The following is a 67,004-nucleotide window of genomic DNA, read 5'->3' as shown; positions in this document are numbered from 1 at the left end:
ACCGTGTATTATGTCTGTATTTGAAGGACGGGCCTTTATTTTACATAACTATTTTTCCCGCCGTCCAGCTTTATTTCGTGCAAATCGATTTTTTCATGTTTTGCACGATCCGTTTTCCCGCTCAGTACTCAGTAGTTTGCTATATATTGACAAAATTTTAAGTGTTATATTGCAATGCACTGGACGTTATACAGGTCACTATGACGGTGACAGACAAATTATATTTGTCATAAAATTACAGCTTGTACAAGGTAAATTTAATTTTCTAGTGATTTTGTTTCATAATTTTTTTTGCTATTTCGTAAATACTATTTTCTATTAGAATTATAGTTTATTTGTTTCAGGTTTAGTTATTTGGCAGTAATTTTTTGTTTTCTAAATTTTCTAAATTTTTGCAGATTAAATTTAAAAGCTCTTTTTATTCTAGTGTTTCGCTATTGCAAATTTATACCGAGACATGTTAATTGATGTATGTTAATTGTAGTTTTAATTATATTGTAATTGTATAGGAGCCATGAAATATTTTATAGATATATATATATATCTATTCATAAATAATTTATTATGGTTCTACCGTATTTGTGTAACTTTATGTAAAATGCTGCAGTATCGTAATGATTTGTTTCAATCAATTTAATTTACGTTATCATCTTACTTCATTTCATTTATCATCAGTTTTTGTTATAAGTAAATACAACGTATCTCTAGAGAAGGATCTTCAGTGGCATGATTTTGGAAGACGTTTATTTATTGGTGGTTATTATGTGGCGTATATTTGAATATATTTGCAACGCAGTATTATGCGAATGTGATTGAATTTTTGTTCCACGGAATGTATGGTGTACTATAGTGGACATTTTGTTTATTCAAAGAAGCACGTTATTTTATTGGAAACCGACAAAGGTCGAGTCTTTTCCAAGGGATTTTATTATACCCTTATGTTTGATTATCATGGAACTTACCATGTTTTATACTTATGACACGGGCCCTCTACACGTATGTCCATGGCTAAAGGGTGACACATGCCCTTGTTCAGGATCCTATCAACTGTGCCAACACTGTAGGAAGTACAGTTACGCTTGATAAGATTTTATACAAGACGCCCGCCATTGTGACGAATTTTGTTCAACAACGCCACCACTTTATTGAAACATCATGACAGATACTTTACGGGAGAAATAGACTGAGATACGTTGATAGTGTTTGTTTGCGCAGTGACTTTTCATATATAATCATTTTTCATTTATAAATATTCATTTCTTGTAAATAAATTTGTATATATATTTTTGTTCTGAGTTGTTGGTTGTTTTAGATAGCAATTGTGGTCGGCCTGGTATCCCATCATAGTCCCTATTGTGACAACCATCCTGAGCAGAGCAAGGTTTTAATAAAGTTTTTTTTACTCTGTTATTCTATTCTTCTTTCTATGTCCCCACTGCCAATAAATACATTTAAAACAGTAAAAAAACTGTTTAAAGACTGTTGAACTGTTTCCTGTTCCATGTTGACTTTATAAATATCAAGTTAATTGTTTTGAAATAACACTTTGACATTGTTTGGTGACATTTTATTTTGAAAACCATGAACTTGTTGAATCATACTCTTGACTTGAAACTTTATTAATCAACCATAATATGTGTGTAAAGTACAGAAAGATAATTATTTGACGGTGGATAGCCAAACTATAAGGTAAGACAAGTTTTCAGTCATTTTTTTACAACAACGGCTTGCCATAGTTGATCAATGCTCAATACGTCGATAATAGAGTGTTCTCCCTTTAGGAAGTTGTGTATGCGGTCATGCGTATTGAAGCTAAACATCTTTGACCCAGTTAAGCATAAACTGAATTTCTTACGGTAAATTTGTAGAAAAGGTGTCTGCTTTTTCACGCAAAATATAAATTATTTAATCTAGCACTGAAAAATAACGCGTACATAGTGGAAACTTTAAGTACGCCGATAATACGGCGTTCCAGGCTAACACGACCCGCATTTTTCCCTATTGAACATAGAAGAACCGAAAGTGTGTATTATTATGCTATAAAGTCACTGTTTGACGGTCTATATTTAGACATGTGACGTAATCATTATACACGTGACGTAACCACTAAAAATGTGACGCATTGACAATAAGTACGGACTCAAATCAGGCGCAATTTAGCTTAATATCAGTTACGGTAGCATTTATTTGTTGTTGTCGTGTTAGAATCGAAATAATTTATCCAAATCGGTGATTTTATTGCTTGATAAAGTCACTAAAAAAGCCATTGTTCAAAGCAATTAAAACTTATTTGAGTTAAGTTAGCTAAATTTTTTAAATTTCTTTTATGTAAAAAGACATCATTTTTCCTGAATCAGTTGATTTTTTTTTATTTAAACATTATATTACTAGTATATAAGTATCTTAAACGACCTACTCGTAACATTGTTCATTTTGTAATTAAGTTTCAAAACCGGAATGATGTCCATTTTTTTCTAGTCTTACAATTTACTATATTAGTGCCTTAAAATACCAAACTAGATATTTTGCATTTTTTTAATTAAGAAAACCGGAAATTTAGTTGAATTCTTTAATCGCATAATATTTCTCGAAATACTTCGATTTGCCATCATCTACGAAAGTTGCATTATCTGCAAAACGGACTGTTTTATTTCTTTGTGCGCGACTGAATTTCCTTTTATTTCACCTTAAGTAAAACGCTTTAAACGGATACAATTTAGACACAATTAATGACAATAATAAAGGCCATTCATGTGGAAGGCCCTTTCTATAGTAAAATAAATTGACTGTTATTTTCAATTATGTTTGAAATATCAGTGTAGACATGTATGACCCATTGCTTAAAATCTTCACCAAAGTTGAGCTTTTCACAAGCGTATGAAACAAAATGATGACTGAAACTATCAAATCCATTTTCATAATCGGCAAAGAAAACAAACCTCAGCTTTTTTTTTCATTTTCTTCAGGTATTAAGTTATTGAAAAAAACTATCTTATCATCCTTTCACCAATGTATTTATGAACTATGTCTGGTCGAAACTAATAAAAAAATGCAACATTTTTAATGCGCTTTGAAAATGTTTTTGTTGCAAGTTTATAATTCACGACGTTAAGCAGAAATATTTGTCTCCTGTTTTATATATTTGTAAGATATTTTGTCTGGTGATGGAAATGATATTATTCCGTTCAATTTACATTGCATAAATTATTTTGTAACGATGTTATGTAAAAGTTTGCAAACTCATTTTCAAATAAATATATGCCATACGATTCTGCCAATCTAAAATATATCAGTTTTGTTGTATACAAATTTATTTTCACTTTAATATGAACAAATATTAAACAAACATGTTTTTGTTATAATATAATTATATTTTAAGTTTAATATCATCAAATAAATGTATTTGGATTGGTTTCTAGTTTGTGAAATTCATAAGTCAAACTACCGTCGAAAAAGGAAAAGGACGAAATGCATGTTTCGTGAATTCGGCCCTTTTAAAAAAATTCACAAGAGCGTCTCTTTTTCATATAACTTATACGCCACAATACATAGCAAGACCAGATGAAGATCTTCTTCAAGTAATAGTCGAACATTAATATATAATTTGAAAAAGAAATCACAAAACAACGCGAGATAACATTGCCAAACCATATGTTTGTCATGCACAAGTAAACAAGCAGAAGTGTCATCTTAACTGTGACAAAAGTTTAATGACATAGCTAGTTATAGCTGAAATAGCCAAATGGTTATTGCTTTGATGACAATTAAAGTAACTTGTTTACTGAAGAGATAAACCCGTTATAAAAATGTCATGAAAAGCAACATTTGACTAAAAGGTAAAATCGTTTTAAATCTTCATTAGAAAAGAATATGAATACGCTACTAAGAAATACCGTTTATCTAAAAATATGAAAAAAATCATATATTTTTTTTCAAAAAAACAAAACAAAGTAGTATCTTCCAAATACTTAAATTTTACAACTAAATATTCCATTTGACCTTTGTTATTCTCAATCTCCTTTCTTCCATTTTTTCTAGTACATATAAATAAATAGCATTTTCTAACGATTTATTCTTCCTTTCCGATTAATTTGCGCCTATAGAATTATTTCTAAAGCCTGTTTCGGTGCCACAAAACCTTAAATATATGGTGCGTCCTAAATTTATATAAAAAAACCCCTAAAAGCTTGTCGCATTGAAAGCATGGTTTTGATTCAACACGTGATAGATTTTATTCAAACATGTTTGAAACAAACGACAGGTATAATTTATATCTGACTATATATTTTATTGTAGATATTACCGTTTCTCATTTTCAGCTTAACTGGTGAAGAGAGATCTCGGGTTCCCCTCTGTTCATTATTTCAGGCACAAACGGGCAACTGAGTAGATCCGTCGACTTTCCATAAGTAAGTTACAGGGAAAAATTACGCTCATATCGAATGTAGTCACATGTATGTGTCTATACATCATATGTTTTATCATAACATTTAATGTTAATATGATATTAAGATGTTAAAAATGATATCGAAGTTATCAAAGTTTGAAGTGATATTTTGGCTCATTGAGATGTATAGTATGCATCATTTTTAAATTTAAAAGTAAGTTCCGACCGACATTTAATATAACCCTGCTCAAGTTTGAGTTTAGAATATTTATAATTGCTTAAATGTCTCTTTGTAAATATATGATAAACACGATTTGACTTCATTTAACCAATAGCTTAGTGAGCATTTTGTGAAAAGTGGCTGTTTTCATTGAAAAGTCTCCCGTTACAAGTTCAAAATGCTATAATACTAAAAAAAAACTGCTTCAGTACTAATCAAACTTAGCACAAATGTTGACTGGACCATTGCCCTTGCAAAAACATGCTCAGGCTTAAATTTTCTGTTACCATGGCAACGAGGGGATATCTCCAAATTGCCAAAAATCACTATTTTGCGTTGATTTTTTCCTTCAAAATTTATTTCAAGGTGCTGCAACTTCTCAATGGATTGAGATAGAGTAAAATGCTTTTCAGCGTTGGTTACACGTTACCTTATGATCAATCACGGGTTATTTTTAGCCTCTCACATGTCCAAAATTTTCTTGCCGATGAGGGGGACTACAGCCCCTCTTAAATTCCCCAAACAGAAGGGGGCACATCCCCCTTCTGGCAACCCCCTGATGTATCTTTTGGTTGGGGACTGCGCCGAAAAAGTGGTCACTTTTTTTAACAACATTTCTCAAACAAAAACAAGTTTTGGGGCCTAAATAAGGCATTTTTTTCATCATTTGAGACAACAAAAAAGAGGGGGTGAAAAAGGCGTTAAAAGGCGTGTATATCGCGTAATGGGTTAAAAAGATATGTTATGTTTAAAATTCGACACACTATGAATGGCCACAATACGAATATATAGTGTCAATATAAAGTATTTAAAAAGGACAAACTTTACATGTCTCCGAAATAGGGAACGCAGCTTTTCCCATTCATAGTTTATATATTCTATCATATTCAGTGAGACTTTCAAATTTCTGTGATTTAAATATTTTACTCAAGGATGAGCATACTATACATGCGTTTTTGATAACGTATTTTATTCCATTGATGACCGACAAATAGACACATCTGCAGATGTTTCTAAAATTAATATTTAAATATTAAAATTTCTTGTTACAAGTATATGTTGAATTCTGCATTAGCCGATGCTATGAGGCGGGTTTCAGCACAATCCAGGAACATCTGCAACATATTCAATATTTCCGTTTTTCAATATTTTTTAGAAATTCTTATTTTCTTAATAGATATTATCTTTATGACTATTTTAAAAACTATTATATAAAAAATATAGACGTAATTTTTATGTTATTAAAGTTTTTTTTTCAAGCTTCGGTTGATATAGACCTTTTTACAGTACGATTTTTTCATAGCAACGTATGTTGCATTTCGCGCATGCGCATTCTGCGTAGGGCAAAAGCGCTATAACGATAGCATACGTTTAGCGCACTTAAAGTCTTTAAAAGACGTGATTTCAAGTTATGTCACCAAGAGAAAAGAAATTTTGGATGAATTAAAGCGGTAGGTACTTTAAACGTGAATTGATTTTTATAATAGTTATACAAAATTAGCGGGACTAATAATTCAATGACCTAAGGTCCTCTGTTCAAGGTATCATTAGGTGACTTTTTCATCAGTAATTTAAACTAAAACATCAGGGTGTTAAATATCACATTTTATTACCCATGTATTACATAATATTACACAATTGGTATTCCCTTGAAAGTGGATTGGCAAGGCAGTTAAGTGTCAAACAAATTGACACTTGACCGGTTGTTATTTGCAAGCTACTAAACACTATCATTCAACCGGATCGTTTTAGTACCATGACATAGTTAATTACTTAAAACTATGAAAATGATTAATCGTAATTTAAGTATTTTTATTTATACCACTCTCATCAATTTTTATTGATTTTGTGAAGTGACAAATAGTGTACGTGACGTGCATTTCCATGTGTTATAATTAAGAAACCGGACAAAATGTGTTATTCCATCACCCATCTTTACTTCACTCGAGTTTGAAAAATTATTTAAATATATTATGTGACTAAATTCTATTTGACATATCAGTCAAGTCGGATAAAGGATAAATTTAGCTAAACTGAAAACTAAAAATGCATTAGACGACTTTTTTTCAAAATAATACTTTACCTCGATTTTAAATGTTAATAAAATTTATCTAAAAATGTTATATTTTATATGACTTTTTTGTAATAAAAATATTTTTTAATATGGACGTTTTCAACAACAATTAAATTGACTTCTTTATTTGCTAATATATATATTTCCACATATTTTTACAACAATAATCTCAATGTCAGAGCGGTGATCGTAAGGGGGAATTCTTAAACAATCGTTTTTTCCATGCCTTTTTTTGGGGCATTCTTGGCCACAAAGCTTTGAAGGCATCTTTAGTGTTTCTGTTAAAAGCTATTTTATATGTTTTTCAAAGTTTTACCTTAAACAAACTCGGAATTGTCTATGAGTTTCTACTTCATTTCTATGTAGGACGTGGCTTTTTTAACCCTACGCAAATTGCGCATGCGCGAAAAACACGACTTCCGGTCATTTTTTCATAGCAACGGGCCGAGTCGTTAAAAGGTCTATAAATAATACAAATGAATTTGATCTATTTGAAAATGTACACGGATTGAACCGAACAAGAAATATTCAGAAATATTCAGATACTGTGTCGGTTGTTTTGCCACTGAACAGTTTGAAAGAATTTCGTTTTCTTTCCAAATGACATATATTCAAAGTTATTAGGTGCTTAATATATAGAATTTACGAAGTGTCTAAATGTTAAGTATTATCAGGGACCAAAGGCAAAGTTACATCGTCACTGCTTGCATAAAAGCTGGTTAGCTATATATATAAAAGCTATGGTATGTATCGGTTGCGTGTTATATTTATTTAATTTATAGAACTTTGGGACATTGAAACTATAAATAATGCATAAACAATGCTAGAAACAGTACAGTATGGATTGAATTTGAATTATTTAGGCGCTAAATGAGGTTCGATATACATTTGATATGCGTTTTGTTTCACGGGAAATTAAAACGAGGCTTAATTGATAAGATCGGATCCAATAAAGATGTCTTTTGTAACATCAAAAGATGCAAAAAAATTGAAGTTCATTAGTAGTGTGAACTAAATTTGATCAGTTGCTACAATATGAAAAATTAAAAAGCTAAAAATGAATTTTCCTTCGAGGGTTAAGTCTCAAAGTATAGTTAGATTCAACATGATTTATCTCAGATTGAAAAAAACGTGTATGATAAAAATGTCAATCAGACACCTTGCACTTTTCGACCGAGATTTATTTTGTTGTTAAATCTTATAAAATATAGCCTACTTAATATAGAAAAAACACATGTACATGTATAAAGTCGTATCAATATATTTCTGAAATCTGAAAAAAATTATGATATAATATAAAGCTTAAGAAACTTCTTTCTATAAGAAAAATAAGCATGTATGAATTGTGCATATTTTAATAATCTTAGAAAAGTGCGATTAAAACTTACTGTGATGAACTTGAAATTAATTTCAAACTAATTCTTTTGCTTTTATGTACATTTTTTTTATAAGTCTTCCCGGTAAGAAACGAGAATTGTAAAATGATATTAATTTTATGACATAAATCATGTTAAATTGTACATTCGAGTATATTTATTTTACCCCTTATTTTACATGCATTGATGGAGTGGGAGATGATAATAATATCTTAAAAATCTCGAAGCCTTGCTATTTTACATTTTACGATATGATATTAATCATTAGAAGAGTAATTAATCAATCAGACAAGTTTTAGATGGTTGTATCAATAATGATATCCGAAAGTACATTTAGGAATATAATAATGGAACTACCATTACTAACCCAACGGATCAATTAATTTTAACTCGGCGCCCGAGGTTCACAGCGTGATAAATATCCTATTAGTACATAAATGAAATACATTGGTTAATCAAAGAGGAACGACCTTTAAACCGCCTATTTTAATACTATTTTAATACTAGTTATGCATAGCTTAGTAATGAAGTTTGCGTAAAATATTTTCGCATCAAATAAAACAGTATGCGTTATTGCAACGGTTCAACTTGTTTCTTTTTCATATGGCTGGCACGGTGCTGCGGAGCATTATTACAAACGCTATCAGGTACATATTGGATACCCTGTAAATATCGTAAATGAGGCATCTGCTTCAGTCTTTGCCGCGGAGTGTACTTCGAGAAATGATGTTACACTGAACTCACGCGTGACACCAACTTACAAATTCATTCACCAATTAATGTTTGTTAAGCAGTCAGTTGCTTTCAGGTTTGACGTCATGGTCTAGGCACTGCATTCAATACGATGACAACAGTATCAGGTCGTTTCAATATTAATTCATAAAGAAATGAACCTATTATTTCTTTTGTAAAGCACATGAGTACGACTTAGGGCAGAATGCACGTTTGTGTGTTTACTTAACAGGCAATGTTGTACGAAATTAATATCAAAATGATTTATTTGAAATAAAACAAATTGTTAAGACCTGACTTTTTTTCAAAAAGAAAATTTGATGTCATGATCATTAACTGTACAAAACTACCAAGAAATTTACAAACTGATAAAAGATCATGTTTTCTTTGGGTCCCGATTGATAAAATACTACCAAAACGCACACGTCGAAATTGATTCTTCTCATGTATACATGTGTAACTGGTTTGCTTATTGACATTTTTGAAAGAAAAAACCTTTGTAAGTTGTGGTTGAATATTGATAGCGTGAGTGATAATTAATTATGATAAGTACAACGCCGACTGCAATATCCTTTGAGTCAGGTTTTAGTTGTAGTTTTTTTTTCAATTGTTTCATATCACTCATGTTCATTAACATCATCACTTTGTTTTCTTTTGAATTAATATACAAAATTTCATTATTTGTAAAATTACCATGCATTTGGTACAAACAAACATATGATTTACACCATGATTTATCAAAATGTTAAATCAGTTCAAGAGCAATAAAGAATTGTACAATTTCACTTATACCGGCTTATTGAGTACCGCTAAAGCCGTTGCTAGGGGACGTGAATGTTGCACATTTTCATTATCCCTCATGTTCAGACTCAATCAAACCGAGTCTGCAATGTTCATGTAATTTGTTGTGACTGATGCTTCCGAGGAAATCACACTTTTTCCAGATTTATTTTTCAATGGCAAATCACTAGAAGTTGAACACAACATGTTTTATATGAGCATAATACAGAATATCCTGATATTTAAGCTAATTTATTTCAGATTTAACCCAACCACCACCACCTGTTAACATTGGTGTTCTATTCGTCAACTCTCAAAGTTCTACTGGTTCCTTTGCAACAGTGACGTGTAATATTGGATACATTCCTTGAACCAGTAGTCCAACGACTGCTGAATGATCTGACGTAATAGGATGGTTTACTGGTGGAGTCAACTGTATCCCCCCCAGAAATTATTATTTGTTTATATTGCAATTATTATAGCTTTTATTTTACCAAATATTCATTTTTATATTATGAAATATTCATTGTTAAGGAAAACTAAAACATTTTTTTTTCACTTAAAACTTTATATATTAAAAATTTATATTTATTTATTAGTCCGTTTTCGATCATGATTTTAAGCAAAACGTTTCCAATATTTCGCTAGATGTGGGCACATTGCTTTCAAACTTTTTTCCATCTTTTTCATCTATTTTCTACATTTCAAATATTCAGTACAATACAATACGATATTATATTTTTTGTTTGTTTTACATTTGAGATCGAACTATTTATCATACAGTGAAACAGTAAACAGCAGCTGATATTTACGAGTAAAATATGATATTTCACACCTATATTAAATAAAGCCAATAAACTTTCAGCATCTGAACATGTGGTCACCAAATATAAATTATTATTTGATCCGGTCTTATCAATTAAGGTAGAACGCGACACTTTGCGAACTTTCGAGTAGCGTCTTGAAAATCGGCATGCAAAAAATTGACCATATTTCTGATTGGATTTCGTTGATTTTATTTCAATAGTTTCAGCCAATTTTTAAACACACGACGTCAACGTTGACCATCAAAGCCCGTTTTTGAACATGACGCCGTTGCGTATCCTTGGCAACTGTTACGGGTATTTCAACGCCATTGGCGGACAAAATATCTTACATCCTACAGCATTCAACGGAAATTATTTTTTCCCTTCGAGCAGATATAAAATTTATTGTTTTACGCCGAAAATTGTTTGAGTTTTGGAAAGAAAATTGTCAATTTTGTGTAAAATTTGACGTTCAGTTTAGCCGCACTTTTAGGCTTAAAATCGGCTTATTAATAAATTTCTGAAATAAATTTTTGATTTTTTTCTTTAAACGTCCTTAAAATTGTATACTGAGTCAAAATAACTAAAAAAATTAGGGGGTCACCGACTCAATTTTTTTCGGTATACGTGATTTTATTTCCCCCACCCCTTTGGATAAAAGTCACGCTATAACGGGGCGTTTGGTTTTTTGATGTTATTAAAACGATCGCCCTGTGTCAAAATCCTTTTTTTACGGCATTTTACGCTATTATGATCGACCACTGCGGAAAATATATGGTTACAATGAAGGGTACGAAATTCCCTATATTATAGATAGACAGGTAAAATAAGTGAAATTTGATGTACGGGACCGTATATCATGCAATACGTATATGACTAATATACCGTGATCCGTACACTCGTAATATGCGGGAACTTTGAATGAAGTCCGTATTTTCTAAAATGCGTATTGTTTTAATTACACGGTCAGATATTATCAAAATATGATTTTTTTATTCTTGTAAATACAGATTTTGTATATAAAACAAAGAATAAAGATGTACTTCAGAATTACCCACTTTCTACAAGAGGAAAGAAATAATAGTCTGATCTGACATTTGTCAGGGTAACATTAAATAGTAAAACTTTGAGTGAAATGTAATATTTCTCGGTTTTATTAACATGTCAGTTGCATACTGATTAAATAGTTAGTGAAACATCGGCAGCGTAGAATGAACAGACAAAAAATGACAAATTTTGTATAAAGATTTACAACGTAACACTCCTTTGTACAGTATATAGCTCAGGGCCGCCGGTTCGCTAAAATCCGCAGACGTGTATTTACAGCGTTTCATTATATTTCATGTTTAAAGTACTGTTTCTAAATTTTCCTGTTCAAAATAAATTCTACCATAAATTTGGCTATACAGTGAATAATGAATATTTGCAAAGGCCGATTTGATAGTAATGTGTTTAATACAGCGTTTATGGTGAAATCCTCAATTAAAATGATAAGCTAAACGAGAGAATATGTATTACAGATGTTTATTTACTTGTAGAATCGGACGTGCTACATCTGACTGTAATCCAACATCCGCTGAGCTAACGTTTCAAGCATGACTGTTTGCTTCACGCTAATAAAATTGACTAAGTTTCATTTATGAACCGTATATTTTAATTTGTCAATATTTCGCCAATTCTGTCAAATTTATGCAATAGGTTTTGATTACAAGTGAAATTCAAATTCTGGTTTTTAATAGGTGAAATAAAATACATATCAATCACAGTTTATCACGCATAGTGTGGGTAATGCAAAATGTATATATTTGCAGAATTTCTTGTAGACTACATATTATTTTATGATTGAATTTCCATAAATGGCAAATTTCTCGATTCAAGTTTATTAATCTTATTGTATTACAATATCAAAAAGGAACTACGCAAATGATTACTCTCAGCTGTATTTATTTTTGTTTGCGCAGCGTAAGCGTTGCCGTTGAACGCCTAACGTCATTTTCTTTACATGCGTCTGTTTACAAATCCTTATGAAGTTATTAATCATGCTTAAAAACAAGAAAAAATAGTTTGTTTTTCGTACAATTTTAAGAATTTGCAATGGAACATTGCTGTTGTTGTTTTATATGTATTAGTAAAACTCTTGAACAATTCTCCTGATAAGCTGAACATTATTGCCGCACTTTGAAGTCTCAAAAGTATCTGCATCCGTCGAATTTCGTTACAAAATTACTCACGGGGTGGGGGAAATAAAATCACGTGTACCGAAAAATTTGAGTCGGTGACCCCATATTTTTTTTGTTTTTTTTTACTAAGTTTACATTTTAAAGGACGTTTAAAGAAAAAAATCAAACATTTATTTCAGGAATTTTTTAATAAGCCGATTTTAAGCCTAAAAAAGCGGCTTAACTGAACGTCAAATTTTTCACAAAATTGACAATTTTCTTTCCATTACTCAAACAATTTTCGGCGTAAAACAATAAATTTTATATCTGCTTCAAGAAAAATATAATTTCCGCCGAATGCTGTAGGATTTAAGATACTTTATCCGCCAATGACGTTGAAATATCCGTAACATTTGCTAAGGATACGCAACGACGTCATGTTCAAAAATGGGCTTTGATGGTCAACTTTGACTCGCAAAGTGTCGCGTTCTACCTTAAGCCTGGTTTTTGTTTGCTTTGACAGTTGGACAATTCAATATCAAATAGATAAGCCAATTTCTTTTTTCGATTTTGCAAATAATTTATATACAATCCCTTATGTTCTCGAAAATGTCAAAATGTCAAATATTTAGTAGACTAAGTACGAAATAGATGAACGTTGTTTGTAGCAATACTGAATCTCATGGACTCTTACACATTTAAGACACAGCTAGGTTTAAGAAAGGTTTAACAGTTGTCCAATATTATTCAGTATTATACTCAACAATGTATCATTGCCACAATCTACCATGCAAACTGTGGAGCATCAGTATTCAAAGTAGCGTGCCATAATATGCATGATTCTCAGTTTACACACTGGTATAAGATGACATTTACCATGAACGGTGCAAACACTAAACATTGTCAGACATGAAATGAATCAGTTCCGATAAACTTTAATTTAAAGGTAATGATGGGCACTCAATCTTGTCCTCGACTAATTGCGAATGGGCTAAATTTTTTGCTGAATATCGTGTAAACGTCACTTCTCAGTTCGCCATGTTTATTTTTCCGAATATTGTGCTGAAGTATGCGCTGAATTTTGTGCCACCTTCACATCGTTATCTTTAGTAGGTCTGCATTTATAAAGTTTGATTGTTTTTCTGAAAGTTGTGATCGAACATTGGCAGGTCTTAATTTTGTTAAATTCCAATGTTGAGCTGAATTTTGTTCTGCATTTCTCGCCAGATTCACGTCTCAGATCATATTTCATAATAGTTCAAATGTAGCTCTGAATGATGTGCGAGAGATTTTCGCATTTCGCTAGCACAACATTGAGAAATAGAATAATGCGCCAAATGCAGACGTATTATAAAAATGCTTCTGATATGACAGGTACAAAGATGTATGTGCAAACATTCCCGACAATGCTATAAATTGCTGTTACTACATTAAAGCCGCTATGCCAGCAATAAATGCACTAGGTAATGTCCATATTATGTGCTTTATGAAGCTTCGTTCAGATTTTACAGTCATCATTGTTGCACCCTTTTATCAAACGTCAGTAACGATAGCAGATAAAGTCGTAAACCAAATCGACCTTTTTTCTTTAAATGAAAGAAACTCCGCGTTCAGACCTTATACAGACTCTGCAATTATTTCTATCATTACATATTTGCCGGTTCTTGTGACATTTTATGGTCATAGTTCCGCACTTGCGCTTGGGGATCCTTCGATGATGATTGTTCCCGACATCACTTTCTCCGGTCACTTGTATTATTTTTTTGTGCCTACAGGTTTTAATGAGCCAAGTTCTAAATTACTATATCTGACTTATATCCTGTGTCAGGTTTGCTGTTAAATAGCGTACAACTATCACCATCAGATGCTATAGCTACAACAATTCCCCAACACGGCTCGTTCATAGTTGTATATGTCGAAGTTGTACTGGGTAAATATCGAATTACTCATACTTCGGGAATCGCAGCCTCGTTTGGAGCATGGCTGTAAAGTCGGAAAAATAAGCAAGAATATGCTACAAATCTAGGAATTAACGATTGATTTACGGGAGTGGGAACGATCACATTTTCATCAGTATTGTGCAGAACTTTAAACTTTCTACTTTGGATAAAACCTCACTTGACACTTTTGACAATAAAGGAACAGATTATAAATCAATCATATATGCATGCATGCTATTCGGAGAAGATACAAAATATGTTTACATATTTATTATTTTTAATCACAGAATACATATGGTATTAAAATTATCCCTTACAAAACCATATTTTTTTTTCGAAATACTTTCTTTCTATTAATTTCCTTACTAATTCTGATGAATTAATTGTTTTCATGTGCAATACTGTATTCCTAGAAATGTTCGCGGATACAATATTTCGCGTTTTGCACAACGTCTGCATTTTCGCGGAGACAAACTTTCGTGGATTTGTAGTAACCGCGAATTCCGCGAATGTTAAGTCGCTCCGGTCTAAATTACAGCTTTTAGAGGCTACGTTTTTGATGCATGACCTTGCCTGTTGGATGCTTTTAATTATTTTATTTTTTTTGACTAGTCGCGCCTAAAGCGCAACGTTACTCGATTCATTTCATCTATTGACTAGTTGAACAAGGACGGTTGTTCCGTGAACACTTTCATATTTCCTTACCTTTTTTCATTATGTTATTAAGTAAGATTTAGTCAGACCCGTTAGCTTTTATTCTCATTTGAATCCTAACTGACTTTATCTTCAAAATGTCGATACTTTTTTTACACATTATCGGACTGTACATCGCTTTCATTATAACAACATAACAGCTGTTTATCAATGTAGCACTTTATCGCACCTACTCTAAGCAAATAAAATCCAAGTCATTCAATGTTCGCAAACTGTAAATGCGTTTGTCAACGCTGTGACTAGCAAATAACGTCAATAAGCATGATAATTACTAATAATTGATATTTTGTTTTTCAGCGTGCAAACTAGTATCAATAACATACATAAATTATTCTTTACACATTTCTATAGCTTCTGTGTTTATATGTTGTTTTTTTGTGTAAGTAGATTATAGTAAATATTCTGTACTTTTTTGTTATATTTGGCTGAAGCTAGAAATGTTCGCGGATTTGTTATAAGTGACATATTCGCGGCTATACAGATTCGCGGAATCATGCCTACCGCGAAAACCGCTAACTTAAAAGGCGCGAAATCTTTTCTAGGAATACAGTAATTGCAGAATATTTAATTTAAAAGTGTTTGCAAATTCCTAACGTCCGAAAAGAGACAAGAGAAGATGAGTATGATGAATAAACCCTCAATTTTACTGACCAAGATTGTTATACATACATGTGCCTTTATTTCTTAGTCGCTTTAGACATGTGTATATGTCCAGTATCTTTTTATTAATCAAACGTAATTTTTCAATTTAGGAAGGAAGCTTCCTAACAATCGTATAAGACAAATAAGGGATCATTAATTGTTCTGCACAGGGAATATTGACATTCTTTGAATGCAACGTTTTCTAGACACAGAGTGCCCAAGCTACACGAACGACGTTTAGAAATAAATGTCGGGTCAGAATTCCATGGGATTATGTTGACGTCGGAATGACGCCCTGACTGCCGCTGCTTCCTCTATGCGGCAGATTTTAAAATGACCGCTATTTGTTAATCCGGCGCATAAAAGTTACATTGTATATCTAATTTACATACATGAATAAATTTGTTTTTATTTTCAACATAGTTCGAACACAGTCATTTAAATTAAATTATTTAAATATGTGATAACAACTGATAGTATGATGTTTAAACACTGTTAACAAATGTGGTATTCAATGAAAAAAGTAAATTTTAAGTAGAACTCTGCTGTTGTAATTATATTCAGCTAGCATATTCTTTTTAATATATAATCAGATATTGAAACCGCGGGACTGATTTTTATTTTTAATAATAAAAGTAAAAAGGTGTCTCTTGTGTGTCGTTAAGTTTTGGTATTTCGGAATAATCGGTTTAAAGCAAGGGATAGGATTTGAGTTACACACTTGGTTCAAGCGAGCACGTATTTTTATCGAGGTAAGCGGGTTGATATATTATTCTTTAGTCTTAAACATTCCAATTTTTTAAAGCAATGTTAATGACACAATCGGTTTTAGGTCTCAGCTTTTTTTCTTCTGAATTGACGAAGTTATTGAAGATATTAACTGGTCATGATGATGATTTGAGATCTGACAAGATGATTTTCTTGCCGGGTTCTACTCATTTTTATATCAGTAAGTGTGTTAGCTGATAATGATAACAATTATAGCAGGATATATACAAACAGTTACCTGGATGAAATACGTCCGGGCGTTATAAATTTTAATAACTCGGTAGCTATTTGTCAAGTTTGAAACCATTTTGCTTGCTTGAACCAAGTGTCTAACCACTTCTCATCCTGTACCTTGGAATCAGGAGTGCCGATTTGCACAAGGCTCTTTCTTGACAGAAACGTTTATCCTCTGTTTTGGTTTTTCCAATTATCTTACCAAATGATAGATTCTATTACTCCTTAGCAAACATTCAACACTATTTCACGCACAAACATATTATTTAAGCATTTCAATCATCAACATTAAATCTTGCTAAACTAACTATGACTGGTACAAAGACGGCTAAATAAGAAACATAAACAATGTGGCCATTTATCAACAACAAACGAGTAATATGTAAATTACTTTATCTGCTTGAATTTGTTGTCATGCAACTTGAAATAAACTAAGGAATAATTTTCAAAGTACTGAAATCAAATTTTCCGAGTAAAGCGAGGTTAAACAATCTCTCTGAAAGAAAGAAAATAATTAAGCCAGGTATCACCAAATATTTAGTAAAAAGACAATTCATGGGATTTAACTGTCTTCTTGAATTACTTTGTAAAGTTGATTGGAAATAAAAACAATAAAATCGATCTGATCGCTTTTTTTTTGAACAATGGACTGAAAAAGCTTTTGCAAATTTGACATATACCTTTCAAATTTGATAATTCAACATACCAGTAAAATACCAGTAAAATCGCGCAAAAAGACTAAACTTCATCAATATAATTATTTTTTGAGGTTATTTTCTTACCTCTTAGTTCTTTACATGTGCCATAGTTACAACCATTATCTCCACAACAAGAGGTACAGAGAAAGGCACTGCGCTTATTAATGATACCACAGATATTATCCCGGTCAGAATTGGACAAGGTTTGGGTTTTGTTAGCAACACATACTAGATAATCTTGGTAGGCTGACTTCATAAGAGTCTCACATACCTGAGAAAAACATGCAAACGTAATCTAAAGTGATTTTCCAAACATTTTACTTTAAAAATTGTTTAACAATGAACAGCTATACGAAATTAACTTACTGCATGTACTTTGTGGTTTAATCATTTTCGTCAAACACATGTCTCTAACATGATAAGAATTATCAAAATACATTTATGTTATAAAACAATCAGTGCCGGTCACATTTTATAACAATTAAGCTTGTTTATCTTAGGTTATAGAATAATTTAATGTTTAAATTTAATGAAATATTTAAGATATTTTATCACAAATAAATTTTATTTTTACAGACAAGAACGTTTAGAAGCTGTCGATTTTTTTTCAGGAAAAATATTACGGGCGTTCGAAATAAATATACCCTTATTCTACGTCACTGAGTTACTCCAATATTTTTTCAAGATTCAAATAACTTTATTTATGTTTTAAGGCCTCCGGCCCAAGATACACTGTATATAGTATACAAACAACAATTTTGAAATATTGTTGCGTCACCTTAACAATAGTTTTAAATGTAAACAAAGGCTAGTTGTTTATATTATCCATTTCTTGAGATATCCAGACAAAATCAAACCCATAGCTTAACAGTACATGTTTGACTTTGGTTAAACAACATATGCAAACTACTTCGTCTAGTGACTTCAACATTAAATATCACTTTTGATATCTAGATAAGGGAATGGTCAGAAATTTACAAGAATATCGTAAACAGTTTATCATAATTATACGAAATACTTAAGTATAATCTACAACATTCGCCTAAAACCATGATAGGTTTATTTGTAGTTTTTCACGAATAAATGTTTTCGATAAAAAATTGTTTTTTTGTGACCCATACAATGTAGCATTAAATGTGTTTAATCATATAATCAAAAATTTTAAACAATTCATTACTTGTAAAATGACCAAAAGTTTTAACGATAATATGCCTTTTTGGCTTGAGATGCCATTTTTTTTCGTTTGCATGAGTCCATGATAATTGAGGAGTGAAAATGAGTCCCATATACTGGTACATATTATATTCAAACTTTTACCGCGAAAGTACAATTATTTAACATTTTAGATGAAAACTTAGTATCTTAAGTGTTACTGTTTCAATACTCAGTCTGGTCATCAAAATCACCGGCTACAGCAGGATTGTGACGTAAAAGAAGTGATTATTAATTTTAACTATTTAAAGGTACATTTCTGTCCCTTTATAAAATAAATCTAATGAAAATTTAATATAATAGGACTGGTAACTTTATGTTTAAGAAGCTCAGGTAGGGTAAGGGTGGATCTACCGCTAAACGGTTTTCAACAAGAGGACAAATATTCCAAAGACATAGTTAAGCAATGATTGTTGCAATTTCACATCTTATACAATAAAACCAATGCACCTTCAACATTTGATTAAATCGTATCAATTTAGCCTCTTTTTCATTTCCAAAGTCCCAAAAAAGTCCGTATCAAAATAGACATCACACTCCTTATAACCTCGTTTTTATTTCAAAAGTTCAAAGTTCATATCAAGTCCTTGTAATTTAAGTTACAAAGTTTGTAAAATATAAAAAAAATAGTGATGAGAATTAAAAAAGTCATTAAACATGATTAAGAACTATACTGATTACGTTGGACACAATATAGGTTAAACAGATACGTACTCGTCCAAAAGAATTCAGTAAATTGTACTGAACACTGAATTTTAACCTCATTTTATTTTTCGATGATTTAATCCTAAAAAAATGGAACACATCATTTCGCAACATCACAATTTTACTTACCACTTTGTTAAGACATCCGTAGAAATACGTGTCTCTTCCACCAACGTCATATTGTGAAACGTAACATTTCTGTTAGATAAGATATTTGCAAAAGCATGTTTATAATTCTGACTGATTTAAAAAAAAACGATACCTTCGTCGTTCACAAATGCAATGGAATATATTGTTAATACATTGTCACTCTATTTGAATTGAATATCACAAAACGGTTTGATGTTTATTAGCATTTCTAATTCAAATTCAATTTTCGGATGATCCTATTAACATGGCAGTAAATCAACTGAAAAGGATCTAATCTATACTGAATTTCACGTATTTTGATATAATAACACAAAATATATGAGTTATAATAATATATCCTCGATCTATAATTTCTACAGAGAACTTGACTCACATAGAACCCTTCTCACCCTCGTAGATATTATACCCCGGATGTCATTTTTAATACACAGCCGCACATCATTTCAGCGTGCATCCATATTTAGTATTGTATTACCTTACTCCCATCGTCGTCGTTTCCAGATATTTCTTATCAATGCATATAATTTATTTATATTGTACTTTAGGTATGATGTATAGTAAAATAAATTACAAATTGCTGTTGGGAAAGTTGTGGATAGTGTCAGGACTCAGCTTTCATATCATCCCTCAAATAACATACCACTTTTTTGGGTTGACATAACCCACTATATCCTAGGAAATGGTAGAACTTAATTCCAGGAAAATACATTAAGGAATTTCATAAAAATAATTAAAAATGTACGTTTTGCAAACAAGTCAACTGAAAATACAAAGCAAAGTTGCAAACTGCAAAAAATAATTTTGTAGATACTAATGACGTGATATGTTCAATTATATGTTGAATATATAACTTACCTCATTTGGTTGACAGTACCCAAGAGTAACACAGGTGTCTGGGTCTTTGACCTCACTTTGAGATGATGTTCTGTGGTCACAGTGGTAGCATCGCACGGAGTTAGTTGAGGCTTGTTAATTGAAAAAAAATAATAATAAAAGAATAGGACATCACTTAAAGCACGATTTTAGCTCATCATAGCATTATTCTCATATGTTTGAGTTTGTAATGGCAATGAAAGTGTCCGTCATTACACGTTCATTGCATACAATTCATCTTAAAAAAAAGAAACAAAACATTTCTTCCTGTAGCGAGAGGTCGATTTTAAATAAATATCACGTGGATGATCACGTGGAAGCCTTAAGATTAATCTCACTTTTTTGTACTTAATACATGATAACTGTCTCATGCATATTTAGGTCACAAGAAAAAAATCAATTTAATGATGAATTCATCTCCTATAAAACTATAAAACCTACAATGCCAAGTGTTTAGATTTTTGGCTTGTAAAATTGCTTTGCAGGCCCTACAAAATATGTACAAATCATGCCAATTATTTTCGAATTCGTACAAAAAACACAACTGGGGCTCATCTAGTTATTCCACTTTTGTTGTAAAGTAATTCACAAATTTGTGTGTAAAAGTTTTATTTCATGACTCATGAGCATATTTTGTATGCAGCATTACTTGAGGACCTCTATAAAAGTCACACATTGATACACCTATCATTAAAATTAAAACATATTTCCTTGGTGCGTTTCTCACATGTAATACTTACGTTCCTGCAATCCACATAGACGTTTGTTACAGTCATCGGCAGTATTACAGCATCTTAAATAAGATATATGTGCATTAAAATCCTATTAAAGTCATAAATAATAAAATATAAGATAATATTTGCCATATCACTGTTATGAATTAAGTGCTTAAGCAGTTTATAACACAGGCGTAAATTGTTCGGAGTAAAAACAGTTGATATCGGATGCAAAAACCCTAGGTTTCCAGTGTACAGTTGATGTAAACTTGTCTTCTTTTATACCAATTAATTAAAGTGGAATTGTTTTCAAAGTGGATATCCGCCTAGCCCTTTCCTCATTATATGCTTAACTGAGTAAAACGTTGATGTTCTGATAACAAAAAAGTGTGTAGCTTGTTCATATACAATAAATGAGCCTTGTCATGACAAAACCATCATAATGCGTTTGTGACCAGCATGGATCAAGACCAGCCTGCGCGTCCGCGCAGTCTGATCAGGATCCATGCTATTCGCTTACCAACCCTATTACAAGTAGAGAAACTGATGGCGAACAGCATGGATTCTGATCAGACTGGTCTTGATCCATGCTAGTCGCAAACGCACTATGTATGTTTTGTCATCACGCAGCTCGATTATATAATACCACAATCACCTGGAGCAAGTTATCATCTCTCTTTTCTTACCAACAGGCGTCGAGCCCGAAGCAACGGCACAAACCTGAAACCACGATATTGCTGTATTTAGTTATGTCACTTCCCATTATATATGTTCTTTTTATCGCATTCAATAAATAGAGTTAAAACAGGGTGGTGAATTTTATAAAGATTGTTATTTTTTATTTACTTCCTTGCTCTTTGTCCGACCTATATTTAAACACGTTCAACATCTAAACATACAGAAAGTATTTACATTTTTTATTTAAAACAAAATGAAAATGTTGGTCTTTATTTATTTACGTTCATGTGTGATTTTTTTTTTATTTCATCGAGTTTATTTATTTACGTTTGTGTGTGAGTGACTTTAGAAGCTGTATTCTCAATAATGGCAACGTCATTTGTGAGAATACTGTTTTAAAGGTTCACGAGATGAAATAAAATTAAATCTAACAGAAGAAACAAACAAATTTCTTTTTATTTTACGCTTAAAACAAGTTTAGATAAAATGTCCTCAGCATTAACTTCAATATTAAAATTTGTTTACGATTTCAGACGAAGTTTTCATAAATCAAGAAGTCTTGGGTTAAAAATAGGTTCGAAAATCAACGTTAAAATGTCAATGTTATCATTCATTTTAAACAAAAAAATAAAATTCAATGATCGCTTGTGTTAATCAATAAATATAAATTGAATACAAACATTTCAAAAGATGAAAAAGTTACATGACGAACATAATTCTGTTTTATTCACTTATTAAGTCTCTATCACGACTGCCATTTTTAAAAGTTGTTTATTTCAAGCGAGGAAAGAATAAAATGGGATTCCATTTGAATTTGATTATTTTAAATATATCATAAGGAAGAAAACTTATTCGTGGATTGTTACAGACAATAATTAATTTTTAACATATGTGGATATAATCAAGAAGCGACTAGAAATTTGAAAAACATGGAATCTTTAAAAAGGTTGCCTGACCCACGCTGGGCTATTTACCTATCCACTGGACAGATGACTGTCATTGCTTTTACACAGTTACTAAAATTTTATTGTTTCTAAGAATATCCCCCAAAATTTTAATCAATGCATTTTGCTTTAAATAAAAAAACGATTTTTATGTTTAATTTGAATGGACGAAAATCCAAAAAGAAGGGAGGTTTCAAAAGCCCTTTTTGGGTATCGGTAAGTTGAATGATTACGTTTTAAATTTAGATTATTTATCAATTTTAGATTTGTTTTGCCCTAAATAACCCTAGATATGTCGGAATTATAAGCATAAATAAAAGTGAGGTACCACATGGGGAAAATCTTAAAAAGTAGTCTCTTAATTGAAAAGTTTGAAATTATATTTTGATAAGTTGTACTTTGAAATTATCAAAAATAACTTTCACAGATAAATCAGTCACCCACTCAAAATCATATAATATTGCTTTTCAATTTAAATCTATTTCATTACTTATTTTTTTATTTTGCAGGAATAATACCTGTTTAGACTGACATCCTCCATTATACACAATTGACTGTGTGTCTGTTACGACCTGTTCCATGTAACAATCCTAAAATATGAAAAAACGTCATTTATTCGTTCACTAACTGAAATTACGTCATTTTAACGCCATGGATTTTAAATAACTCAAGTGCGTGTTTTTGGAATAAAGATTCAAACATGATTCTTTCTTGTGGAATGGTATTTCAATAATTTTATGTCTTATAATGACAATTGCATGATAATTATTGAACATAAAGATGTCATTGTATTTAATCAAAGAATAAAGATATTATTGTACTTAATCATAGAATAAAAATATCATTGTACCCTATCATAGAATGAAGATATATTTGTTTACCTTTTCATAGAATAAGATATCTATGTTTACTTTATCATAGAATGAAGATATCATTGTACTTGATCATAGAATGAAGATATCATTATACCCTTTCATAGAATAAGATATCATTTTTGAATTAATCATAGAATGAAGATATCTTTGTTTACTTTATCATAGAATAAGATACTTTGTTTACTTTATCATAGAATCAGATATCATTGTTCTTTACCATAGAAAGGAGATTTATTTGTACCTTGTCATAGAATGTAGCTATCATTGTACTTTATCATAGAATGAAGATATCATTTTACACTATCATAGAATGAAGATAGCATTGTACTTTATCATAATTTGAAGATATCTTTTTTTAGTTTATTATACAATGAAATATCAATGTACTTTATTAGAGAATATAGATATATTTGTACTTATGTAGATTCCATTGTACTTTAACATATAATGACAATATTGTACTTTAGTATAGAATCAAGATAAAATTGTACTTTATCATAATATCAAGATATTATTGTACTTATCCTAATATGAAGATATAAGTTTACCCAATCATGGAATGAAGATATACATGTCATTATACTTAATCATGGAATCAAGATATCACTGTACGTTATCATAGAATGAAGATATCATTGTTTACTTTATCATAACTGACGATACCATTGTATTATTTTCATATAATGTAGATATCATTGTACTTTATTATAAATTTAGATAGCATTGTGCTTTTTCATAGCATGAAGATATCATTGTTCTTTATCATAGAATGAAGATATCAATGTACTTTATCGAAGGATAAGATATCATCGAACTTCATCACAGAATGAAGATATCTTTTTATTACATGCTTTTCAGTGGTTTATAGAAATATATCAGTGAAATATAAAACTGATATTTCACTGTTTGAAACAGAAATAATAATCAATCTGATATTTTTCACTGTTTTTTAATTTAAACACAGTACGTAATTTCAGTGAAATACAAGTGTACCAACTAAATGACGTCACATCGTAATTGACGTCACGCTGTGTTATCATTTGGCGCAATTTCCATTTGGTAATATGTTAACATTTCTTTTATAAATGTTTCTTTGCATATGATCAAAAGAAAGTTTGTTAAGTTAAGTGTAAGATCGAAATATATTACACCTCGTGAACACCAATAGTTCATATGTCACTTGTGGTTGCGCCATTGTGAAATATACCGTTTTGTGCTCATTCGGTGAAATATATAACGATCTTACACTGAGATAAACAAATATCCTCTGTGTACTTTATCATCAAATGAAGATAGCATAGTGCTTTAACATAAAATCAATATATCATTGAACTTTATCATATTATCAAAATATCATTGTACTGTGCCATAAATAAAGATTTTACTTTATCATAGACTGAATATATCATTCTACTTGATCATAGAATGAAGATAGCATTGTACTTTATCATAGAATACGATATCATTGTACTTTATCATAGAATGACGTTATTAGTGTATACTGTATCTATCATAGAATGAAGATATCGTTGTACTTTATCAGAGAATAAAATACCTTTTTACTTAATCGTAGGATAAGATATCATTGTACTTTATCATAGAATGACGTAAGCAGTGTATACTTTATCAAAAAATCAAGATATCATTGTACTTTATCACAGAATAAAATATCATTGTACTTTACCTTAGAATGAATATATCTTTGTACTTTATTAAAGAAAGAAGATATCATGTTAGTACTTTATCTTAGAATAAGATATCATTGTACTTTACCTAATAATGAAGATATCTTTGTACTTTATCAAAAATGAAGATAGCATTGTACTTTATCATAGAATAAGATATCATTGTACTTTATCATAGCCTGAAGATATCATTGTATTATATCATAGAATTAAGATAGCATGGTACTTTATCATATAATAAGATATAATTGTACTTTATCATAGAATGACGTTAGCTGTGTATACTTTATCAAATAATCAAGGTATCATTGTACTTTATCACAGTATAAGATATCATTGTACTTTACCATATAATGAATATTTATCTTTGTATTTTATTAAAGAATGAAGATAGCATTGTACTTTATCATAGAGTAAGATATAATTGTACTTTATCATAGAATCTTGATTATTGCAATACCTGAAGGGTTTTATCACATATCTCCAGGTGGTTACAGTCCGAAAGATCGGAGGCTCTTTTGCATGAACGGCATCTCAATTTGTTTGGCGGCAACGTAAAATAACCATAACCTATATAATATGTTTTTCAAAATTATATATAACTCTTTTTTAACTATTAAAAAATGTTCAATGTGTTGCATCATTTAATGAAATATACCTATAGACCTTTGAAATCAAATTTGACAAAAATTAACGTAAGCACAATTATTATGTTCAACCAAATTATGTTTATATTTGTTAACATTTCTTCAAATATGTGAGTAAACTATCCAACTAGATTGCCTAACATCAGTGGTTCCACTCAGGTAACCACACCAAAAATGATGGACGAAGGGGCACCCGGGGCTTCCTCCAACAGTTAAAGATGGAAAATCTCCATATAAACTTGTACTGCATTGATGCAACGTAAAATCCAACAATAAAAGTAAGCATTTCTATTGTTTTTTGTTTTGTTTTTGTTTTGCTACATGTAATTCTGTTTAACTGTATGTGATTATAAGTTCATAATTTATCATCTAAGGAAATCTTATATTTCAAGTTTTAAAAAGATATTTTTCAAAAATTTTTATTTTGTTTGTAAAAAAAGCCAACGCCCAAAAAATTTGGTAGATTAAATTTTACAAAAGAAAGTTTTACAAAGGGTTTTAGGTCAGGGGGAAAAAATATGTTGATTTTCCAAATTGCAATAAACAGCCCAAACTAGGTGTCTTATCGTTTGGACATACTTTTTGACATACTTTTAAATGATATTAAATGATATATGACACTTGCGATTATGACACTTTTTTGTTGAAAATAATGTTCGTTTTACAGAACACCACAGCAGTAGGCCTAGAACTATTAATAAGTTCTATTTTCAGTTCTCTTGTCGCGAAAATAACGACCCGAAAAGAACAAAAATCGTGGTTTTGGTCAAGTATTTGAAAATCTGTTTCATTCGCGTAAAGTTAAATTGAATATATCGCTAAGCAGCAACGTTTATCATGGTTTAATTTATTATTTCACGTGTTCAAAACACTTTTAGTGGTTGAAATCATATTTTGTCTAATGATATCGATCCATTTTTCAAATTAGGTGGTACATTTAGTTTATTTATTCAGCTTCAACTTGTCATTTAATAATCAGAGTGGCATACTCGCTCTGTTTAAATAATCAAAACATAATTTTAACAACTTGCCAGGACAGACAGATTTTATTTCATTTTGTGCTAAATGATCTCTAACATTATACTTAAATTTAAACTCATTAGTTCGGAAATTAAAAAATACATTTTTAATAACATTTCATTGATAAATAAATGCAAATAAGACAACAATCAAAAATGATTTGATGATTTAATGATCTTCTGTTGTACTCCAAATTCTTAAAGCAATGCTGTCAACTGTGGTTCAGACAAATTATTATGGACATTTTGTTTTTGATTTATAGAACAATAGCTTACCCACAGCAATAGTGTTCACTAGGAAAGACGCTATCAACAACTCTGAAAGAATAAACGAGTTTTATTTCAATTTCCCTTTTATAAGCAACAGAATAACTACTGTTCGTAATTTAATAACGGGCACGTTCATTCAAAGAAAAAAAACAACAATTTACTAATATATTGCATTCAGCATTTGTATCATTTGATATCTCAATATCCAAATTTAACCTTTGTTTTTTTTTATTTTCCCTCTCTTTGAACAATATTAAGCCACTATTGCACTCAAACAGGCTTTGTTTTCATTTTCCAGTCCAAAATTTCATATCAAATCACTATTGTACGCAGTTAATCTAGCCTCGGTATTATTTTCTGAACTCAAATTATGCATATAAATTCAACATTGTATTCCGAATTACCACGTTTTATTTTTTTCTTAGACCAACAATTCAGTTTCATTTCAAATCTACATTGTGCTAGAAGAAGCAAAGTTAGGTTAAAGTGTCAAAAACGCTGAGTGTGAATCGTAGAAACCATTTTTAATACGACCATACTAATAAAACTGACTCGTGTATGGCCTCAAAACCTATATACATGATGTATGTCGTGTTTGTATAAGCTACATAACTGTATGCTCTTCCAATAGAATCAACAATGTATAATTTAGACTAATTTGGTGATAACACTATAATAATGATAAAAATATCTTGCCTTTTCTCATTTTGTCTTGCCTATGATTTCTGCAAATAAGAAGAAGGTACTGATATCATTTTAGATCGAGTTGGAGTTTGTTGACAAGGATGTCATGAACTCTAAGATATCAGTGGTCTTAAAACCCACTTACTATCTAGTCTAGTGCATGCATACCATAAACGTACGTGGGTTTGTGCGGAGAAAATGGCTTGACTTAAGCCATTTCCTTAAAATAATTTTTAGTGGTTTCAATAATCACCGTATCGTTTCGTTTTATTAGTATATGTAGGTAAATAAACAGAATGCACATGCGTACGCAACCGCCGGTCACTCACACGGACACACACACACGCACGCACGCACACGCACATACGTACACACACAGTCTCTCGTTTTATATTACGCTCATTGCAAATGCTTTAGTGATTGTTACGGTCAGATGATGAAATATTATATATGATGATGCAAGAAAACTTTACATGTTGTCTTGTGAAAGTAATATAATCAAATTTTAAAGAGATTTGTTCTATTTTAATGGGTCTGTAATATAATTAATAAAATCTTTGGTTGTATTTAGTTTTAACCAAAACATCAAACCAGTATTTATATACTAGAAGATAATTAAATAGAACAAAATAATATTATTCATCGTATAAATGTTATTCAACATCCTTTTGAATTTTATCGACATTTTTGTAAGCAACAATTCATAAGATTATCCACAAAGTACATTTTATTGTTTTAATCAAAACTAAAATAATAATTATTGGAATTGAGCCCATTGAAGACCTCTCTACTTAAAAAAATAAAGTAAACTTACTTCTCTTCCTTCACTATCGTTCACTCGTTTGGACGATTTTTTGCAAGATCTTTAGAGATAACACCACGAATTTAAAGTTAGAAGTGTATAAATATTTAACAACTGTAACATTTAAGTATTTTCAGGTCCGTTTAAGGACACACATTCTTATCGTTAATAGGTCGTTGTTTAAACAGTTATCTTGATAAAAAATGAATTAATTAAGGGTCACCTTTATCATCGAAAACTGTTTTTTTACGCATTAATCTATTTCAAAAGTATACTTAAGTTTTATTGTCATTTTAGAATATATTTTACCGACTGAAATTTAGGTAGCCTGATGTTGAACAATATTTATATCAGACTGACCATCAGATGAACCATTTGTCGGATAAACCATATATCGGAAACACATGATATCGTACAAAATCAGTGAGACATATGCTTATATGCTTTACCTGACGTCAAGAAGTGTATTTCTATTACTAGTGAAAATGATTAAAAAAAAAACCCTATCCCAAAGTTTAAAAATTAAATTTTTTCGTTGTCTTGCCCCGGGTTTCAAAAATTGATTCATGGGAAATAAAAAATTTGGTTTTCCAAAACCCCTTTCGGCCCCAAAATAAAAAAATGGTAAAACCCTTTTTAAATAACCGTGGGAGACAAAATGCTCCTTTTGTTTATGTTTTTTTAAAATAAATTTAATTGGTTTTTCCCCCAGAAATTTCATTTAAGAAATATTTCATCCCACAGGACACTGTTCATTCTTACAGGATCGCTTAGTAGCAATCCCTAAGGTCGAAGGTTTTCGATCCAAGTCCTTCTGCGTTATGGGTTGTTCGTTGTGGAGCAGTATGCCAACGGAATTTTCTAGCAATAATAGGTTACCTTCGTTAAGAAGTACATGATGGACGGTTTGTTATTTTTCAATACTTTTTATATGCGTTTTATAGTTGACATCTAGGTATTTCGGTATAGGAAAGAATTTAACTCATTTTGTTAATTATTTCACACATTTAAATTGAAAATAAAATGATGCATTTGTTTTAGTCTAAATAATACTCATTTTAATTTCTCATTCCTTGGGTTTTGGTATCTTGCAATATGTTCTAGCAATAGGTTTTAGTTGTGACTGTGATATAATGATTTTTTATTATTGAATAATAGTTTTATTTCATTGCAGTTTGTTTTGAAAATTAGTTAATGCTTATCAATTTTATTATTTGCCTCATAGGTTATATATTCTGTTTTAACTTGAACAGTGTGATTCAATGCTCTATTTCTAGTCTGTATGTGTAAATATAATTGAAGTCTTACTGTATATAATTATATTTAATTAAAAGTCTGTATTCGCACTGGATGGATAAAGGCTCTCTATGTCACGCCACAAACACAGGGGGCCACAATGGAAACAAGAGTCACCCTCTCTTTATGTGCTATCCTTGGTGCTGGTGTGCATGTCATGACTTTTTTATACTCATCATGTATTTTTTAAAAGTTTTTATTTGGTTTTAAAAATCAGTATATGTATACCATAAGTTAAACAAAGTTTTGTTAAAAGTGTTTAAAAAAAGAGGAGTTGAATCAATAGAAGCCTTTTGGTTTTTATTGGTGTTTAAAATTTTTTCATTAATATTTTTGTTTTAAAAAGTTTTGGTTTTAAAATAGATAAAAAACAGAATCCCTTTTAAAGAAAACCCCAAACCCACCCAAAATTTGAAAATTTTTTGGAGGCTCGGAAAATTTTGAATTGTCCCGTTCATTGGGGGGGCCGGTACTGAAAAGTTGCAAAAAATTTTACCGGTCCCACCCCCCCTAGCAACCCGGGGTTTAAAGCGAATTTAAACATTTAAACTTGGGGAAATTAAATAAAATTTTGAATTTAGAAACATCCGAATGTTGTTCATACGGGGGTTATCATGGAACCTTAATGTGACACGTAAGTGCCATTCCATGAAAAGCGGCGTATGGTCCCAAGTAATAAAAAGCGTGTGCCCTAAACGAGAAAACAATGGGCGGAACTAAATAAAATGGAATTTTGAAAGGGGATCAGAGGTTATGAAGCCTGCGTATCACAGATAAGACGTCAAAAGACAAATTTAAAAAGCAGGCAACATATCCTAAGGGTGATTCAACATTATTCAAGTAGGAATATTGGAACCACCCAACTAGAAAATGCCGAAAAGTTGAAAACAAAAAATACCACAAAGCACAACAATAATGTCGTGCTGAACGATCTTCAAGGATCGAAAATATAAACATCATTGATTAAATGTACGGGGAGACTTTTTACAGCCGCCACACGGCACAAATAACACGGATGTGATCATAAAATAGATAAATACAAAGGAAAAAAACCCTTTTAAAAAAAGGCCCAAACAAAAGGCAAAAATTGAAAATTTTTTTGGGCAAGGGCCTTTTTGGTTTTTAAAATTTTTAAAACCGTTTTCATTTTGGGCGGTAAATTTTTAAAGGTTTTTTTTTTACCTTTTCCGCCCACCCGCCTGCCCGCCTGCCGGGCCGGCCGGGCCGGCCGACATAAAACCCACCGTCCCTGCCTTTTTCCCCCTTTACCACCCCAAAACCCACCGACCCCAAAGAAAAGGAAAAAAAGAAAAGCAAAAATAAGAACTTTCTTCTTGAACAGTTTAGACCCCAAAATTCCCCCTAATTAAAAATATAATTATTTTTAATAAATGATACCCTAAAATTTTTTGCTACCCATTCCCAGTGGGGATTTTAAATAGTCCTTAATATAAAAAGTTGGCCGATCTTTTTTAAAAAACCAATTTGTCAAAAAAAGAAAAACAAATCTTTTAAATTGTTCTCTCTCTGTTTCAATTTTTATAATAATTATAGCATATCCATTAAACTTGCCAGAATGTATTATAAGTAAGGCATGAACTTTTAAATCATAAAACAATCAAACAAAATTTAAACTGTATATATGCAATACCTATAACAAAAAAAAAAAAATTCTGATTCTAAAAGGAGAGACAATTTTGTTTTTGAGAGGACCAAATTTCATTATGGAGTTATACTTCTTGTATCATAGTTCAGATACTTAACTATTGAAAACGTGTTAAAGTTAAATCGCATATTACAAATTACCAATTACAAACACTGTGCGTTTACTTGCACTCACTGTCTGTGTAGAGCATGCTCGTTGATTGGCTAATTTCTATGCCCCCACAAAGTGGGGTTCATATAGCGTTGCACTTGTCCGTCCGTCAGTTCGTCCGTACGTCCCGAAATATTGTGAACGCAACTCCTCTTAAACCGTATGGCACATTTTGCTTAAACTTCCAGGGATGAACAACCTCAATGTGTAGATGGAAGTAACGGAAGGAATTTTTACTGCGACCAAATTTAACAGAATTATGGCCCTTTGTTGATTTTTTCACTATATACCATATGGAAAATTTGTGAACGCAACTCCTCTTAAACGGGATTGCAGATTTTGCTTAAACTTTCAGGGATGAGCAACCTTAATGTGTAGATGGAAGTAAAGGAAGGAATTTTTGCTGAGACCAAATTTGATAGAATTATGACCCTTTGTTGAATTTTTCACTATATACCATATATATGTTGTCAGTTGGGGCATCCGTGTCCTTTGGATACAGTTCTAGTTTTTCTTGGGTTTACTTATTGCGAAGACAGGGAAAAGAAAAAGATAGAATAATCATATTCACATCCTCACATATTGGTTACCTTTGTCTCGAGTATAATAATGTGACGACAGAGAACGTGTTTTAATCTTTGCCTATGGTACAAAAGAGAAAAACAAAACACCTGTAATCTGACTTATACTCTGGGGCTACACCCCCTCGTACCAATCAGATAGAGTCGGGTTTCGATGCTCCTACTATAACAACCAATCAAGTATTTTTTTATTGGACTTTGATGTCTGAGTTATTTCTCACATAACTTTGACATTTAAATTGAAGACACTGAAAACACTTATGCAAACACAAAAAGTGAGACTGGATGAAAAGTGTAAGCATCTCCGAAAAAAGCGATATTTTTCTACTTGCGATCATGCTTTTTGTCAAGCGTAATGTTCCAACACTGAAGTGAGTTAGATCCAATTATTTGCAAAAATGAATCTAAAAGGAGTCAAATGAAATAATCTTTAGGTTTTGAAAAGTGCTCACTTTTGTTCAGTATATGACATGAGTAATAAAATACCTATAAGACAAATTAACTCATTTACGTCTGATATTTTGCTCATTTTGTTTTAATAAACAAGTACTCTTACAATTGAAGTTTAATTTGTCTGGACTGACTTCCTTCCTATTGATCAGGTCCATTTCGTAATGGCACGGTTTATCAACGCACGCGCACTGAATTAATCACTGTCAAAACATCAAAGCATAGAAAGCACTGAGGTTGAGGTATACATTGCTTGATAATACAATCAATTTTTGTCATCAAGACCAACTTAAAATTAAACCTTATGACCGCAAAATCAATATTGATGAGGCAATGAAGAGGTGAAGTTCCTACATACTAGTACTGCGTATTGCCAGGCAAGTTGCTAGATAAGCAATACAAAAATCAGTTTATGAAACACTCTTTTATTAACTGCAGTAAAGAATATTGAAACAGTAATATTGAGTCTTCAGTGTTGCTATCTAATGAAAGACATGACCTCTATTGAAGTCTTTACAAAGAATTATTGAATCATCCTACATGACTTAATTTCCAAATTGAAATACATTCTTTTGTATAGCTTTCCATGCTACTGATCTATGTAATTTGCTTTAATGCAATAATACATATATATTATCATTCTGGTGTGTTTTATTTATCTCTACATTAAACATTGATTTTCAAATGAATGAATTTTTCGATTTTATTATAACAACTTAGGCGTAACTTTCATAAACACACAGCCTCAAACCGAGCCTGAAACATTTTCAATTTTGCCGTGTTGGGCTTTCTTTAGGGATTCTGTTTTTATCTATTTTAGACAATATCAATATGCGCATAAAATACATAATTTCTAATCAAAGACCATACGGAAAGTATTAATCTGCTTTAAATGAAAATGATTCTCGGGCTGAAACCTTCGTGTCATTATTCATAAAGCGGACCGACCATAACGTTTTGGTCCTATACTGCTGCTGCATCTTATCTCTTATGATTCATATTATATTTCATAATTATGTTCTGGTGGACCTAATATCTGATCGAAACCAAATCCTAGTTAGCGTCACGCATTAGGATCTGATCGAAACCAATGGGAGGTTACCTTCTCCTGACTTTTCAAACAACCAATGAATGGCTAAAATAGTTTTCTCGGGAAATCTTTACCACAATGAAGTTGCGACAAATCCGATGGCAATCAGATCAACATGCAAGAAATAACTGATTTAAAAGTAGATGATCTAGACTTTAGTAAGATTGTAATTGGGTGCACAAAATGTCGAGTGGCTAAAACAGAACAGCTGTAGAATAAATGACCGTATATTACATTTAGCAAACGCATTGAAATTAATAATACTGATTTTAATTACCAGATGATAAAGGCAAAGCAGGCAATTAGATACCGAAACAGATTCATTACACTGTATAAGCTGTTTCTGGTATTGTTCACATATAATATTCCCTCAAGTTTTCTTCATGGTGTAAATTAACAAATAGTAACTCAAGTGTTACAAATGAGGCGACGTCGACGGTTAAGTAATCATTTAAATATATTTAATGTAAAGTTCGTGTGAATGTTATCAAATCCATCGGTGTGTAAAAATAGTTAGTCCAACTAAATCTTTAAAATCATGGTGTCTAAATATTTAAATATCAAATAGTTTGAGGCTCTTTACTGTTTCGGGGGTAAGTACAACTTAAGAATTTACTTTGTTAAAAAGTGTATTTTGAGAAATTCTTTTATCAAAATGACGCAAACTTTATCTTAAATCTTTTTTTTATTATTCGAAGCAATGAGTGATATTTCTTGAGGCTTTGCTCACTATATTATAATGTTTCCATATTGCTTTTGAAGGGAATGATTTGAGCATTCCTTAGAATGACAATGATTATACGTTTATTAAATGTATGTAGACATACATGTATAAGACTTTAATTGTAAACGAGTGAATTGTGTTCTTGTCTCTTTTTAGAAAATGTTGGTAACACTTGGGTATCAGGTATCTTGAACGTATATGGTATTGATTATCAATGGATTGGTCTCCTTAACAAATTAATATCTATAGAAAGATTTATTCAAAACTAAGAAAATCACTTATTTAAAATATGAACTATATGTTATAGTCATGCGTTGAGCGAACTCGACAAATACGTTTCGTATGTGGTATTTTGGGAATTATGTTTGTTTTTAAATAATTGCATGCATACAGTCAATATAACATTTTTGCTAGACTTCATCGATATTAAAACGTACAAAATAAAATAGAAAAAAAATCCCTAAAATATTAAAAAGAAACTTGAATAAAAAATGTACCTTAATAACAAAATATAATGTTTTCTTCTATTATTTTACAAAATAAAATCGTCTTCGAGAACGTTCCTGTTCAAGCTTGTATGCTATGTACATATGTATGGTGCACTGGCTTAAAATACCAGGGGGATAATGTCCGCTTGTCGGGCAAGTACATTTATATAGTTATTTTCATAGTTTCAATATGTTTTTATCTTTTAAAATATCAAGACATGTAAATGAGACGGGAAAAGAATTTGTTAAATATAAAGTGACATGAATTCCTTTGTAAATTGTTTAACGGGTATGCGTGTCTATATATTTATATCGATCTTTACTAATTCAAAAATATAGTAAAGTAATGTATCAATTATACGTTAGATTCTGATTCTTTGCAATAAGATATTTTGACATAATATTTGCCTCATTTGTATGGATGAGTGATGAACGATTCAACAACAACAACAGAAAAAAGAGAGATGCTTTATTTGTTTTGTATAAAGTAATAAAGCGTGACAAGGCTATGTCGTCTTAATGTCGGTTTAAGCAGTATATTGTAAAGAAAAACGTATAACTTACGCTTTAATGATCAATATTTTAAGTTAAGATTTTAAATGTGTGGTATAATATAAACTTTGATAAATAGACACCCCTTGCAATTACTTTTTAAAAACAAATTACCCGTTTACGACGATTCAATCGTAACTTGAATTCAAGGATATGTATTTTGATTTAGCACTTTGCTATTTTGCATCCAAGTAAAGATATAATTTTATGCAAATAAATTTCAAAATTGTGTGCACTTATGCGATTTGTTTTGCGTAACTCAATGACTATACTTATCTTTGAACACACAGAATACATGTGTTGAAAGTATCTTATTTACTCAGCAGTAACTTTTATTGAAAGTACGCCTAAAAAAGCATGACTATTATATATCATTTCAGTAAGAACCTAAACAATGGCAACATGCAAATCCTTCATTGACTCATTAAATAAAGGTTCGGATGCGTGTCTTAAATTTCCTTGTTTCCCATGCAAAACTACGGAGGCTGTATACAAATGTGTCGAATGTCAGGAACTTTACTGTCAGAGATGTTGGGATGGACACAAATCGTTTGTTAAAGACCATAAGGTGGTGGATGTCAACCCAAAGGATAAATGTCACCATTTAGTACAATCTTCTGGATACTCTTGCGAAGAACATCAGGGAAGGATTTATGAAATGTACTGTGCCGAACATGATGCAATTTTCTGTGCTGTATGTATTTTGAAACACAAGTAAGTATAGCGTGCACACAGTTACAATTTTACAAATTGAACCTTATCTTTTGGAAAATTACTGGACAACGTTTTGCAAATTCAGACGGACTAAGTGATTTGGCAAAACAAAACAACAGCCAATAAAAAAACAACAACAAAAAACAACAAAACACAAATCCCTTATAGCCATAAAAACAACAATAATGATAATAAACAACAAATACAAAGTAAAACTTTACCAAAAAAGAAGAAATAAATACGTTAATTAAAGTATATGAAGTATAAAGCAAATTAAGAATCTTTAAGACATTAAACAAGCTTTTGCTTCGTGAATACATTCATATGTGTGTCAATGTAACCAAATGGTTTTAGCAATAAAACAGGCATGTTTATGCTTACTTTAATTTTTATTATATACATATATTATATTGACTTTAAGTGAACTGTTTCATACCGTGGCACAAAGCTGACATATGTATGTTTTATTTATCTCGTGCGCACGAGATACTATGTCGTGGCCACGAGTTACTAAGTCGTGGCCACGAGATAGCTAAGTCGTGGCCAGGAGATAATATGTCGTATCCACGAGTTATAAAGTCGTGCCCACGAGATAATTAAGTCGCGGGCACGAGATACTATGTCGTGGCCACGAGTTACTAAGTCGTGGGAACGAGATAACTAAGTCGTGCACACGAGAGAATTAACCAATCAGAATACACAATATATATTATGATGTTTATAAACTTAACAACTTACTTTTACATACAACATTAAACTTTTAAAATACTGAAGATATTCACTTTGAACTTGTCTTTAGGATCATATTAGAAACTCACCTTCCAAGGCCCATCAGACAATAATTTTGTGATCAAATTGGTCAGTTTGTATGTACTACGACCTGTTAACATTGTTTATACATGTACGATAACATGAGAAGGAATAGGTTTTGGTAATTTTTTTTTGGAAGGGACATTGCCCATGGATAGTACATAGCCTATAAGGATGTTTGAGGTCAAGGGTCAAGGTAACCATGACACTTCATGTAAAATCCTTGTCTGATGAATAATTTAGAAGGGATAAGGCATGGTTTATACAACCCAGAAAGATCATTGAACCTGATCAGTAGATGACATCTAATAATTTCGAGGTTATTTGGTAAAAAATCAGGGTCACAGTGACGCTGAATGTAAAATTATTGACCAGTCAATAAGTTGTATAAAGGACACTTTTACAGGCTGGTGAAGTAGGGGCATCCTTGTACTATAGCACATGTCTATAAATTAGGGAAATTAAAATAAATGATGTAATCTGATTGGTTATTTATCTCGTGGCCACGACTTAATATCTCGTGGCCACGACATAGTATCTCGTGGCCACAACATAGTATCTCGTGGCCACGACTTAGCCTTCTCGTGGCCACGACTTAGTAACTCGTGGCCACGACATAGTATCGCGTGGAAACGACTAAGCTATCTCGTGGCCACGACTTAGTAACTCGTGGCCACGACATAGTATCTCGTTCGCACGAGATAAGTAAAAACACACACATGTCACCTTTGTGCCACTGTAGTTTCATTATGAAAGGTCGGTAATTCATTCTAAGGTTATGATGATAACAACCAAGGAAATAGTCATACTTTTTATGAATGTTGTTTGTTAGTGCGCGCTACAATGTGGCATGTATATATATGTCAAACAGTAGAAGAACAACGTATTATTATTCATGAATGTTTATATTCATCTCAAAATAACTTACAACCCTATCTGTATTTTTTGGCTAGGAAGTATGTCATAAAAAACCTCAACATGATTATACATTTCTATTGTTTTTTATCGCTATGTTAAATATTTATTGTAAATTTACCCATTGTACACCAATCCACTTCAAGTGGTATTCTTCTCAACGCACTAAGGTAATAATTAAATGTATTCAGTTTTGCATTGTCAAGTTAACATTTGCATATTAAACATTGTAGCACGTACTCTACTCTACCCTTCGTTGTTTATTCCTATCGTATTTATAATTGTAGAAATTGTAATGGTGTGGACCATATACCTGATATTGCAAGTTCGTTACTGCTGCAGCAAAATCAAGAAAAGATTAAATCAGGTTTGGTGAACCTTCACACCGAATTGCAAGACATCAAGTTCAAGTTGTCAGAATATCTTAAAGAGGTGAACGGTAACCTTGATAATATTTTAGATGCCATCAATGAGTTTAAAAACAAATTGTTGAAACGAATAGAAGAAATAGCAAAATCTTCAATTTTAGAAGTTACGACGAGACACGAGGCCATAGCTCATGGGTTAAAATTTGACATGGACAAACTCGACTGCATGGAAGAAGATGTTAAGAAGTTCATTTCGAAATTAGAGCGGGACAGTTTTCACGATGACACGGAACATTTCGTTACCGTGAAACTGGCGGAATATAACACAGCTAAAGTAACTGAATGTGCATCAGAGTTACTTTGGGAACCCTCAAAAAGATTAATATTTAAACGTAACAGCATATTCGAGAAATGCCTGGAAGAAAGTTCTTTTGGAGAGTTAAATGGTAATGCTGGTAATATAGTTCATGTTTTATACACTTATTAATTCACTGTTTCAAATATATCAAAGAGAGTGCAGTACATTTTCTTGCAACAATGACTTGCAATATCATGATATTATACGCATTTTTCATACCTTTTTACAAAAAAAAAACAACAACAAAAAAAAAAACGTCATGAAATACTGTAACAATTAAATAAGCTTGTATCTAGATTTGACAAAACTTGATGCTTTTGTACATTATGTAAAGAAATCATAGTGTTATCACTGTATGGAGTATGCCATTGTTTTATGTACAAAATTTTGTAAAGTAATGACATGAATACATAAATCTTAACTTAAGGTTGGGGTCTGCAGTATATACATAAATAAGAAACAATTACATTTCAAAATATAAAATGCTGCATTTAAGAAAGACAAAGCAAATCCCACCATTCAAAAGAAAAAAAAAATGTTTTCCAAAAATTAGTAACATTCAGGTATCTATTTACCATATGCTTTTATTTATTGGTATTACATGAAACAGTCAGAGTAAGATTTATACATTAAATTTTTTATACATTTAAGTTATCGGCCGACCTGTCGGAGATGTCGTGAACATTCTTCTTGGATGGGATACAAACGCCACGGACTTACCAACACGTTCATTGCAGTCTGACCTTCTTGGGTTTGGAATACGTTCGAAGATAATCAAAGCAAATGAATTCAATTCTAATGTTCTTACTGTGTGCGTTGTATCAAACTCGTCGGATTTGTACGGCATACTATTTGACCTAAAAAGATTGAATAAACGTAAGTATTACCATATATTTACACGTATCATATTACAAACATATTGACAAAATAAATATTTAAGGTCTCTTTTTCCCCCTTTTCTTATTACCAAAATATGGATCTCCATTTAATAATGTTTTTCTGCAGGATTGATCTGCGACTGATTTAACTTTGTGAATATTTCGTCAGCTGCAATACTACTACCGGGGCTAGTCGTTAGTTTTAAACTAATCTATTTTACTATCTAAGTAAGGAGGGAATGATATGTTGATCTGTTTTGAAAAAACATAATTAGTGAATGTGATAAGCCGACAACAACCGGTCAAAGTGACTGAATACTCCAATGCCTCTATTCATTTTTTTTTAGAAATACATGAGACATCCAACAACATTGTCATATATGTATATTTAGTAAATGTTTAAGCATAAATATTTATTTGAGACACCGATTCTGTTACATTTTAGTGGAAAATTGCCAAATACTGATGGTATGTTTGACAAGTGTACGTTTTAAAGAGCCAGAACAAGGTTACTTTGGTAAATTGTTTGGATCTGGTCCCAGAGTTAAAGATCAAAGTTATATGCGAGGATATGCGGACAACAAATGCCAAAGAGACAAAATACCCTTTGTCTACATTGATACAGAGGACGATGAACGTAAGGAGAAAGACACTGCTGACGCCATACAGTTTATCAGTGGAGTTGTAAGGGGTACATGCGTGTAATAACATTATTGAATTTGAATGCCGATTGATGCCGTATGATATTTGTTATACTTACATAGCTTTGCTTTTAATTGATAGGATGAAAAAAAAGTAAAATTATGAATAACAAAGTAAAATTAATGTCAGTGTTAATGTATAAGTAATTTTTAGTTTTAAGTAAACTAAGTATATAAGGTTACAAAAACAAACAAACAAAACAATTAAATAAATAAACAAATAAATAAATAAACAAAGTAATTGATATAAGGTGGAATGGAAATTAATTATTTCTTAATTGGTTTAGAAATAGTCATTCTATTTTTCTCGGATCATATCTAAATGTAGAAAGAATGGTTGTCAATATGTCAACAAAAGGCCAGTGCAAGTAGCAAGCGGAGGATGAAGAAATTTAAATTTAAGAAATTTTATGATATGCCATAACATAAGTATCAAAATGCAGTAAAATATAAAAATCATTACTACGCATTAAAGAATTAAATGCCAAGTTTGATTAGATTTTGGCAATGCCTTATTATAAAAAAGTCGGTTTACTTGTTTATACTGTTAGTTAGATATTGCAGTCTGCCATTAACTTTATTCGACTCGAAATTCGTTTATAATCAATTAAGCTTTTGATCCAAAATACCAAAGCAAAATACAATTCACTTCTCATACACTATATATTGCTGACGTTAACCGCTCATCGCCGTCATGAAAAACAGATAAGGTCTCTTTATCTCAAATCGTTTTAAACCCCAAAAGTGCATTTAAACCGTAATTGCTACTCTTGCGAAAAACTTGTTTAATAAAAAATGAATAATATAACATCTATATTTAAAAAAAGAATATATTTGGCAGCTGTTTGATATGTTATATTTAAGATATTTTTAAAGCATGTTCAAAGTTAAGAACGTTTAATGAAACTATTTCACTTGAAACGCATCGCTGCATGTTAAAAACCAGTTTATTATACTGATAACCGGGTAGCCTAGATGTAAATAATTCGCTTACCTGTGCAGGTATATAAATCGATATACGTAACGACAAAACAAAATGGCAGCAAGATCTAGATCTAGAAGGCGGAAGAAAAAATCAGTGATACAATCATCGGATTATATATACGACTTTTCTTGCTATCCATGTTCAAACAAAGGTAAAAACACTGAAGGATTATTTCAATGCGTTGACTGTGTACAATACTTCTGCGATAAGTGTTTAGATTTTCACAATCAAAGTGTTGAAGACCATACTATAATAAGAGCAAGTGACGCGTTTACAAAACAAGATGAAAGTTGTATACTCGGTGCAAGTGATGATGGAGATAGAAATTATCTACAAAATCGAAAGGAAGTGAAAGAGTTCCAGTCATGCGAATATCACAAAGGAGAATCCATAACATTGTATTGCTTTTCTCATGGCGAAGTCGGATGTAAAAGATGCATTGATGATGACCACGGGTAATTTTTTTAACTTAATTTAAGTCATTATTATACAAATTACCCCTTCAATGAACAATGGCTATGTTTGCTTATGATGGTAAGGAAAAGATGATGCTTAAGGATGTGCTGGTTTTAATATGTGCCTGAAAAGCTAGGGACCTGATTATCTTCTCATGTAACAAAAGAAAATTGAAAAATTAGCAGATCTGTTGAATACAACTTTTCTCATTTAAATGAGGACATTCTTGATTTGAGATTCTAATGTGTATGTTCATTTGAGACACTTCTGAGTAAGATTATTTCGAACTATTTATATGTTGTCAAATTTGTTAAACTTTTGTTTCAACTAGCTGAAATAAACGAAAATTACCCTAATGAGTATAAAAAAACTTTCAGATAATCCTGATAGTAATATTGTTTTTATTGTACGATCACCATGTATTTCTATTGAATTTATGTTCTGTAATTTGATATAACTATTGTTTCGCCGAGAATTATTATTTAGCAAAATATTTCAATAGAGAAGTAACAAAACTACTATTTTAAGATAATGCAAAAACGAGCCTATCTTATAAAAATACACCTTTTTGGAAATTATCTATTGGTCAGAGTTTAAGCTTACTTGCTCTTAATATAAGAGAATGATTATACTAACAGATATAAAATGGTCATTTGTGACATAAGGCAATTGTGTTTTGTGGACATAATTACAGCAGGATGTATCTTAACATTTATGAAAATACAAGTTGATTTAGCACTTAAATTATAGATTCTGCGGTCACCTTGGCGTTGTTGAGAGCATACAAAATATTGCAAAGCATCACATACAGGAAGACGATGATGTGACACATGACTTACAAAAAATAGCAAGTGATCTGCGAGATCTTAAGTATAAACAGTCGACATTCTATAAAGAGGTTGAACAAAAACGGGAAGAAAAAACAGCAGACATACAACAATTTAAAGCACAACTTGTCAAAGAAGCTGAAGATAAAGAACGAATTTCCTTTCAAGAAGTTGAGCGGCGATGTAGTTCTATAACCACAAGCTTAGATCACGACATGGCAAATGTCAATAAAATGCTCAGTGAGGTTGAGAAGGACATACACCAAGTTCAGCAACACTCATCAGACGACAAAGTTGGGATGTTTGTTAAGCTGAAACTGGCTAAACGACGCTTTGTCGCGAAAAACAGAAAATCTGGGGGTACTGAACTGGGGATTGGCAAAAACCGATTTTTTAGAAGAGGAAGAACTTTAACATTCATTCCACCCATGAAAATTACTTTCAAGGATTTATGAATTCATTTTGGGAACTTTAAAATAAGTGTTATAAAATTTTTTGAAAACACCTCATCTTCAATTTAAGAAAGAAAGTAAATTCAAGAAGTACGCATATCATAATATTGACTTTAAAAAGATGTTAATACTGAAAAAGAAAACATCGTGTAACTATATGTTTTGTCTGATCTATCTGTCCCTTAAAACGCTATAAGTCAAAGTAATATAAATGGGTTATTGTTGTGTTATACTTTATTTTCTTAAAGGTTGAGAATCAGTTGCATTACAGGAGTGAAATTCAATATGATATTCGATTTTAGAGCAATACTGTTACCACATTAAGCATTTGTTACTGCTTTATTTTACAAAGCCCATTTTGATTTTTTTTTTCAAAGAAAAAGAAATTTTTTAATAACTTTCGAAATTATATTTTTTTCATTTTTCAAAAAAACGTTGGCACCTTTTTCCCAATATCTTTATTCCTAGCCGAAACGGCTGTTTGCCAAATGAGCTTAAAGAATAGGGTTTTTGGAAAGTCTGATCTCAAAATGTCGGAATTCGTTCGAAATTTATCGAGACGTCCGAACTTGTTGCTGATGTACACACAATTGTCGTTATCTCGTGCCTGAATGATATCCGGTACCTTCAAGTTGATAGTAAGTTTTATGTTTAAATGATTTATAAAAAAATATTCAAAAAAAACAACAACAACATAACAATAACATGATCACATATTTTAAGGCTACCATGAACAATAAAGCCTAAAACGTTTCTTGTTTGTTTCAGCAGAAATAAAAGATTGTTTTTGTTTCTGTTAAACTTAATAAACTTCTTTATCTACTTCTTTCAAAAGAATTTGCAATAAGTAACACATTTCTGTCCTATTTTCTCTTCAGGACAATATCACCGTAATATAATCCTCTTTAGACTAGACGACACCTCTTTGCTTGACCGTTCTTGGATAGATAAACTAAGCGACTACATGAAAGTTCCAATAGGCGAAGAAGTTATCAATTTCCTAAATTGGGCTGATGTTGCTCTGAAGACATCCATTTCGTTCACATGTAATTATAATGGCGGATTTCATTTCAACATATCGGACATTAGAAGTACAATGACAAAGATCGCAGGAATAGTAGACAGTAAAACACACAGGGATAATGCTGTTTGAGACCTTAGTGAAGAAAAGTTATGTGGTACCTGCGGACTATTTTTTCACCATTTTGGCTATCATTTTTGTAGCCAAACAGATTTTTTTGGTGTTTTCTATACTTTCATCAAATTTTAACGTTTTAAGTATTTACAATTTAATTCAGTTACATGCATATACATGTGAACTTAACAAATTCCTGTTGCATTTTATGGAAAACGTATAATTATGCAGATTAATTAATTTGAGGCAGAATTATTTCTACTAATATATATATAGGGGTGTAGATTAATCCTCATTTGCATTATTCATTGTTTGTTTGAACATACTTTTGATAAATTCATTAATTTAGATAAATGTAGATTAAGTGACATATTTATATTTTGATCAATATGGCAGGAGGAGTCCTAAAACCATGGGTTAAAAACTTATCGTACAATTTGATGGAATACGATTAAAGTACAAAGTCCTATGGAAATACAAAGCTCGAGTGCAAGTTTTCTATTAATTCTAGTGATATAATGATTATGGTATTTATATCTGTTAATGAATTTACAAAGTTAAAGCGGCATTTATGCAGATGAGCCAAACAATTTCAAGTGACTCAGCCTTAAATAAAATGTACTAAGATTTGTAAGAAAAATACAAAACAAAATAATTACAGTTTAAGTGATAATTTACATGTTAGATGCAATGAATGACTGATTTTGCAGTATTTATAACCATATTTGTTCTGCTTGACTGACACAGTAAATGTTTGTTTTGCATATTTTGCAATTTATTGATAATTTACATGGATTGAAATTGCCATAGTAATGTGTAAATAACTTTGTGTGTTCACTTTTAAATAGTAACAGTTCTGAAAAATAGCCTGGCTCTGGATGTATGCTGCTTTTACGGTTTTGTTACTTCTTAATTGTTTGTTTATCATTAAATTGCACAATAGCCTATTTTATGGTGACTGTATTAATCGTTACACAATCATTTTCAAAATTTTTATGAAAATTGGAATGAATCTTGATGCATGTTGCTTTAACGTTTTGTTACTACATATTATTTGTTTATCATTTGCAAAATAGCCAACTATACAGTGTAATAATCGTTACATAATCAGTGCAATTTATTTGATATATATCTTTATATAAATCACTTACTTGCTTTATCTAAAATATCTTTTGAATAAAGATTACCTTTAAAATGACATTACGCTTATTTTCCGGTGTCAAATTGAGCTAAATAACCGTTTTAGCGTTTTCTTACTTTCTTTTGTTTATCTGCTATGAGACAGGAGGGTAATCGATTGTTGATGCTAAGTCGAATGTAAAAATTGAAAACAATTATTGAAAAGGTTGAAGCTTCTTTACTGTTTTTGCAACTCTCAACATTAAAAATTAGATTGACATAAGGCCACGTTAACTCAACGTGCTAGCAGTGACTAAATCAAGAAAAGGTTTAATTTTCTTTACGGTTTTACATTTAAAATAAGCGAGATTAACATTACGCATTTTTGTATAGATTTGTTTTTTGAAAGTTTATTATTTGCGCTAGGGAATAGGGAATATAAACTCAAAACGTTGAAACGTTTTGCATCCGCTATAATATCATTTCCATGTTCTTTGACTTTCAAAAATATACAAAGGTTCAAGGCTTTCAAACTAAGGCATGTAAAGTAAGAAGCCCAAAGAGTTTGTGTTATATTTCTATTTGTACAGTTTGGAACTAACATAACAATCAAAGCTTAACAAATTTCTACATTTATTTTGAAAAAAAGAAAGAAATGAAACGTATTATATTATCATATTGTTGTGCTATACATATTCGAATTTACCTATTATAAAATTATAATATCCCCGTCTGAGATTTCATTGAATTTAAAATACTCTGTAAATAGTGCACATAACGTAACTACAAACACTATTTTGAGATGCATCAGATCTATTTTAAAATTAAAGTTGTCGACTGTTTTTGAGGATAAAGTGAGATCCAAAAATAAGATTTAAACCGTCATTTCACATTGAATTTCATTTTATCTTTAAAATAGGCATTTTGTTTTTGATTTCCTTTTTTGTATTTTGTTTTAGATTTTATGGGTTTTTTTTTATTATCATGGGTTAATCAAATAATTAAGACACTTTTTTGTGAACACTACACGTATAGGTATTTATTTGCCTTTGTAATTAACAATTAAATACTCATATAATTCGTAATGATTCATTTTGATCTTAAAATATTTTGTGCATCATTTAATTATAAAATATTAACGCAACAATCAAGACATAAAAATATTGTAAGATCAATAGCGATTACCAAAAATTTTGTTTAATTTTTATTTTATAGTTTTTCTTATAGCTCGCACCATTGATCACATGTTTACATTGTTATGAACATAGTGATATAAAGCTGAATAAAAACCTTGTTGATTTATGTATAATTTTGAATAACAGAGTATATAATTATAGAGGAACGTACTTAATATGGGGCGACTATGCATTAGAAAGTAATAGACATGTTTATTATGATTACTTTAACAAATAATAGTTTCGCAATACAGAAGAAAGGCAATCTTGTTAATAAAACCTGACATTCAGTATCGCGTTATCCCCCCTGATATAAATCTAGTCAGTGTTCTTTTGATAACATTGAACCTTGGTTGTATGTAAACAATGAACAAAAAAACGATGTACTTTCAACGATCAATCTTTAATGATTACGCCGAGATTGATAACGTTCGTGAAGATAAACATCATCACACCATTCATTTATATAATACAATATGTACATGTGTGCCATTTGCAAAGTAGCTTAAGGTTTTCAGCGTACCCGTTTATATATTATGACATGACGTGAAATGCAATCAAGAAGAAAAAAAAAATTGAAACAGCGGAAATAAAAGCCGTGCCTACAATAGTTTTGGAAGCCAGCAGAACTATATTGATGTAATAGAATAAAAAATATAAAGGGAAATTGATATAAGCGCTGCATAGAGCAAGAAGACTTACTATAAATGTTCTTAGAACTGTTAAAATTCAAACTTTTATGCTAAGGCATCACGGTGTGACGGTATCTTGCCAAACTCTGCATAGTGTTTATCTGTAATTAAAATCTGCCAATGTTTTAATATCCGGAATATTATTGTAATAAATCTTAAAGAAATATCCAGCAAATAGTCAGCTGTTATGTCCGAAATCAAAAATGTTCATTGAAAGCTTGTATATATATATAATAGAGGAAAGCTACGTTTGCCTTTATTACTTCCTTGTATTTTTATTGATTGCAAAGTCCTTTAAAGGGTTAATACGTAAAGGAATTTCGACCAGTTAAACTTATCACATCATAGTATTATATATGTGATTTTATTTTTGTTGTTCATAAAAATATTATATTTTTTTGACCTGATTCCCTTTTTAATTATTTTGCTTATAATGTGAGTCCACATCGAATCAATGCAAAATTTGTCTAAAATAATATTACAATGTCAGTTAAAAATTAATATTTTCATAAAAACCTATTAAAATTTAGAAAACGTTGACGATGTAAAGATATTCAGTCTCAAACCCAACTACAGTTTTGCACCTTTTGGTAGTTTAAAACAACAGTTTATGCATGCCCAACACGATTCATGTGTCGAGACTAGACTCTGTTGAAAGCTATATTGAAATTAATCACATAATGGTTAAACCTACTGAAAAATCCGTCAAACGAAAATTTATTGACAATATGCCTGTGATTTAAAATATCATTAAATATAGGATGTCAATCATGTGGTCTATAAATTCAAATTTAAATGACTCTACGCGCACGATTTATTATGTGAACTGCGCACCCAATATAACTGATACGAAAGATAGGGGCTATATTTGGAATTGATTTCACCCGGATGAAATTTATATAAAGATAAAACAAAATGCCGCCACGGTAAAAGTTTTTCCTTGTTTTAAAAAATATACAAGAAAGCCACTGAATTGCTTCTTCTGATTGTGATAGTAATACGAAAACAAGAAGGAAACACCGTCAAAACCCAAGGCAGTGGAAGAAGACCATGTTGTTGTGTGAATATCATGAAGGAAAACGATAGAAATGTATTGTAAAAACAGCATGATGGAAAGTAATGCTGTAACGTTTGTATTTCTGTGGAATTCACAGGTAAGAGTAAATTCTTCATTACTATTTCATCACGCAAATTATTACTCTACACGTTAATAGATGCATAATCTTTTTGTTATATTCGAAGTATTATTTCAATTGTGTGTTCGAACCATCACTCACATGCATGATTTTAATAGATATTTTCTAAAATGACTTGTAATTGGCAAAATTATTGCTGTCCATAAATAACTTAAAATAAATTATTAAGATTTAATCTTTTACCAAACATATGGACAACTATCTCTTAGTTCACATTTATGTGTATTAAAAAATGTCGTTTTTTCATATTTTTTAATTTTGAAGTTGAAGTTAAAAATATTAAAACAGGACAAACGACTGAATTACAAGTCATGTCAGCAGATAATTGTATAAACAAGCTAAAAAATGCATTGTGCCTAAACAGCTGCTTTGTAAGAACTTACAAAAAAAAGAAATTTTGCAAATCATAATAATATATTATCACATACACTACATAACGCAGTATGTAAACAATTTCAGGTTTTGCTCTAAAGTTGATTACATACCAAATATTGCCGGACAACTTCTTCATAGGGAAATTGGCGTTAAATATGACTTGTTAGACGTATCAAGGGATCTTCGTGAGTTGAAAAGCAAACAGGTGGCATTTCGTAATGATATAGTCCAGAAACAGGACACCATTACCACAGAAATTCAACAATTCAAGGCAAAGCTGTTTGAGAAAGTTGAAAAATTAGAAAAGGCGTTGTTCCATTTTAGAAGGTTGAAAGGCGAAGAAATTGGAATATCAGATTTAAAGCTTGAATAAAACAAGTCCCGATAGAATGCCTACTTAGTAGAGACAACTAAGTAAATCAGGAAAAATAACATAGGAATAAGCTAAAACTATTCGTAAAACCGGCGAAAAATGGAAAACGTCCACATTCGCAGAGGACTTGACTACAGAACTTGAACTATTTGGTACACCATACGAAAGGATTGACTTCAACATACATCCCGATACGAAGGACTACTTTAAGAACTATGAAAATTTGGGGACTTTGATGAGTAAGTAATTGAAGTCTAAGCTTTTGTACGAAATGCATTCATGAAAAATATGTTATGAAGGTAATTCATATTAAATGTTTTCATTTTATTAATTATAGCTAAATGTGATTTAATTTGAACAAAATACGCAATAATGATTGATTGATTGATTTTCTTTAGACCGGGCGGTCAAGGATAACCTACGAAAGTGCAAGCACTTATTTCCAGTAGGGTCCTTATCTCACCAGACTCTAGAGACAGCTATGAGATACAAGGGAGTCCGGGAACCAGTCCCTAGCTCTTATTGAAAAGACCCCTTGGTTCTTTTACATGCCCAGTGTATAGCACTGATACATGCGAGGATTACCTGGGTTTCTTACCAGTTAACCTCTAGGTAGGTGGGAAACACTGAAAGTGTCTCTGAAAAATCCTAAGGGTGTTACCCAGGATCGAACCCGGAACCTCTGGAGTGACAGTCAGTGGTCTAACCAACTGAGCTATCGCGCCACCTAATGCATGTATATAACTTGCACCGTACCTATAATTTCAATTTTCCCGTGTTAAGCGGCCTTTTAAGTGATACGGTGCCTATCTTAGGGGTGTAAGTAAAAAGGGTTACGCTTTGTCATCAACCCTTTAAATTCTGAAATTTACCTGCGCATGAACGATTAATAAATCAAATGGTCCACGGAAGTTTCAGTAAAAAACCATTTTAAATTTTTAAAATTGCAGGGGGATCTTTTGCAATTTATATTTTCACCCTTAAAAATTTTCTTATATTTAACGGGTTTGCCAGCTTTCCCTTTTTAAAGTCAAAATTTTTGGAAAAATAAAATCAATTTATCACAACTTTGGGAAAAGAATAAAATGACAAAAAAATCACTTTAAGATTTTTGAATTTGGGTTTTTTTTATTAAGTAACCCAACATGGACAGTTTCGCATTTAAAATTTAATCTATGCTCCGTTACATCATTTTATTACTGGCTTGATTGTTTGGTTCTTTTGTCAGGTCTTTTTAAACATGGTTTAATTTTCAGGACAACGAGGCCTTGTGAACCATTTGTGCAATGTGATGTTACAGATGACACAACGTGGCTACTGATTAGCCTTGAAAACCTTACAGGCTGGATTTTCTTGAAAGAAGTTGGCATTCGCTAAAAGTTTATCAACATATTTCATTTTCAGCCAGACGTTTACACGATAATCATGATCACTTGTATGAATGACGTTAGCCATCTTCGTATTGAAAGTATGATATAATTAAGTACTTCCCTAATTGTTTAATATCAGTAAAGTTTCATAAAGTTTACTTATTTACATATTTATATTAGCGATAAAGATTTTCAAAAACCCACTTGAACTTTTATGTTATCGGATAAACATTTGATAAAGCTGTGTCCTCATTGCGATTTAAACTAAGATGCATACTCTTAATCTGACAGATAAAGAATGAATATTATAATTTTAATTTATTTTCGGCTATATGTATGCTATTTCATGTACAGTGTAGGTGTAAAATTTGCTAACAGAAAACTGAGAACATTTATGCACAATAAGTGTTTTATAACTAGAGGCGCTAGCAGCGGATTGTGAGGACTTCACAGTTATATTGTCACATATTTTGCATGAGCAAACTATCATTTAATATAATAAATTTGTAATCAAGAAATTGAACACATTTAAAATAAAGTGGGTTTTTTTTTGTTCTTTTTTAATTGCTTGGAAATAAAAGTAAATTTTTCTAATTTCTTATGTTACTACCTTACCTTGATAACAATTTTCTTTAATATTTCTATTTTAGTGAATTAATTATAAGCATAGAATATTGACAATAATAATCCAAATTAAGGTTTATGTACGGAGTCATGGAGGGCGCTTCAGGGGTTTATCTCTGAAAATAAATTATACGTAAATAAAGAGCGTATCAATAACATGTTATCATTGATAACTGCTTTCTTTTAGGGAAACACCACCGTAACCTTATCCTTCTGAGGTTAGATGACACACCGCCCGGTGGCCGCTCCTTCTTGGACAAGTTGAACGATTATATGGTAGTTCCATCAGGGGAAGATATTTTAAATTTCTTGAACTGGGCTGACGTTGCATTGAAATTATCTATTCCATTTACACGTACTCCTACAGTTCGTTTCAACCGGTCCGATAAAGTCAGTGCATTTAAACAAATTGCAGAATTAATACAATAATATCCATGTACAAATATGGCCCCAAAAACTCCTTACAATTTCTAAAAAGTTATTTTCCGGTTTTAATTTTTTTTTCACATTTCTGATTATAATCTTTCGTTGTTAAAGAATATTATGCACCGGTTCCTATCCTGTGTACGTTCAATATTACAAGGGAAATATGTTTAATTCATTATAAATGAATATATGAAAGAAATTTTAGTGTCAATGGTATTTTTTAATGATAATTTATGTCTGAAGGTGACACTTTAATGACAAGGGCTATTACTGGTAACAACTTTAGACAGAATCATATAGACCATTCACGAAGTCTTTACAAAGAGACTGAAACGCAAAGTAGGACTGTTTTATTATACACATTTGTTGATGATTTATTTGGAGACTTGGAGATTTAGGGATTCTTTTTCTCTCTATTGATATTTTATGGGAACAATAGCGATTTGAATAATTTTAATTATTATAATACATTTTCTATTCGTCTTCAAATAAATGTACCCAATGTACGTTCCTCACTATGACAGCTGTATTCTGTTTTATGCGCCCACAAAGGTTCGGCGTATAAAGTTATTTCCCTGGCTGTCCGTTCATCCGATAGTCCGCCCGTCTGCCTGTAAGCCATTGCGTACCCGCTCTGTATCTGTATTTTTTACCGATTGAAGGGAATTGTAACTGCATAGCGGAAGCGTAGATTTTGGCTTTCTCGGGTCAAGTACAAGGTCACACTCACTAATCTTCATGAAATAATATCATTTTTTGTGTTCCTTCTAAAACTTTTTAGCTGATGGCTCGAAATTAAAACTATTTGGTCGAAATTTTCAAAACATTGAAAAAATGTGTTTCACGCAGTTTTGGGTTTCCTCAGATCAATGTCAAGTTCACACTTACATATTCGAAATCCTCATATAATTCATTATAATATGTATCAAAGGGAGAATACTCCGTATGTATTATTTTATTATATTGTTTCCATCCTTTATTAACATATGATACTTATTTGTTTTTTTATCATTCTTTTATTCCTTAAGACTCTGTCTGGTAAGATGATTATTATTTAAAATATTTAACTTGTCTATGATTAAAACACATTTAATTAGATTTTCACAGTAATGTTACATAAAACTTTTGAAACTTTAAAGATGTAAATTAACAAAATTACAACTAATTTAAAATATGATACATAAAGATAGATTAATTTTAAAAGGTAAGTTATGAAAACTTTCAAATTGAATGAAATAGTGTGAAGCACGCAGTTATAATTTTTTTAGCTTACTAGATACATGTATTTGTTATAAAACATTGCCTTCTGGACTTAAACATAAAATATGTAAATAATGCCCCTGGGATTAATATTGGACATGTCGCAGGGGTCACTCCCTTATAGACTTGAACAGGAAAACTTAAAAACTTATTTATGTCTTCTTGTCTAAATTCCACAATGCACAGATCGTAGATATTGGCATGCATCGTTGTTTAAAAGAGCTCTTCAATAGTCACAAAATTTATCACCTTGTGTAAAAAGGCTTTGCCCGGGGACTGGGACCACACGAATAACATGTTTGTAGATTTATATAGCAAAATGTATTGAATATCCTTTCATAAATATTTGCAATATTCAGAGCTTATTTGTGCATGTAGCATCAGTGTGTGTTTGTCAAAGTATTTTGTAATTCCTAGTTCCATTTTGATGATTATTGAGATTATGAAGTTCTGGCAAACTGTTATTGGTATGACTTTTGTAATACTTCTCGTTTAAAACAATTATTATTGGTTTAAAGTCAGTTTATATACTCAAATAAAACGTATCATATACATGTGTAATGAAATGTACTCTATTCTAAATGAACAAATATTTTAATATTTTAAAGACTTTGAACCTATTTGCATTCGAGCACATATTGCCTCGCCTGCGTGGTGCTCTTTTTGCTGTATATCGCTGACCTTTTTTAAATTTTAGATAAAGTAGATTACCACTGTTTTAGTTGATCTACTATGATTTTGTCTATATTTTATTACTGATGACTTATCATCACCATTTTGTATTTTTGAAAGCCATTTCCGAGACATTGAATGAATTAAATTTATAAAAAGCTACAGCTTTATCAATATTGGTAGATAGCAATATAATATATGTGAATAGGATGCAAGGAAGGGAAGTAATAACGTTGTACAATTATAACTGTCTATGAAACGTTGCGTCCCCTTTCTTCAAGTTTTTCAAAACAATGTTTTAATTCAATTAAAAAAATCACCACAAATTCGTTTTTAAAAATATAATGTATACAAAATGGGACCATAACATTTTAAAGCTAATGTTTAATTAGTACAAAACAACTTACGAGTTATACGTTAAAAAGAAGAATTATAGAATTATAACGCAAACAGTTTTATTCCACGGAAATTTGTTGATTTTGAAACTAATCATTTAAGAATAGGATAGAAATAACTGTCATATTTATTTGTCACAATTATTTATGTTACAAACTATAACTATATACTAGATGTTTACTATATGATAATCCACATCCATGTAATTCACAAATAAATAAATAAAATTAAAAAGAACTGTCATAAATATCTTTCTTGTTTATTATTTGAAGCAAACATAGGAACCGCTGATTGACATATTTAATTCATATTTGAATTTGTTTTCCTAAATTAATGGAAGCGTTCTGTCTTCTGGGTGGACACTTTGGTTGATGCCACAATTCTAATCATCATATACAAACTACTTCTAACATGTTTTATCTGTCCGAGCTAATGAATGTCTAAACCGGAAGAAATTAATTTACAAACAAAACTATACTTGTATATTACATTCTTCATGTCAAAAAGTATGTGGTCGAGTGAATTTCTCACATGCCATTTATTTTAAATTGAGAATGCTATTAAGTAATATAACTTATTAATACCATATTGGGGCGCTGCATAGATATTTAACAGAATGTAGGCACGAATAGTTTTCACAGACGTTCTCAAAATGTTAGCTGGACAGCTCAATCGACCGGTTTAGAACCATTGAAACACAAAACGGATCTAAAAAGTATAATGATGTCGACTAACATTCTGTCCTTTTAAATGACTAAGATCAATGTTTAATTTTTTAAAGACATTTAAAAACATTTCTTATCATCATTTCATTTCCTTCTAGATGCTGTTCAACAATAAATCTTTCGAGAAACCGTAGACATGTGTTATGTATTTCCTTGTATTGTATGTCAAAGCAGACGGAATATTAAAAGAAAATAAAAAAAAATAGAGAAAGAATTGTGTTTATTGTAATATCATGGTTTGGGATTTAACAAAATTTAAGATTTTCCAAAGAAACAAAAATGAGTAAAAAGTAATTCAATGTTGTTACTGTTTTCCATTCTAGCTTTTAACAAATTAAAATCATTTATTTATATCAATACAATGTCATTACATTTTGATGATAAAACTAAAGTGTAAAGTGTATGGCAATTGCCTATCTTTGTTTCCAGACGTATTTCCAATACTTAATTACTAATATTGCATATCCATACATGATTTCATGCAAACAAACGGTTGAATTGTGTAATACACTTTTGTGGATCTATATGATACAGCATTTTGTCGATTTTAACAGTTATGTACCTATCAATAATTTTACCAGAAAATAGTTTAAAATTCTTTAAATAACATCAAACCGTTTTTGATAACTAAACATCGCACAGGCAGTAATTATTAAAGACCTCATTAAACATTTCTGTTACATATTCTATGTTTTAATACAAATTACATACATGTATATAGTGTGAATAAAGTTCATGTCCTCTTTTTACCAATACATTAAAGCTTGGGATTAAATCAGATACTTATTAACATTTTGAGAATTTCAATCAATTTTTTCCAAAGTACTCACCGCCTTTTATTTCCAATGCATGCATCAGACGATAATTTGTAAGTCATCATCCGCTTCTTATTTCTTCCTTATCCATATAATATATGTAATTCTTGAATTTGGAAATATAATCAAATATAAAGAAAAGGAGAACTTAAAAATTCATTTCGAAAAACAAACGTAGACGTTGAAATGAACATTGATGAGTACATTCAAGCAAAAACAGAAAAAACTATGTCATAAAAAATGATCAAGAAAAATTTATCATGATGTGTATATAACGTCGTGCAATACAGCTGTACATAAGTGTAACAATTATTATTATTATTATTTGATATCTTAAGCGTTCCTTTCTTTCAATTATTCACTCCAAAATACATGGACTGTTTCAAACGTTATCGGATGGTTTTTCATTAATCACATTCAAGATGTACACTGGCAAAACAAACATACGAATTTGAGTATGGCGTGATAATGACTTTGATCCGTACGAGTTTGCTTTATACTTTGCAAACACTGCAAATGACACACTCATTGCATATGAAGAAATTAATGTTAAAATGATATTCTTTTTCATTTTATAGATCTAGGAAAATAAACAAAGATGAATATTATTTTAATATTTTACATTTTTACATTGACAATGTTAAACAATTCTTCATTTATTTTCTTATTATTCTTATTACATTTGTTCAGATACATATAAGAAAGATACTTACATCAACATTTAACCTAATTTACGTCTGGAAAGTCAGACATTAATGCATTAAGAAGGAAATGGTATTTCCGTCATGATTACTTCATTTCCTTGAAATCTTACAGCCCGTTATATAAATGATTGAAGGCCACAATTTCTGGCAATCGTTATAAGGTAATACATCGTCACCTTAGTGCTGTAACAGAATAAGTATTTTTAATTCAAAGGGAGAAAAATTAATAAATGCACATTTTGCATTCATTTATGAACGTAGTATGCAAGTACCTTTCCTGGGAATAATTTTAACGACGTCTAAAATATAATGTCTAAGCAACCCTTTCACGCCATTTGATTTATTTCCAATTCGATTTACTATAAAGGAAATAGCCCATTTACTTACCGTGGTGCTAGTTTCGGCCATACAATTGTACAGTTACATTTTCACATCCCTGCGTTTTTTTGGATATACAAAGTGGATTTACTACGTGTTCGTATAAACATAATTGCTGAATTTTGTTCTTAAAGCCATATTACTTTATTCCAATATCATTACTTCTTTAAAATTAGTATATCTTAATAATGACTATATTCTTTTCTTGAATAACTTTTGGTAGTTAAACGTGTATACATACCTGGCGAACATCTGACATCTCGTTCTAGTGATTCAATGAAAACAGTCGAATATTGCTGTTGTTACTTTAAACATTAGGAATACAACAATATCTTCATCACTTTGTTAAATTTGTATGTGTAAGTTACAATAATGTCCAAATGGGCCAACACAGCTATTGCATCGCCCAATTTGCAAAGAAATTGCACTGTTTGATTCACATAAAAGATCGGTCCAAGGTGGAATCAGTAAAGGTTTGCGTTTTTATGAGTTTGTATATCTTACTCAGCAAACCTGAACTGCCTGTTTGTCTTAAACCTATGCCATGAACATGTTTCTTAAGGTTTCGCAATGTTGCCGTTTATAGAATCCCCAAAAATATTCCACTGACAAATGTGCATCATAATCAGACCAAAAGCTAGGTCACAGTGGCCTCCGGAAAATGTTTTCTCTTGGGTTTATATTCAGAAATAACAAATTATCGAATTGATATAATCTATAATTATGTTTTACTGAATACGTTTTATGTTATGATTCAACGTAATTATGCATATCGTTTTTACTTGAAATATTGTTTTCAATAATACAATTTGGTTATTTGTTAAATTGATTTTACCTTTTATATTTCATTTCATCTCAAATTCCCCTTCAACCATTTAGAAAAAAGTTAGACTCACCCTTTTATCGTCTAATAAACCTATAAATTCCAATAAATTTACAACGGACAGTCTAATCGGTGATTAAATTGTCAATATATGTTTCACTCTCGATTTACAATGATGTGAACAACAAATGGTTGACGGTGTAATAAACTCTTTTAAAACGAACATATGATAGGTAAATTTTACTGTATCAAAATGTATACATAGCAGCAGATTAAAAACAATATTATTATACATGTAATATAAAATTAGAAGTTTAGTATAACTAGTGAATTATATCAGAAGATTTGAAACGTATACATTAGATAAAGAGAAATAAAGGTGAATCAAAACGAACACGGTTTGGAATATCAGTTATTATGGTATTGGGAATACTTACAACTTAGTGAATATCTATAACCTAGAGGTCTGTATAACCTTCAAATGCACTTTGGTATTGAAAAAAAGTCCATGAATTCCTTCTTGACTAATATCATCAAACGTATAGATGATAATTTCAAGAACGATTTATATAAGCTATATGATAAGAAATATTTTGATACAATCTATAGGCATTCTTTAGTCGTTTCTTTGAACAGTTGTAGCATACGTAGTATGTTTCTGCTATTTAACACAAGCAAATATTGCAATAACAGATATACAATTTTCTGGGACAAAATATAATGCTGCTTTTATCAGTAGGAATTTAAGCATTTATCGAAGATTTTGTGCATGCAGCATTTGCTCTTTAGGAAGAAAACAAGCAAATTAATATCATACAGGCAATTTCGAAGTTTTTGTTTTAAATTGAATTAATATTTTTTCAGCAAATAGCTTTTAACATTTTAATTATTCCACAAACATTAACTCCCTTAGGGCACACGTACTACCTATTTTGTTGAACGACTATATTCTATATTTCGGCAGGACATTTCCTATATTATACAGTAACACGACCTTTTTTCCTTACGTGCATTACCTATATTTCCACACGATCATTAATGTAACTGTACAGTCACGAACATAACATGTTTGCTATAACCTATATTATAAATTTGCATTACATAAATAGTACTAAAATAACTTATATTGCTTAAAGAAAATTAATATATACATCCAAATGAACATTAACAGTACTGTAGGGGCATCCGCGGCTGAAGGATTAAGGTCACTGATATTAAATCACTTGGCTATTATCGCAGTTTTGTTGACATCTGTCAAAACATTGGAATCATGATAAAAAAATATCAAGCTAGCTAACGGAAGGTCAGTTGTATACTCGTGTATCCGTTTGTTCCTCATATAATGCACGAAAAAGGTACCCAAGGTCATCCCAAATCAGGTATGCTGGAAAGTCGCCATATGACATATTTTGATTTGGTTCGACGGGAGAACTAGTCAAACAAGGAACATTATGTTGCCAATTTATAAGTTTTTATTTATGTTCCCTGCTGTATTTGTATTGTACTGTGTTAATACAATACAAACACGTTTTTAGTGTGACCTTTTTCCATTCAATGTGTGTTCACTTAAAATAGGGTGGCGTGAAATAATAAAGAGGCCTTTATACATAAAAAAACGATGGTAAATTTCAAGGACAGCTACACACTTTTTAAACCTTTAATTAACCTTGCACACTGTTTGCTCCTCAAAAATATATGATGTGAAAAAATCAGTATTGTACACAACAATGTGTAATAACTTCATAGTGCTTGACACTTTATATTTTTTCATACTTTTGATATATACAAAATACTAATTTTCATTCTTATAATCGTAAAAGTAAATTGAACCAATAAAAAGCGTAAGGAAATGTTAAATCTATATATTAATATAAAAGAATCAGTGTTGAAAAATATTGTTGAATCTGTTGAATCTGTTCAAATAGACTAGTAACCTCAGTACATTACTGTGTAATGAATATGTATGACCTATACTGTGTCGATGTGACGTAAACCAAAAAAAAAAAAAAAAAAAACATTACAGAAGCACATTTGTCATTTGTACTTAAAATTTTTATTTTACTTTTATATAATGATACGAACAAACAAAACGAGACACGTTGTTTACATTATACTATTAATGTACAAGCTCTTCTTTCAAAATCATGACACGGGTGATATTAACATTACAATCTAATGATGCAAAACTAGATGTGTATATTCCTCTTATGAAAAAATCCAAAGCCTGTAGCTGTATACGAGAACTGTTTTATAATTCAATGTTACTTTTTTCACAAGTCTCAGAAAACCTGTGCAATTTTTAACATGGACAGACGGTTGAAAAAGGTCAATTCCACCCGAATTGTACCCGACGCGTATTCATTCGGACCGTTAATCAAAAGTTATTCTTTTGTTTCTAAAATGATGTTTTTAATTTTATTGTAGTTTACGTATTTATATGAAAAGTATTTCTTCCAATTAACATGCAATTCCTTTTAAATTAATTATATTTACATTTACTCATTAATGCCTTTAGTTAGTGCACGCATATATTCATTTAAACAAATGCGAATGATTATTAATCAATATTTTGTAAATATTAGATATTTAATATAGCAGGGACGGCATAAGCCGTCCCTATGGCAGTGAAAGGGTTAAAAAAAATCTTTGTTACAAAATAATAATTTTAAGATGGGTATATATATTGGCTGGATTGACCCTTGTCTACAAATTCGTCGTATACGTGTATTATCGTAAAGCATCGTCGTAATAATTCGACGAAGTTGACCCTATTGGGCTGTAAGGACTTGATTAACAAGTTAGTTTTAGATTTAAGCTGACCCTGATTTAGATGATTATTAAGAGCAATATAAAATGTCTTGGACAAAACAAAAGCAAATAAATCACCATTTTCACTATTGGAAAGAGGGGCAGAGCGTTTCTTTGAATGATTTTCTTAGTTTATTTCAAACTTTTGTTGATTTTTAAATCTCAGTGAATGACAATACTTATTTAAGTAAAATACTCGTGAGCTTACATAAATTCAACGCTTTTCAGTATGCTTGTACAATTAGATTTATGGGAAAGGTATTGGTCAAGAAAGTGTGCATTGCCTGTCTCATAAGAAGTACCATAATTATTTCAGATCTTGATAAAAAGAATGTTCCTAAAATGATGCTCAGTTACCATAGTTCATTTTATTTAATGCTTCTCGTTTCTACATTTTACTTTAATAAGCGAGTGAAAATTCAAAGTCATTGTTTTTTCTCAGCGCTTCTTTTGATGTGTTTGTCTTATGAAATTTGTTATTTTGTCGTTGTTAAACATTTCGAAAGAGCTTTTGTTCCATTCCTTCTAAATTTAATTTATTCATAGTAATTAGGTGCGTAATGATACATAATTCATGAAGTGTCTCAAAGAGAGATAACTTGTTTAAGTATTTTCAAAAACAACCGTCAGAGTTACATCGACACTGCTTTGGTAAAAACTGAATGTATTATTTATTTGATATAGAACTTTTGGACATTGAAACCATAAACATTTGGCGGCTAAATGGGTCACGGTATATATTTTGATATGCGTTGTCTGGACTCAGGAAATGACAACGAATTGATAATAATAAAGATATCTTTTGAAACATTTCATGGTGCAAACGCTTGTAGTAACTTTATAACGTGTGAACTAAGTATGATATGTGGATAAAATTTAAAACAATTAAAAGTCATGAATTGACTTTATTTTGACGGTCCTACCTCAACGTTTTTGTTTTAGAGTCTACACGCTTTGTCTTACTAGATTGAAACGATCTTGTAAAATAAATAAAAATATTAATCAGACACGTTGCTTTTTCCGAACGAAAGGTATTTTTAATTTAAAAAAAATGTCAGTGATTAGTTTTTCCTTAAAGATGATGCCACTTACATTTTTATTGCCAAGATAAATGGATAATCTAAATTATTCATTAATATAATTAATATAATATTATATATAATAATATAATTAATATAATATTATATATAATAATATTAATATAGTATCACTTTTAAAAAAAAACTCAATATTTGCAAAAAAAAAATGGTTGAATCTATGTCAAGATACATGTATATGCAAACATTTAACAAATTTTAAACAACGCTAAACGTATTATTTGATAAATCTGAACAGATGTAATTAAAATTAATCAACAAGCAATGTCCTTTATAACATTATAAAAAATACATTTGTGTCACCATTTTGACTACAGTCTAGTAAATTTACGACAGTCGTTTTCAAATAATAAAATACAGTTAAACATTTTTATATTTGTTTAACTATTACGTCATCGATGGTAAGTATAATCTGTCTGAAACGAACAGTTATCAAATATTGCAGACTGACTGTCTACAAGGTTCTTCCATAATATGTACGTAACGTGATAAAGGCAAATTAAAAGTATAGTAATAACAATAACACATTTAGCCTTAACCTCGTCACCTTAACTCCTTTTGAGTTTACTCGTTACTGCTCTATAGTGATAATATATTGGTGTATCTTTACCAAAAAAGCATGTGTCTGAACCAAAACAAGTTTAACTAATACAAACTTTTAGGTTGAATAAAGAAGGGGAATATCTTCAGAGAAAAGTCATTGATGTCGAAGGTGTGTATTGTTACATTAGGTACTCCCATAATTGTTTATATCACTGATGCAATACTTACATAATCAATAGAATAGTAATAAACAAAAAGGAAAATGACCTTTGCCTGAATTGCAAAACACATATTAAAACATAAATTGTGTGTTTATTTTGACATATCAAATTTGAAAGAAATAGTTATAAATATGATTGTTACTTTAAATATATGACGTATCCGTTTGTATTTTCACCTCTGAATGTGACAAATAGGTAAACATGTGTATCACTCGTGTTTAATGGTATAAACATAATCGTAAAACCACTTATGTTGCCCTACTTTATAATAAAAATAGTTTTATATTGTTACCTAATCTGTGTATATCAAAATGGCGACCGGTGGTGGGACTTCTTCGTCTTCCGTGACAGGAACCTCGGATGTAGTTATACATGATTTTTCATCCCCTCCTTGTACTCAAGGCGGTAAAAATTCAGAAGCAATATACATATGTGTCCAGTGTAAAACCTTTCTCTGTGCAAACTGTCGCGCTGGACAAAACCAGTTTGTAATAGGTCATAATGTGGTTGATGTCCGCTCATAGGATATTGGAGGGAGCAATTCGTGCGAAAAACATCCTGAAAAGCTGATTGAAATGTACTGCAAGACGCATGATGACTCTACTGTCCTGTTTGTATAGTGCAACACAGGTAACTGTTATAGTGTTATTAATTACCATACATGGACAGGTTTATAGAAGATCAAAAACTTTTGAAGAGACAACACTAGTTCATATTTACGCATTTTTATATTTTTCAATTCTTGTTGTATTTTAAACTAAATGAAACATTACATTTTTGATTTATTATTACATGTATGTGATGTTCAAGATAGATATTGAACATATATAAAATTTATTTATTTCTTCTCTTACTATCTAAAGGTCATGTACAGGAGTGGACTACATTCCAGATATTGCTAAAACACTCCTGAGAAGTCAAGACAAGGGAACTGTTGGAAAAGAATTGAAACAACAATGTGTCGAGCTGCAGAAACTAAAGGACAATCGACTCCAGTATTTGAGAAAATTGGCAGAAGATAAAGATAAAAATACGAAAAGCATAAGGCGTTTTAAAGAGGAGTTGATTAAAAGAGCTGAAGTAATGGAAAAGTACTTACTTCAAGAAGTTGAAAAGAAATACAAGGCGATTAGAGATGATGTAAACCTTGATATAGAGAAAATTGATCAACTGATAAATGATGTCGAGAAATATCTATCTAAGAATGTTGCAGACAAGTTTGATGATGACAAGGATGAAATAGTTGCGTTTGAAATGTCGGAACATCAAGTTATTGCAGCTTATAAACAAATATTTGATCTTGAGTGGAAAAAAGAAGAAATGATTGATTTTCAACTTAGTCCTACGTTTGAGAAATGCTTAGGCGAATTCCGTGTAGGAAATTTGAACGGTAAGTGAATCATTTTTTCATGTCCTTGATTGAAATAGACGTTACTTAATCAAAACAAATAAACACACAGACATGATTAAAGATAAGATTTTGACTTTTTGTTTTCATTTCTTATTAGTCAAAACAAACTTTCAGATAATTGTTAGTCATAGAACTAACTTGAATTAAGATTGTGGTAGATTATGTGTCTGCAACAATACTAATATAATAATCTTTTGAATACAGTACGAGTTTTTCTTCAAAAGTGTATTCTTATAGACGTAAGACGAGTCTTCTCCAAAGTAAGACGAGTCTTCTCCAAGTCTGTAAGAAGACACTGTGAAGAAAATACAAGTAACTGCAACTGACTTATACGACGATTAAATGTAAAGAATCTATAAATCATTAAACGCATTTGATAATAAATAAATGTAACTGAAAATAATGTATGTTTTTGTTAAGAATATAAAACTATAGAAAATATTCACATGGCCTATAATGTTAAGGTAGTTCGTGGTTTGGGCAAATTGTATTCGCACGGAATGTTCGTGCATGTATCTCAATAGGATAGAATTCACTTTCATTCATAAAAAAATTTAAATGGCTTCATCTAGTAGAGTTATTTGGTAAAAAGGTGACCCCTCGTACACATTAAAACAGTAAAATTACATGAAAATGAATGTGCAGGCTCTGTTTGATTGAGTCTGTACATTGAGACTCTATATGAGAGTCATATTTACTAAAATCGATTATGCCAATCAATATTAATACAAAATTAACACTTAATATGTGTTAGTTCAATGTTATATGGGTAACGGATGATAGACCCCAACTTTGGTATACTTCCTTGCTCATAAATTTAATGCAATGGCCATTGATTTATTTTGGTGAAAGTGACATTATGTTGTTGTTGTTTGCTGATAGAATAACAGCCGTTATGCAAGAAATGATAGTGTTTCAGTATCTTCTTACGAACAACTGTTATTGTTGTCGAATACATAAAAATCGAACACAAAGAAATATATTGTATGTCTAAATTTTCCAAATTACTCTGTTATGGGATTATTTGCCTTTTGTTCTTTACACTGAATAAAAATGTACTCAATTTGTGATTTTTACACAAATTGAAAACAGTTTTAAATTAATTTCAGTTTCAGGAAGAAGACGCGGTTCTCTTTACATTTATGTTCGATTGAAAACTATTCACTGCTGAAGAACTAACAATCAAAACTTGTTGACGTTGGGATACAATCAAAAGTAATTGAGGATCTTAGAGTGGTCAATGCTGGTGATCTATGTGTCTGTACTGTCTCACAAACGTCATATTTAGAGAAGCTGGTAATGACTTAAACAAAGGAATTGTTAAATAGAGTAAGTTAATGTATACGTCTTTTTTGCAAAGGAATATAAGGATAAAGAGAAAGTGTACTTTATTAGACTAAGTGAGAAAAATATGGAACGTCACTGGTCCATATACTCAGATGCCCATTTGTGTCTAAAATATTGCAGAAAGGGGCACTTTAAGTCTTATGACAGATATCATGTTGGTGCTATGGAAAATCAAACAAAATACTTTTTATAGCATCATCATTATGTCTTTGAATCGATATCTGTTTAATTTTAACTTCAAACCACTTGCCTCTCACCACTGTGGGTTCGAATTCCGACAGGGACTTATGATTCTTTCATGGGAGAAAGCTGTCCAACTAGCTTACGGAACGTCGCTGGTTCTACTCAGGTGCCCAATAATGCACGGAAGGGCACCTGAGGTCTTTCTCCACCAGTAAAGCTGGAACGTCGCCAAATGACCTATACTGTTCGGTGTGACGTAAAACCCATTCAAACAAACAAACAAACAAACAAACAAACAAACAAACAAACAAAATCTGTTTAATTATTAATAATTGTCAATACTGCTTAGCTATCAACTCATGTAAACAATGAGTTATTGTAATGAATAACATTTATTATATTTTCAGCGTGCATAACACTGCCCGTATTACTTCAGTAGTTTTATTTCACATTATTGAAAGATCGTTAATTGTCCTTAACATTATGTAAAACATGCTGTGAAGAATGTTATCTTGTTAAAAGATATACTATATTCATATTTGTGAAAAATATTTTATTCAATGGAATTCATTCAAAACTATAAAATAAGCAGTGAATATGATAAACCTGAGTAGAAATAAGAGTGGGGAAAAAAGAGTAAATAAGAACCCCTAAAGAAAGCCCAACACGGCAAAATTGAAAATGGTGCAGGCTCGGTTTGATAAAGCCTATTCATGGAAGCAGCTTTCCCTATATTAGGTCAAGTTAAGTTGATCCTTTTTTAAAAACTGCCAGTTTCTTAAGTGGCACTTTATTTGCATATTGAGACCACCTATATTGTGTAGCGTTTGAAACATAATTTAAAAGAATCCACTGCATATGTGTTAAGTTAAAACAGGCTTATCATAATGTATTTTCAAACAGACTGTGCAGCAATTATCAATATATTGAAATATCAAATTTGAGCATAGTTTGTCTTTAAGTTTAAATCATACTTCAATGTACCAAAACAGAGAATTATTATTTTTATATACCGATCAAATTTTACCTGGCCCGGGCTGGGATGGGTAAAAGTAAACAGTATTAGACTCTTCATTTGTCGAAGCACTAACAAGTCAATGCAATGGTTAAGTTTATAGTGTTTGCGCTATAATAACTTGTATGTTTAACATATATTAGCTTGGTCATAACTGTAACCGCTAAACGGAAATTTTATCAGACCTAAATAACTAAAAATGAATAACCCGGCAGGAAGTTTACATTAGTGCATTCAAACTTAATGCATAAATATAAAAGCTATAAGGTATGTGGCATTGATAAGCGTTATTCTTACTTACTGGATAGAAAAAAAACCCCGTAAATTTTACTATAAAATCCGTTCCTTGAAAATGTTTCCTCCAATGGGCTTATCTCACGCTCAACTTGCAACGCTTCTTATCCTGTTAAGAAACCTAATCAGGGCCAAGTGTCACGAACTCACTTATATTTTATTTATTGATAACAATATCTTATTAACCTGTTTATTGTGATAGACAGTTATGATGTTGTAGTAAATAATACTGTAAATAGTTATATTCATACCTTAGCCATTACTTGCCTGTATTAGTTAACTAGCAAATTTATGTCTTTCAATAAATTCCTTTGCAATGGAAAATTATATGATGCCAGTTACGTTTTTATACAGTAACTGAATATTTTTAATTGAAAGTAATGTGTCTATAATGTCATTATTGTATAATAATATCAAGATAAGAAAATGTCTTCCGTGATAGGTCGTGGTGCTGAAGGACATATATCAATGTTGTGAGTGTGCGTGGTGCTATTGTTTATAAGTGTGAAATACAAGCAACATTTTCTAGTTTTCCATGCTTCCGAAATATTTTCTTCGAATATTCATCCAGTAACA

General features: G+C 31.0%; 2 protein-coding genes and 2 long non-coding RNA genes across 4 annotated transcripts; 3 read left to right on the top strand and 1 right to left on the bottom strand.

The window, feature by feature from the left end:
- Positions 1–17,208: 17,208 nt before the first annotated feature.
- LOC132734538 (uncharacterized) lies at positions 17,209–27,348 on the bottom strand. Its single transcript, XM_060721298.1, has 9 exons — positions 27,311–27,348; positions 25,829–25,938; positions 23,327–23,398; positions 21,842–21,906; positions 21,211–21,263; positions 20,453–20,562; positions 19,577–19,645; positions 17,615–17,801; positions 17,209–17,328 (listed from the first exon to the last, which is right to left on the bottom strand). The coding sequence occupies exons 3-9, from the start codon at positions 23,387–23,389 to the stop codon at positions 17,264–17,266; spliced, it is 612 nt and encodes a 203-aa protein (XP_060577281.1). The 5' UTR covers positions 23,390–23,398; positions 25,829–25,938; positions 27,311–27,348; the 3' UTR covers positions 17,209–17,263.
- Positions 27,349–34,497: 7,149 nt separating this feature from the next.
- Positions 34,498–43,136, top strand: LOC132734535 (uncharacterized). Its single transcript, XM_060721296.1, has 6 exons — positions 34,498–34,616; positions 36,168–36,501; positions 38,514–39,040; positions 39,604–39,828; positions 40,276–41,971; positions 42,723–43,136. Exons 2-5 carry the CDS (start codon positions 36,182–36,184, stop codon positions 40,533–40,535), a joined length of 1,332 nt encoding a protein of 443 aa, XP_060577279.1. The 5' UTR covers positions 34,498–34,616; positions 36,168–36,181; the 3' UTR covers positions 40,536–41,971; positions 42,723–43,136.
- Positions 43,137–43,767: 631 nt separating this feature from the next.
- On the top strand, positions 43,768–45,584 carry LOC132734534 (uncharacterized). Its single transcript, XR_009626332.1, has 2 exons — positions 43,768–43,889; positions 44,130–45,584. It is a non-coding gene; the product is annotated as an uncharacterized LOC132734534 (long non-coding RNA).
- A 5,086-nt stretch (positions 45,585–50,670) lies between these two features.
- Positions 50,671–54,311, top strand: LOC132734536 (uncharacterized). The gene is made up of 2 exons (XR_009626333.1): positions 50,671–50,784; positions 51,498–54,311. It is a non-coding gene; the product is annotated as an uncharacterized LOC132734536 (long non-coding RNA).
- Positions 54,312–67,004: the final 12,693 nt, after the last annotated feature.

The sequence above is a fragment of the Ruditapes philippinarum genome, unplaced genomic scaffold (assembly GCF_026571515.1).
Source record: "Ruditapes philippinarum isolate M1 unplaced genomic scaffold, ASM2657151v2 ctg3349_1_1_1_1, whole genome shotgun sequence".
Taxonomy (NCBI): Eukaryota; Metazoa; Mollusca; class Bivalvia; order Venerida; family Veneridae; genus Ruditapes; species Ruditapes philippinarum.
The sequence above is the reverse complement of the archived record's forward strand: the minus strand, read 5'-3'. Positions and strand labels throughout refer to the sequence as shown.

Bases quoted from the DNA above. Each gene is read 5' to 3' on its own strand.
- LOC132734538 (XM_060721298.1), bottom strand. From the start codon at position 23,389: ATGGAACAGGTCGTAACAGACACACAGTCAATTGTGTATAATGGAGGA. The intron at 20,563-21,210 runs GTAAGTATTACA...TCAATTAACAAG, and splicing joins TCTATGTGGATTGCAGGAAC to CCTCAACTAACTCCGTGCGA. The intron at 17,329-17,614 runs GTAAGAAAATAA...TCTTTCTTTCAG, and splicing joins CACATGTAAAGAACTAAGAG to AGAGATTGTTTAACCTCGCT.
- LOC132734535 (XM_060721296.1), top strand. From the start codon at position 36,182: ATGGCAACATGCAAATCCTTCATTGACTCATTAAATAAAGGTTCGGAT. The intron at 39,041-39,603 runs GTAATGCTGGTA...TATACATTTAAG, and splicing joins TTCTTTTGGAGAGTTAAATG to TTATCGGCCGACCTGTCGGA. The intron at 39,829-40,275 runs GTAAGTATTACC...GTTACATTTTAG, and splicing joins CCTAAAAAGATTGAATAAAC to TGGAAAATTGCCAAATACTG.